This window comes from Conger conger, chromosome 14 (assembly GCF_963514075.1).
Source record: "Conger conger chromosome 14, fConCon1.1, whole genome shotgun sequence".
Taxonomy (NCBI): domain Eukaryota; kingdom Metazoa; phylum Chordata; class Actinopteri; order Anguilliformes; family Congridae; genus Conger; species Conger conger.
The window spans coordinates 29509043-29581131 of NC_083773.1; positions in this window are offsets into that span (position 1 = coordinate 29509043).

Sequence of the window (72089 nt, forward strand, 5' to 3'; positions counted from 1 at the left end):
CTCAAACTACCAGCATACCATACTGTAGCAAGCATTCTCTGATGATGCTTCAAGTCCATTAATACTAACATGAGGGAAGATTACATCATAAATGCAGACAATGGTCTTCTCTAACCTTGCTTGGAGTCATGGAAACTAAGGAAGTCTATTTTTGTTTGTCACTGCCATGCATTGTGGTGCCTGTTCCCTGGAATGGGCTGCCCACTGCTATGCCTGCACTATTGTGTTGTAAAATGAGGAATAGGTAAACGGTTTCATATTACAGAGTGAGTTTTTGTTGGGGCATCTTTCTTTATAAGATTCTATGAAAACAAATATCCAAAATACGAAAGGTGTGTGGAGGTAGTGTATGATGAGAGCAATACTATCCCTCAAGGTCACATGGTTCAGCTGAATGATCTTAAAAGATCAGAGGCTTGAAAGCTTGCATTTAGAAAGACAATATGCCTATTGCCACAATATATCATTCCAATTGATGCATTGTTCAAGTCCCACTCTTTAAGCATCACATAAGGTCATCGGAGAAGCTGCTTCAGAATAATAATGTTCTCAGAAGTCCTTGCAGATCCCAGTGGAGCAGGGCCAAAGAAGCCAGCCACAGGAGAGAGGGAACTAACAAAAGCAGGAACCCATGGAAGAGGGCCATTAAGTGGAGATGAAAAGACTGACACATTAGAAGAGAAACATTGCCCTTTCGGTGTCGGTAAAGTTCGGCATGGAGCGGTGCTGGGACGCGCGATTGAATGAATTGATTATGAGGCGTTGCAAGCGTTATGCATTATTAATGAGAGACCAAGAGGCCAGGTTTAGAAGATTCACAGTTTCAGTGTGTGTCCATGCCCATCACGTGTGAATTAAGACCATGCATATGTGACTGGAGAAATGTGCCGCAGAACACCCAATGTATGGCTTAGCTCGCTGTGCCCAAGGGCAGTTTACATGCATTTGCTTTCATTCCAAATGAAAATGCAATTCCACTAGACTAATGACCACTTTTTTTTAGAGCTGTTCTCCATGCTCACTCTCTATCTTTAAAGACATCTCAGCATGTCCTAAGGATTTTTTTAATCACTGGAATAATTTCCCATATAGCTAGTGTGTAATCTAATGCCATGAGGAATTCTGGGATAATTTGGTACTTTCAAGGGCCAGCATATAAATGTGCAATATGTGGAAAATACAATTTAATACACAGAGACGATGCGGTTATGTATAAAAACAAGTTGGCCGCATAAGCCAAACAAGGACTAGACATCCAATTCCACTAGCAAGCAGCAGACAATGAACATGGTGACAAGGAGCGCAAGGAATGATCTTAAAGTCCTCAGTTAACGACCACACAAAGCTGGCAATAAAGCATTTCTTTTACAACAAACTCTGGTTGTGTTGCATTGTTTCTCATTTTTGAACAAAGAAAAGTTTCTCTAATTTTCTGTAACTTCAAAGTCCCCTTGATACAGCAAATTTATATACAGCAATTTTATATGAAGCACATTTAATGAACTGAAAAAAAGCTTAGGGTAGTTTATTACACAATGCAATAATTTACTTGCATGTTGCTTACTTTGTCTAAGCTATACCTAATAAGCAGTCTCAAATGACACACATATATTCACAGTGGTAATAAATATAACAAATAGAACAAAGTGTGGAAATATAAATTAGAGCTAATTTTCAATGCTATTTGACAAAGCAAGAAATATAACCCCGAAGTAATGTGCAAACTCATTACTGTGCCAGTGCCTAAGGACACTAGCTAAGAAGGTCCTTTAAGGTTAACTCCAAGTTAAAATGGGATGGTGCTGAAGCAACATTTACAATTATGGTTAGTCTTAATAGTACAACAGAGATATACCCATGTGGTGATCGCAAGGGATTATTATGCGCCAGCAAGACATTATATAAATATGGACCTTACATAGGCGTCAAATAAACAGAAGCAGTGGGAAATAGCCATTGTTTTGCGCACCTGACATTTAAGGAGAAATGATTTCCCGGATGAAGTCAGCATTCAATTTTCCTCCCAGAAGATGAAGTCTGCATCATTTTATTTTCCTAGAAAGACAAGAAAAACTGTCATAAGTGATTTTATTTATGGTTTCATATCATAAACACAAGGTTATGAACACTGTAAAGACAACTAGCAGTCTGTACTTCACAGTGTAACAAGTAAAATTGTTAGCCGAATCTCTCTACTTATAGATTTAAACTGTGAACAGAAGGGGCAACCTCATGAGGAATTCATTCTTTTACTTCGTACTTTCAATTATGACAGTTGAACTCTGCTCTTGTAGGCCAGGAGGCCCGCCTACTTTATGCATTTCTAACTTTGAAATGCACATCTTTCATTGTGAATGGTAATGAGCTCACTGGCACAAATTATGAATGTGAGCAGTGTTTCTAAGGATCAGCAATAGTTCTGCAGCCAACCCAATGCAGAAGAAACTTTTTAATTGTTCTGAATTAGCAATAAGCCAATCAGTGCTGCTAATTGTGGAAGCACGCAGAGCAGTATGCTCACACTTAGTAATGCAGTAATGGTGATTTCAGTGTGTGTGATCCAGTAAAGTGACTAATTAGCACAAAGGCTGAAATTCCTATTGTATCCAAGTGCTAGTACATACACTCTAATACACATTTAAAAGATACAATGGATTCCCGCTTAAGAAAACAGGATTTTCTTTGCAGTTTTCCTTGACTACAATTCAAATGTGGTGTGTAAATTTCTGCATTGAGCATTCACACACATTAAATGCTGTGCTGCTTCTTAACAGGTTTAAACAAGCATAATTCCACAGCAATATCTAATTAACAAATATCAAGCTAACAAACATTGTTCTTGAATTTGTCTTTTGCTGAGACCAAATTGTTAACTGTTAGAAGAAATGGACAATGTTTAGTGAAACACATGGTTGCTAGCACCACACAGAACAGCCACTGCAGTTACATATTTTAGAAGGCATGGAGTTACTTCTGAATAAAAAGTTCAGCCCTGGAATTATACTCACCTGACTCATTGAAGCCCTAATGAGTAAATCACCTGGGTCTGGGCCTTAGTAATCATCTTTTTAAAAACTAACAAAGAATAATCTAAAATGGTTCCCAAACTTTTGCACAAGGCCCTTTTCCTTTTAAACATTAAAAAAAAATGTATAAACAGTAAAAAATAAACATAAAAAGCAATCTTGTTTTAATTTGCAGAAAGGTCTCATGTATATCTATGTACCATTTATAGTTCAGGTTTGCTTTCGATCACATACAGATTAATTGTAGACATTTAAACTAGGGGTGCCCAAATGTTTGCACGCCACTGTACATAATGGTTTAGAGCATGTGTTCCTTCCATTTTGCATTTTAACTTTGGTGAGAAATTAAACAGTATTTGTAAAAAATCTCTGGGATTGTTACCTTATATTGGAATATATTTCCTCATGTTTGCTTTTGTGTGTCGACTTGAAACAACCCAATTACACCACAATAACCCTGACATGAATGAACTGAATACCAAATATAAATGTAGATGAAAAATGTAGCTGAGGAAAACTTCAGGACATTGAAACAACCCATTGACATGTCTGGATGGCTGACCTTGTTCCTCTTCTTTTGGAGCCTTGTCTCAGGACAAAAGAAGCACACAACCTTTAAATGACATAGGAGGCATGGAGAACCCTATGGCTCAAAGGCATGTGCACCGAAACTAACAATGGTTCAAGCCACTATCATGAAGTACTCAAAAAAATTGATGAGCAAATCATAACAGCTTAATCGCCATGGTGAGCCATTTGCATGTAATATCTTATGTATCTGGGAACTGTGGCAAACAGTGTAACATGCATGCATGCACATTTGATCCAGGTGGAAAATATGTTCATAGCCAGGGCAAAGTAAATGATAAATGAGTTTGCTGGATCAAAAATAATATTTCTATTCGTAGGGTCCTGTACTTGTTCCAACAATGTGGCCATGTGGAAGTCAAATCTTTTATAGTGATACTTTGTCCTCCTGGTGCATGGGCTTAAAACCAAATAATATACTGCACTCAGCATAAATTATTCCATTGCTTCTGATTGTTTGGATGGTATGTTGCTGTTGAATGGTGGTGTAGTTTCACCACTGGCTACCGGTGGGGAGCAGAGGGGATTGGCTAAGATGGCCTCCAGCCACAGCTGTAAGCTGTAAGCAATTTGATTATCAGTCTTTATCTGCTTCGCCTGCAGTGAGATTGGGACTTGAGTAATGAGATGTGCATGAGTAGTTGGTGGAGAGAGTTGGGTGGACTGAACCATTGTTTTTTGGGATTGTGCACTGTGTGCTACCAACCAGCCTTGTCGTAAATAAAGCTGTGTGTGAACATTCCCCAACCAGGGCAAGAATTAGCAACCCCACATCCGGCAAGCAACAGCAATGATGGTGAACAGCATGTAAGGAGGTGCAAACATACTCTGCAAAATGAGTGGTGCATAAGAAAGGTACTGGAAATGTAAAATATGCAGATTACATGCACAGTTTCTATAACTCTTGGAAAATAGTCTACACTCTTAGAAACTACCTGGAAGAACTACCTATAGGTACCTGGATAGCCATTCATGGAAGCCCTCAACCAAATACAAACCTTCTAATACCATTCAGATCCGTCAGATGTCAGATGTCCCCTGGCACAGAAAACATCACTGTAGAACTATCGACAGTTACTGTACTATAGTACAGTTGGTTGACCAGCAAGACCAGCTTGATGATCAGCTTGGCCATGCGGCTTCAGAAAAAAACAGAAGTACAGTTGGCATGATATTTACAGCATAGCAACTGCAGAAAAAATACTGTGAGCAACATCAGCATCAAATACATTCAATACTTCTACTACGAGTGAGCCTTCTCAAATTTTGTTGAGTGACCGCAGGTGGACAACAGTCAGTGGCCCTCCGATTACAAACCGGAGTGAGGTCAGGATGCATGCTGCTCTTTCAAATCTTCCTCCTGTGTGTCACCCATCCCCTCCATAAGGAGATTGAAAACAGCAGTTGTCTTCAGGCTGGATAGAAACCAATCAAAATCAGGAGGTAGAAAGCAACTTTCAAGGCTAATTTACCTGCAGGGTGCTTGAACTGCAGTCTGGTGATGACTGTGTTGATCAAACCCCAGAGGATCTCCAGTGCATCCTTGTTCCATCTTTTAGAGCATAAAGCAGGATAAGGCTCTCTGTGAAGTCCACCAAGAAGGAAATCATCTGCCAGTGGAGTTGCAACAGTCCCATCAAGTACTTTGGCAGTGTTCCCACTGAGGACTGCAGCATTGACCACAAAATAAATAACCAGACCAAGCAAGTGTCAGCATTTTTTGAAAAACCTAGGAGCCGGGTTTTTCAAAACAAGAATCTCCTCCACCTCCAACACTAATGTTGGCAATCTGTCTGTATCACCACACTTCTGTATTGCTGTGAAGCCTGGGTCACATCAAGCTCCTTGGAAGGACATCCTGGGAGTGCCAAAACCAACTTTAAGACCACAACTACTCAACCCCAACTGTGGCAGAGGTGTGTCATCAGGATGCCCCAGGAGTGATTGCCCCAAAATATCCTATGGCCAGCAACAATTCGGCCAACAGACGGCAGGTCAAATGAAGTGCGAAGGACTACCTGAAAGCATCTTTGAGAAAGTGTGTTTTGCATACAGTGAAGGCAGACACCATACATTGTGTCTCTCAATACTGAGTCTCTAAATATTATCCCAGGGAACATAAACTTCAAGTTATGAATGCATCAGTGTGTAAACGTTTTGGTATTGTACAGTTCGTGGATTTTACTTTTTTTATTTTTTATTTCTGTCGGCACTGAGATCAGATAATGGACTTGTCAACTTAGAATACTAATATAAAACATGGAAATTTTTGCATGAATTTAACTTGACTCCCTACTGTGATATATATTCTGCTTTGTTTTTGGCTTAAATATATTGGAGAGTATTGTAAATTATAAAACAAATGAGCACTAAATGACTTTTTAAACTTTCAGCATAACAAAGATTAAAAATCATTATTGTATATATTAATAAGATGCAACATATTTGAATGTGTATAACACATGCAGAAATGCATATTCAGTGAGAGTCAATACTGTATCACTTGTTTTACTGAATAATCTTTAATGCATCTGACAAATCTTAAAATCGATTTTTGACAATGAGTCTAAAATATTTTGTTGCATTTATTTTGTAGTTGACACTAATGAGCCATTCAATTAGCATTATAATCTTTCTTCTTCATTATAAACTTTTTCCAGAAAATTGTTTGAGTAAATAAATAAATAAATACATACATACATTCTTTAAAAAAATCATAATTATGAGTGGAGTTTTGTTGTCTTTGAAGGTTTTTTCAACCAAATTTTTGGTAAGCCTTATGTGATGAGTTGAGGAGCACACTGACATTTAAATAACATATAAATATGTATAAATATGCATGACCTTAAAATGCAGCATGAGAGAGGATTAATATATTGGCATTTGCAAAGGCAATAAAATTGATCCTTTCATAGGTTTTGAAAAGATCACTTTTACCCTTTAACTTATTCCAATATTGCTTTCAATATTTGAATAAGTTGCATGAGTTATTGAAGCTTTCTATTAGACCTGTGAGGATCAACTCAAAAGTGAAGAATTGTTTTCAAGATGAACATCTTTCCCCTGCAGTTTATGGTGTTCAGTAGGTGAGACATGACTCTGTGATTCCCCAGTGGTCACATGCTCCTGTCACAGTGGTTGAAAGTCCTGCCAGGAGGTAATTGGCTGTACCATCCACAGAGCTATATTCTTATTTCCTGTAGTTCTGTGGTATCACAGTGAGGGAGAGTTGTAGTCAGGGATTTCTTTCCCCCCATTGACTCTGCAGCTGTGTAGGATGTTATGTGGTATTCCAGAATTCCAAAGAAGGTAAAATAAGCAATATTAGGATAGTTCTATAGTGTAGCACCCATCAAGTTCCAGTAGAGAGGGATGTACTCACATAGTCCAGCCCAAAGCCTTTTGCCATTTTCAAAATGTCCCGCAAAGGCTCAATCTTGGTAGGAATGAGTTTTTACCTTCTCATGGAAACTAACCATAAAAAAATTTAATCCAACATTTACACTGCCACACTTTAAAGGCCAAAATGTCCTTTCATCCTTTCCTACTCATCACATCACTGTAAATCCTTTATTAGCCATTATGGCTGCCTGTCTGCACAAGACTTTCCTGTCTAGGTAATTTCATAGTTCCTGCAAGATGCAAGTCTACCTGGCTTTGAAAATTGTGGTTAATTAGCCAGCTGTGCTAGTTGTACAGTACTTCCAATGTATGAGGCGTCTCCTAACAGCAAATCATGGTCCAATTTAGATTTTTTTTCCAACATTCTCTATTTAATGTTCTTTTTCATTAGGTGTGAATAATTTCAAAGGAAAAAAAAAAGTAGCATTCTGCAAGTGATTAACGCCAACATCACTTTCATTTTCTTATTTTTTTACTTTTCTATTACCCTTTAGTCCTGGTACAAATTTTGAATTTGAATAGTACTGAAAGTTCTCATGATTGAACAATACACAAAATCTATTGATTTATGGGCACAACTTTACAGGAATGACTTTGTTTACTAACCTCATTCAGTCCAAAAAAAAATTCCCTTTTAGATGATGAACAGAACGCAATAGCCAGTATTACACATAATGACCAAAAACAAAGTATTCAGGAACAACTGGTAGAGCATTGATCTGCATCCATAATATCGTTATTGATCATATGTCAGTGCTACAATTAACAAAGTGCAAAGTCATTCAGAGGGAAATGACTTGCATAAAAGAGCACTTATGTTTGAGATGATTATACTCTACATCTGTCCAGGTTTAACATTCAGGCTTCTCAAGTCTAAACGAATAATGACCTCTAAAATACAAATTACTAATACATACTAATAACTAATTACTGATAATCTAAAACCCAAACCCAAAGTCATGATTCAGGTGTTTGCCACTGTCTCCCTAGGACAACCAGGAGTAGCCACATCCTTCTTTTCTGGGGTGTTCTGCAGCTGTGCCATGCATGAGCCATTAGGTCATCGAGTAACACGGCACGATTGCTCAGTGCTCTTAAAAGATACGTTTATGCAGAAGTCAACAGTTTAGAAGGGAATTTCTAAACTAATGATAACACGAACAGAAACTGAGGATAGAATATAAGGACCCTTCCAGAAACAAAATTAGAAAAAAATAAGAAACCTTCACCTTTGACTGTCACTGTTTAAAGTGTCGCATGGCCCCAAAAGGTTACTCTTCCTCAGGATCTGCTTTAGCGGATCCACCCCCTCACCCCGCACAATGTAAGTGTGGGAAATGATTTCAATTTAATTCCACCGCTTTCTTTTGTAAGGGAATAATATACATTTGCACAAGCCCTTTGAGTCGATTAAAAGAAAGCACAAAGGCTTGCGATTAGATCAAACCCGGAGCTGTTCCACTGTGTGCTGGATCAGCTTCCCGCCCCTCGCAGACACTCTGTTATTTAACACAAGAGGACGGGACTACAGCCGCAGGAGAATTACAGCCTTCCATATAATTACACGTCCTGTATCATGTTACAGCTAGCAGGCAGCTGAAGTTCTAATCTTAAGACACTTCAGCGACAGTTAAACTACAGCGTGGAACACATTACAGCCTTCTCACATAAAGGTTGGCATGAAGGTGACTGCTAAAATCTGCCTTGTTATGGAGGTTGAGTTATTGTCCGGGCAGTGGTGTTCACATGTTTTGCTGGATAGCAGGATGACCACCCTGTGGCTGAGTAAATCATACTACACATGTACTCAGTGAGCACTTTATTAGGTAGGCCTGTACACCAGCTTGTTAATGCAAATATTTAATCAGCCAATCAAGTGGCAGCAACTAAATGCATAAAAGTGAGCAGACATGGTTAAGAGGTTCAGCTGTTTTTCAAACCAAATGTCAGAAAGTGGCAGAAAAGGACTTTGAATGAGGAACGATTGTAGGTTCCAGGCAGGTTTGAATATGTCAGAAACTGCTGATCTCCTGGGATTTTCACACAGAACAGTCTCAAGAGTTTGCAGATAATGGTGCGAAAAAACAAAAAAATATCCAGTGAGCAGCAGTTCTGCAGGCAGAAACACATTGTTAATGAGAATGGAGAAGGGCCATTGCTGACAGGAAGGTGACAGTAACGCAAATAACCACGCATTACAACAGTGGTATGCAGAAGAGCATCTCTGAACACACATCAAACCTCTAAGTGGATAGGCTACAGCAGCAGAAGACTTTAAAAAAAAAAACAAGCCTAATCAATACATAATAAAGTGCTCACTGAGTGTACGTAAATATAATTTGTTACCTTATAACAGTCAGACAATGGATATTTTGTGTATTTTGTGTATTTTGTGTTCCCCTCCAAGACCATTTCATGTATCATCATGCAACTTGCACAAGGTTGTTTACAGGTTTAATGTGCTCTTTTTCAAGTTTTGAACAGAAAATATTGGCATAATCCGAATACTGCATATGGTAGTGGTATAGTCGCATATTTTAAAAAAAAGTATTAAAAAATGCACTATTAAATTTAAAAAACACGCAGTGATTTACATTGTGCTGCAGTGGCCAATCTCCTCATTAGGAACCTGCATGCCCAAAGGATCACTCCCGACTTGAATCAATCGGCACTTCGGAATACCATTACCCGTTTTCCTCTCGATTTCGCAAACTGACCTTGACACAAAGTTGCGTGTGTGAGGCAGGCAGGGGCTGAGCACTGACAGAGCCTCCCGAATCTCCCCTAAAATAAGAAAGAACAATTGACGTGCGTGCACCCCGACGCTTTAAGGCAATGTGCTCCTAATAGCTTTTCTCCCTCCGATGCATCATCATTACTCAGGAGGCGACCCAGAGCAGGTCTCTAACTGCAGGGTGTCTGTGTTTAACAAAATGGAGAAACACACTGGAGCATGGGGGGTGGTGTAGGGGGGGGGGGGGGACGGAGGCGAGGGGAAGGAATGCTAATGAATCTGATCTCCCACATGTGTGCGGCCTCTGTAATGCGCCACCGCAGCCTGGGCTGGGCTGATGGGGGAACAGCAGGTGCTTTCGCTCGCGCCCTTTCAGGGTCAGTCCATTAGCGGACGGATAATGGCGCCGAGCCAATGAGTCAGAACATCGCCAAGGCGTCCAGCTGCCACCGCACCGCCCCTTAAGCACACAGCCACTTTGCATGTACGGAAAAAAACCACCTCCGCACCTTTCCCGTATTATCATTTCAGCCATTTCCATCAGCTCACCTTTGTAAATGTTATTGAATGATGTAAAAAACTTGTCTTGGGTCTAATGGAAAATAATTCAAAAGGCCAAGTACGCTTAGCGCCTCTTGTGCTGAATCGCCTGGTGACTTAACATGTAACTGTAAATGAAAAGCTGCTATTAACAGCATAAGGTCTTAAAGGGAATAGCTTGACTTCTTGTGCTTGAACATCGTCTTGAAAATCGTCTTGAAAATATTGATGGTGTTACCATGCAATATCCCAGCCCAAATCACAAGGTCACTCAATCAAGGCGGGGCGCTAGGCGCGGGATGCCAATGGCATGTGTCAGCAAACGAGACACACCCACGCCAACACCCTGCCCCTGCTGAAAAAAAAAAAAGGATTTCATCTGCCAGGCTCCTGCAGAGCTCCACTTCAATCAGTGAATGAATACGGGCAAATGAGATGTGATAAAACTCATACATTTTAACAAGGTTCTCCCGATCTCCCCCTCCTACCTCAACCCGCAGCGTCTGAGGAGCCCTCCCCTGTCCGGCCCTGTGGAATGACAGGCGGACAGACACATCCGGGTTAATCAGCTCGGTAATAGAGGGTACGGGCCTGAGAGAGAAGTTGATTACGGCAGCAGAGGAGGATCACGGAGCATGGAATGGTGCAGTCAAAAATAATTTAAATCAGTGGCCCCCGGGGGTGGAGTGGAGGGGGGGGGGGGGGGGGGGTGTCTTACGTCCCCCACAGAAATGCATTACACCCTGTAAACCTCAAGAGATAACTGATTATATATTGCACTCCGTGACAATTCCGTTAAGAATAGCTTCAATTAAATAATTAACTTAATAATATTGTTCATAATTTAGACTTGTTTACTTACTGTATGCCATGTGTCTGTCTCTACAGGTTATAATGTCATATGTTTATGTATGGCTCTTTGAGACCTGCATGCAGTAATTGCAATTTAAATTTACAAAATGTATCCTTTGTTCCCTTCCTTACACTTGCACACCTACATTTTTATTACTTCTTCACAAAGCATATTGGGGCTTAAGGTCACACACAGCCCAAATCACTCCCACGAAGGAGAGTGAGTGAACAATGGTGCATAATGTTTCATTCCATTGTTTGAGAGCATCTGTCCAGGGATTATCTCCTGGGTATCAAGGATAAAGAATGATTGAAGGAATGGAAGAAGGATGAATAAATGATGGAAGGGCAATGCCAATTTGCTTTGAGTTTATGTTTGAGTTTCCCAATAGGGCGTGCCATTTTGTTTTTGTTCACCTGTTGTTTCCAGAATTTCTCTCTCTCTCTCTCTCTCTCTCTCTCTCTCTCTCTCTCTCTCTCTCTCTCTCTCTCCCTCTCTCTCTCTCTCTCTCTCTCTCTCTCTCTCTCTCTCTCTCTCCCTCATCACCACACGGCATGTCACATACCCATATGTGTAGCAGCACATCTGTACTAATGGGGCTCCAGTGTACTTAATCATTCACAGATATTCATCTCAGCCCTCCTAATGGCAGCTGTTTGATTCTTCTTACGTTATTTTTTTAGCTTTCGATATCTGTGTTTCCTCTCTGCTGTGAGACTGAGGACAGATGTTTAGGAAAGCGCCATGGCTCATGGTTGTCAGAACCCAGGCCTGGAGAACCAGGGCATCAGCTGGTTTTCAGCACGTTTCAGTTGCAGTAATTCATTTCTTGCTCGGCTAAAGAATCCACAGAGCTTGTTCTCAAGGCCTTACTTGACTGCTAATTGAAAGAAAACAGGAGAAATATGCAGACACTGCAACCCTGACCTAGCAACAGCCACGTTTGTGAGGCTGGGGGGAGGGGGGGGGGGGTGGTGGGTCATTATTTTCCTCAGTAATTAAAGCTGTTGATTGGATAGTCAACTCTCCTCACCAGGTCCAAATAAGTTAAAAAAAGGGGAAGAAAATTCAAAAGAAAAACATTTGTTAAAAAATAAATAACAATGGCTCGTTAGAACCAAGCCAAAGTTCAACTTATACTTATTTTTTAAAGTAAGAAAGCAATGAATTTACACTTGCAGCTTCTTTGTCCGACCCGGTTTGATGTGCCGGCGTCCGCTCTTGTATGAACGAGCAGACGGCGCGTTTTGGCGGCTCCTCTGCGGTGAAAGCAATCTCGGAGAGCGGGAGGGCTCATCAGGATGCAGGGGAGCAGAATAGACCCATTGATACAGCGGTTGGCTGTGGCTGGTGTTCGCAAAGCACAGCATTAATCTAAATCAGCCGGCATCTAATTACCTTTCCACAGTCAGGCAAGCATAATGAGCTACGGCAGGTGTAGCGTGTGTATCTCACAGGGAGGCTAACGCCGCCACGGTGCGTCGATCCGCCGCCCTCCTGACAGACAGGCTTTGAAGGCTTGAAGACCCACCTCTTTAGATTACACTGCAGCTCCCCTGACCACCTTTAGCTATCCTTTAAGAAAACCGTTAGATATAGCCGTGCGAAGACAGGTTCTGTCGAGCGGTATAGACTGCTGCTGGAATACGAATTGCCGGTTTGTTGGGTTAACATTACGCTTCTCGATTTAAAAAACGGGCCTTCTGTTTCTCGCCGCATTTGTATTCCTGAGACTAACGCTGATGTTCTCCACGTCTGTAAGGCACTCAGGATAAGAGTGTCTGCTAAGTAATTGCAATGTAATGTCTTAAAACACAAAGAAAATCTTTTTCAAGGTAAGTCTAAATCAAATTTATTTCACGTTCACACTTGTAATTGAGTTTAGACTTTAGATCCCTGCGACTCGGAGGAAATCTCGCCCAGAAAGGTTTTATTATGATTTTTTTATAATGCGTAATATGGAGAGAGCGTTCATCTGCATTAACACATTAATCATCGCTCTCCTCTTTACGGTCTCACTTGGCATATATCCCATATCACATCAGCATCGGTAACAGGTGGTCAAAAGCATGAAGACCGTGTTATCGAACTCCCATATTTCCCCTGTCAGATCTATTGACTGTGCCTGTGCACCTCTACCCTTCAGAGTGTCCCTTCAAACTCCCTAGCTTTTATTTTGCAGCGCACGGCTCCCCTGAAACATCCATCCATCTTATGGACTTGAAAGTGGCGCTGAAAGCCCGGGAAGGTTAATGAGATTTTTATAAAGTGTCAGTCGCGCAGTTTAAACAGAGATGAAATTAAGATGCATGATAATTAAAATGAATTGACCTGTGAAATGAACGTGTCCCTCCCCAGTCTGGGATTGATACGCACCGCGATGAAAGAAGGGGGCGAGAGAGATCAAAAGGACCAGGAGGTTTTCAGTGGCTACGTGGGCACACATTTCCAGGTGTCTTTCTGAGGAAAGGTGTAACCTTAGGAATGTCATCCACACTTCTCTGCCCATTACACCTTTACATTTACCTTTAAATAGTACGTCTTTAAAGCATAACACCTTTATACTTTTATTAAACATATTATTTAAATGCTAGGGCTGGTATGTCATTACTGTTTTATAAATTATATGCATCCATCAATTTATCCATCTACAAAATGAACTAATTGCCTGATTAATGATAAACAAAAGGTGAGAATCATTAGATAATATGACCATAATATGGCTACATTTTATCTGATTAATTTCACTCAGAAAAATGTGTTTACATGCACTTCAGAGATTACTAAATTGAACGTGATTACAGACTGACTATTCCAATCGAAAGTCAAACATTCTGGAAGCGGACAATTACTGTTCTGCTGAAAAAGGGACAAGGGAGAAAGTAACATTTAAAAAAAAATGGATGCTGGGTACATGTGGCAGTCATACAGCCTTACTGCGGGGAGGGAGAACCTACAGCATGAAGGGCTGTACATATCAGACAGTGGCCTGCTGTCAAGAGAACCCAGACCAGGACGTAAGGTCAATATCCAGGGACTGGAGCAGTTCATCCATTTTCACCACCATAAAATAATAAAGAATAATATCCCACAGCCTCGGTCTGACCACACTCCATACCAGTTATTACCTGGAACCCCCCAACCACCACCCTTTTGACAAATTCACCATCCTATATCCCATGTTCTCATCCCCCTTCAACGAAAGAAACCAGTATAGTGTTTCTCTGAATACCAATGTGGAATAACCAGTACCTGGCTAGTTTGCCAACAGCATGTAAACTGTTACCCCCCACCCCTCCCTCCAGCCATTGCTGTGCACCCCAAGGAAGGATGAAACCAGAGGCTGAAAGTGAAATAAACAAATCCAACAGGCACTGAATGAGCTGTCAGCCTCCATTCCTCTGATCTGCCTGTGTCCTCTTTATCCATTACACACGAAATGGGCAGAAAAGCCAAACTCCTCCAAGGGGAGGAGGAGGAGGAGGAGGAGGAGGAGAGGCAGCGACGCTCCTCTGGGCTGTGCCGACAAGATGGCTCTTTTGCGTTCCAGCGCCTGCGATTCCTTTCATCAAAAACAATTTCACCCTTGATTCACTTAGCATGTGCACTGATGATGCATATGAGAAGGGGGGAAATGAAGGGAATATTTTGTTCCCCCTCAACGCACCAATACACCCACACACATAGAGTATATATATATATATATATATATGGGAATGCACACATGCACGCGCAAGCAGAAACATGGAGATATGAGTAAAATCCTGCTTGTTTTAATTCGGTAGCCATCAATAAGCAGGATACAGTAGATCACCACTCAACACATACAGTACATATACTGTAATCAAACAGGTTTTTAGCATGGTGAATTTATACAAATTTATATAATATCTAAACTAGTGAATGTAATTCTCAGTGAGTAACACTTCCCTTACAGATATGCTGTACATAGCAGTTTGCTGAAATTAAAGCAGGATTGTCATGGCAAACTGTAAATGAATGTGGTGTGTGTAATTTCGAATGCAAAAGCTGTGGCTATAATTAACGCTAGCACTAAACTGTGTGCATTTATAAGAACAAGTGCAGCTATATCACTCAGTTGCTGATTACCTAGTGCCGGTTTTGTTTAACCATTTCGGCAAATTTATTTCCACTGTGAGTTTTTTTCCCACATGCAGTGCCTGTTCTCAAATTCTACTGATACATCACACGAGCCTTTGCCAGGTAGAAGTTGCAATTGATATCAGCGCTGACATTTATTGTAAATATAATAATAATAACAATAATAATAATAATAATAATACTATACTGTAGTCCTACTAATGTTATAATAAGAATAATAACAGTTGTAACCTACTTACCCATTAGTGGGGAAAATGCCAATCTGCCCCCACATCAGCGGATTCCCAGCCATCTTCATTCCTGACCATTTAACCTCAGTAGCTGCACTAGAAGCTGCGGTTTATATATATTTTTTAAAGCCTAGCTGTACCTTCAATTGAATATCTGACTTTTATTCAGTTCTATATAGCTAAATATACGAGAACACTAATAGCTAAGCTGTGTGTGGCAGGCACCAGGGGATCAACTGCATGATAACTAGCTTTGTGTGATGAAAACATCTGTATTTGTGATATTATTCCCATGTTTTCAAATACATGTTACAAATTACGTATTCTCATTCTAGCAGACATTGTAACAGACACTAAAAATGTTTGTAAAGTACTTTTTTTAAGGCTGTAAGATTTATGATCACAATGTGCTAAAACCACATCGCTAAAACGCGGACACAACCACGTCATTTGGTAAAAACAAAGATAATAACATGATTAACGTGCTTCTTTTGGCCAATCTTCCTGGAAGACTTGATGGGGAAATTAGTTAGGTTGTGTTGGGAGCAAATTAAGCATCTAGATGGCAACAAGCAACAAGATGGCAGTGCCCATTGAACTGTAAAGCATCGCAAAATCAGTAGCTACCGTCGGTATATTTTCAACATTTGTAGTGAATTATTTTGATCACTGGTGTGCGGTGGACTTCAGATGACATCTCAGTGAAAATCATTCAACATCTGTCAGTGGTCACTTGTCAGGGGAAGCCAATGTGATTTACATGCAGAAACCAACATGAGCTTCCTTGATTAAGTCAAGGAAAATACATCTGCATCTCATTATGATTGAAAGTCTGAAAGTCATAACTGCAAAATCATGTGTGTGGTTTCTCTATAGGCTATCTGTCTGTGTGTGGTGTTTCAATCTAACACCCTGCAAGATTTAAGGTTAACATCCCCTTGCAAGTTTGTGGAAATGTACACTCAGTGAACACTTTATTAGGTATTTATTAGATTTACTAATTTGTATTTATTAAACTTTATTTGTATTTATGGTCTTCTGCTGCAGTAGCCCAGTAGAGATTTGATTCATTGTGTGTTTAGAGAATTACGGTTGTAATGTGTGGTTATTTATGTTACTGTCATCTTCCTGTCAGCTTTGACCAGTCTGGCCATTCTTCTTGGACCTCTCTCATTAACAAAGTGTTTTTGCCTGCAGAACTGCTGCTCACTGGATGTTTTTTGTTTTTCACACCACTCTAGAGACTGTTGTGCATAAAAATCCCAGGAGATCAGCAGTTTCTGAGATAATCAAACAGTTATTCCACATTCAAAGTCACTTAAATCACATTCCTTCCCCATTCTGACATTTCCTATGAAAAACAGCTGAACCTCTTGACCATGTCTGCATGCTTTTGTGCATTTAGTTGCTTCCGCATGATTGGCTGATTTCATATTTGCATTAACAAGCTGGTGTACAGGTCTATCGACTAAAGTGCTCAGTCAGTCCTTGTTCCAATCCACAAAGAGCCCACGTTCCATTAAAGAAACTGCCTTTGATCCAAATATAGCTTCAAGGACACAAAGGCACATACAGGACAATGCACACTCGCTTGCTCGCACGCACGCATGCACAACTTCAAACAGTTGAATATACCCCAGATTGTAACATCGCAAGTGTTTCTCATTCATTTCCATTTCACCTACTAGCAATTTCAAAGCTGCTCTTTGATCAGCCTGACATACAGGAGAGAGGCGAGGGGTGGGAAAAAAACAACTTGCCAGTCCCTTGTGTGTTTCAAATGCTCTGGCACCCTCAACAATCTCCATTAGGTTTCATTTAGAGGGCTCATTTAAAGAGCTTGAAGCTCTATCGCCAGCTTCCTAACACAATTTCTGTGAAAGACAGCAGCTACAGACCTTACCTGATGGGAGCAGGGGAATGGAGGTGGGGGTGGGGGGGGCGGATTCAGGGAGAGAGGGCAATTATTTGTGCTCCACTATGGAGACGGAGCTGGGTGATGAATCAGGCCTGGCTCGCTCTCCTAGCGGAGAACCAGTGACTAATGTACCACAGCAGTGGGTGGGGAGGAGAAAGAGAACGAGGGGGGAAAAAGCAATGAATGTGCCAGACTTTTGGCCTCTAAGGATTGTCCGTCAGTCAGACACAGGGAAGGAGGGGGTTGCCATTTTCACATAATACTTTTCTTTGTAATGGTGGCTCCACAAAGGGAACCGGGGACAAATGCCTTTCCTTTTTTTTAAAAGGAAGAGGTGAATTTACAGTCCTTACTTGTCCTTACAGTAGTCTACAGCAGTGGTGGGCAATTGCAGTTCTGGTGGGCCGGTGTGTATGCAGGTTTTTGTTTCCATTTACCCAGGCTAAATTAGTTAATTGTCTGCATATACTAATACCGCCTTCAATTGTAGATGAGACCGCAGTAGAAATTCATATAGGGACGCAAGCTGGCTGCTTTTCTTGAACTTGACCAAGAAATGTGATGTCAGATGGCATACATGTTAGGGCTAATTAAATAAGTTGGCATGAAATTCAGAACAGATATGACCCTCCATGCCCACGTCTGGTCTACAATAATTATCAGTCCTTGTAAGGCATTCCAACAAGACAAAGACCGATTGACATCAGACTTCATTTCCGGCTGGATATCGCTCACATAACCCGTTCTGGCCTTATCTGTCACAGGATTTAATTACAGGATTTCTAATGTGACAAAGCATGCACTGCTAGCCTAAAGAGGTTCCCATCCAAAGCAGAGAAACTTTGTTCAGTGGCCTGAAGAGACCATGCTGTCAAACTGTCGTAAGTGCTTACTTTCTTTGTCCGACTGACAGGAAGGTGTCGCAACAAGCTTTATCAATAATAACCTCAACAATTGTCATATACATTTTCCTTCTCTAGGCTCCTGCTTGCATTATTATAAAGCAGTTAATATGCAAATAATCATATGAGTTACTGACAATGCTAATGAGGAATGCATAAAATGTGTTATTTATATGTACCAGATAAATGTAATTAGCCTTTTGTGCTTCAAGTTGTGCATATTTGACTGCTCTGAGAATATTACTCAAATGGTATTTGTTTTCCATACCTTTGGAGAGTGATTGAGCTTTCCCTTCATATACTGTTGATGCATTGGGAATACATAACAGCAAAACTCCATACACTCATTCCTGGCACCGATTGACTCTGAAGCGCTGGAATATGAATCGAAAAACTTAGCATTTTGCTTGCAATCAATCACAATTTGTTGTGAGAATCTGTTTCTCGGGTTCAAATGCAATGCATTAGCCGTTGGAAAGCCAAGCTTTTTCTTGGATGCATCTCTCGTCAAGTCAAGTTTTGTAGAGTCCAAGACCATTACAGTGAACGACTCAGCTGTCTGTCAGGTGTAGAATTAGAAGCCTTGCTTTGAACAGAGGAAAAAAAACCTAATCTTGCAGAAGAATTACTTACTCGTTATTTAAGCTTGTATACATTTCTCAGATTGCTTCAGTCAGTTCAGGGATTTTGGTGCAGTTTTTGCACTTTAAATTACTTCAATAGAAAATACCATTGCTAATATTCCAACTGTTCACTCTTTCTGACACATTAACAATGTGAATCCTCTGTGACCTCAAACCCAGGTGCTAGGTTAGGAAACAAAAACTTTTGCGCAAGTGTAACAACTTGAAAATCATAGTCATCCAGATAGGAATTGTCATTCCGCATTTTGTCAAAAAGCAGTAAAAGACTTGATGGATTATTTCAACATTGTGAGAATATGCAGGTGTATGCAAGTAAGCAGAGAATGCCACTCCAATGTATAGTCATGTTACAGGGTTTTACTGGGAGTATGCAAGCGTTTTGAAGAGACTCCGATATGAAAGTTAAGTAGGAACATATTTCCCACATTGTAATGTACAAAAAATCCCAGATTATGTCGGCATTTTTCCAGGGTTTTGTTGAGCGGGAGTACAGCTTTCAGGAAGTAAACCATGATTTTTTGGAGGTCCCAAAGGAAGAGCCATCATTGGGTCCAGTCACAGTCGATTACAAGGGCAGACATCTTACAACACTTTTCCCACTTCCGTGGGAAAATAGTATGGAGCATATGCCAGATAGACTGCAAAATTTTCAAAACATTTTGAGGAGACTGTAGTTTTGGGCATGCCAACAATCAGCAAAACCATAGAAATATGTATATCATCCAGGGATTTTAAGTGAACTACCATTTAGAAAAAAATCCTAATTAAAATCATTCTCATCCTGTGTATTGAACTTACATATGCAACAGGATGCAAGCAAGCAGTTTCGGACACGACCAAGGTCCGATGCCCCAACTGCCATTTTGTAATCCAACCAATGTCTGCAAAACTGAGGTCAGTCTGCAATATGGAAGCACGGAGCTACCAATCCCAATTCTATGACAATAGCTGAACATGGCTGCTTTAACCTACACAAATGCTACCTAGGGAGATCAGCACTGTAAACAAGATGCCATTTGAGTACGTTTTGATTTCAGTGCCAAATTTGATTGTGCAAAACATTTTAAATCAGGATCTGAACGCAAAATAAAATTCATGAAACAAGGCATATGCATCTCACCATAACCCATCTTTTATTAATCATATTGAAAGTCAGGTGCCAAATCTAATAGATGCATCATTTCAGTGACTCCCAATGACAGGGAGACAAAAACCTTTCCAGAAATAAATATTCACTTTGTGTTGACAATCAGACCGTGATATTAAAAGTGTTTGAGCGTTTCAAACCGATACATTTTTTGGAGAAAATTGCAGACCTGGACATGCTGAAAGTGTGATACATTGGCAGCTCTTTTTTACATGTTGCCCACATACAGGTTTCAGTCCCTCATGTTTATGGGGTCACAACGGAAATACCTCAAAGCCCCAAGATTCATGCTTACTGCACATTCCCAATAAACAACAAAAAAGTTCCCAAATTAACCCAAAGACTTCCCGCTTGCCTCAGGCAATGAGAAACACGAAGTTCAAAAGTTACATTATATTAATGCCATTTGGCAGACGGTCTCATCTAGAGTGACGTACAGTTGTTCCTCCCCTGGAGCAATGCAGGGTTAAGGGCCCAATGGCTCTGCAGATCTGATTGTGGCTACACTGGGGATAGAGCCACCGTCCCAGTCATGTACCTTAACCGCTACGCTACAGGCCGCCCTTTTGCTTCTTAGAAGTTAATGTAAGAAACAAAAGAAAAAAACTCAGGTGAAAACCACTCAAACAGAAATTAGTGGGTGGTCAAAAAACACAAAACCAAAAATAGTGAGCCCACAATCGCAGAACACAACCACAGCAGAACGATAAAGACACTGGAAGCCAAGGGAGTCTTAATTAGAACAGATGGAGACCTTTCCCAATTAGCACAGGTGTGGATGGTTTCTCATCAGCAGAGGAGACACCTACACACTCATATTAACACCTCAGGGGAGGGTACAAAAAATAGCAAACTGTCACATCCTAATTAAACAACTCTAAAAATTGATCTTAATATCACAGATCTGTTCCCGTCTGCAAGCAGACTTGGAAGAGAACCTGTTACTTTTGAGTAAGAACTACTCCTCTTGAGATGTGTGCCCTAATACAGAGGTGAGAAAGGACGGCCATATTTGTTTTTGGATTTCACACCAACTTCTGGTCTTAATTATTTGATTAGCCTTAATATTTACACCATTTGACAATTTAGCTGCATTTCTTGATAAGTGCATGCATGACAGCTGAAGACTGTTTGTGTGTCCCTATATTAAACATTTTAGTGTGGTCTAATCTAGAAGTGAACAAGGGCCACGTTCAGCCCCGACAAAATTTATATAGTTTTAATTTAAACACAAATGGTGGTGCATCGAACATCCTGTTGCAAACCGTGGGTGGACTGACTGTTCTCTGGCCTTTAAAGCATTGGCCTATGTAGCCTTGCTACACCCCCGACACAGCCACCAAACAGGAGCAAACATAACTTAAAACCTCTTGTAAAACGTTGCACGCTGTTGGGAAGAAAACATGTTTCAACACAGAAACCATAGCAAAACATTCCAATTGAACTTGCCCTACTGTTGGTATCTACAGCCAATTAGCTCATTTAGCCAGGGTAATTTGTGGAAACAAAACCCTCCAGGAGTGGAATTGCCCACTACTGCCTGACATCTACACCGGGAAATGTATGTTGTATAATACAGCAAAGGCAGTTCCCTTTTAAGTTTTTTTTTCCATCAAGACAAAAGCCAAGTAGAACATGGTGAATTTCAACTCAACTCTCTACTGCAGATTTAATGAGGCAAATTAAGCAATCTTATCTATTATATCAAGAATAAACAAGCATGCTGTTAAAAACCATGCACTGCTAATTTTACAGCAAAGTGGTGATTAAATTAAACTTCAAGATGTTTAATCTGCATGTAAATACCACTCGTCTCTGGATTCATTTGTATACCACACAGTAAAACATGTACTGTATCAGTACCAGGTCAATAACTTGGACAAGAGCTTAATAAGTCTTAGACCTTTGCTTTCTGTTATTAATGAGCATTCTGCTTTACGATAGTAAACTGTTGCTTAGGAATTCATGGAGATTTAGGAGTTTAATTTTGAGTTGAATTACCCAGTGTTTGTAATATATCCACACATCGATATTGCACTCAATCATCTTCCCCATTGTTTGTTAGAAAATAAAATAATACAAAAACTGATTTAAAAATAATAACCATTGTTTCAGCCTAGACCCGTTTATCAGACAAAATGATCTGATTTATCAGATTTTATTTATATGAGAAATTATAATGTAGTCTGCATTGATATTCAATAAGAATCTGGCTGTACTTCAGACCAGAGGATACCACCCTGTGCACAACATGCGCATAATCTATTTTACACAGGCACTTGTAATTTATCGAAGCAATTACACTATTAATTATCATGCAATTCTTTACAAACTATTTATTGAGTTTGGCAGTCTCCAAAACAAGTACACATTTTTCTGTACGTTATGTGTAAAATTGAATGACAAATCGTTTATTGGATTCCTGGACTAAATTATTGTACACATTTGATGCAATAGGTTAAAATTAGCTGACCAGATATTCTCTTTTTTCCCAACATTTCATCTTTTGGGAACCAAAAATATCCTCCATGCAGGATATTTAAATTCATAATAAAAGTCTGATTAGGTTTTGCTCATTCTGTCGACCTTACATAAACAACCAAATCCTCCGGTATTAGTTCATAATGCCTGACCACCCAGTCCTCTTCATTGAAATCCAATATATGCTCAGTGAAATTAAACACACTGAATGATCTTACAGTACGGCCACCCGCCAAAGAGACTCTCTTCCGTGCCCCGTGTCCTCTGCCCACAACGTCCTTTTGAAATCCAGGCGACCCATTCACGTGCATCTCTTTCTCCCCATATTTAACGAGTGCAGGAGTTGATTGGGGATCTGGGGGTGGGAGCATTCTGCTTGTGTGTATAACAAACGGCTGTAGGGGGAGGGGTCACCTCACCGAGCCCTCTTTCATCTCAGTGTTCCAGTTTAATAGAGGTAATCATTTATCCCTGATGGATTCTGACACACTATCACACCGCAGCCTTCGGAGAATGATTCTGCCGCCGACACTTTTGTAGATGGAGCAGTGAAATTATTTTCTACTTCAGCAGTTTTCAATTTAGATTAAGAAAAATTTGTGTTCTTTTAGGGCCCTGAAAATAAATCTCTCTCTGTAGCCACAAAGTTCCCCCGGACACCCCCACCCCCCCCTGCCCCCCTTATCAGCCAGCCCCCGCTGGCACCACCCACCCACCTTCCTTTAATCTGAGCAATGTCAGACGCTTGTGTGACCAGGCGCTTGCTTATCAGAGGAGACTCCATCTTGTGTTTTTTCCTTTTATTGCTTCATTTGTGTGTTTTTTCTCTCCACTGTGATGCAAACTGTAATTAATATATGACTGCAAACCAACTGGCAGCTTGTGAACTATAACTTAGGGAGGCATCAGTTTCAGAGTAGCTCATCATGATAATCATCCTGAACAAGCTTTTAGATGTTTTGGTATCAGATACATGACAGTTGAAATAAGGATCGGCTGTTAACACTGATTTCTTATTCCTCTTGTGTATTAAGGAAACGGGAAAGTGTGATTAGAGAGAGTTTCAAATGTCATTTTGCATACTGTGCAGGTGTGTGTGCGTGTACTGTGCATGTGTGTGTATGTGTATGTTGTGTGGTGTGTGCGCTGGGGAATGGGGGGGGGGGGCATCTCTGGCATCAAGGGATATACAGGTAGATGGAAGAATCACTATCATGATCAACAGTGGGACTACTGAAACTGGACAGCATTGCTTCATATTGTACCACATATTGAAATCACAGACAGTTTTATTCTCCCTGGACTGACAGTTTGGAATTGTGTGCAATACCTCATTTTCATTTTGAGTCATTTCCTTGCCGGTAAATAATGCTATTAAATCAGTTTGTACTGGCTGACAATACATCTTGGCTCCATAAACAAGGTACAGAATGACACTTGAAAAAAATAAATTTGAATCTTATAGTGTTTGGAAAAACAATTATCTTCATAATTTCATCACGCCTCCTCTGAATCTCAACATGAATCATAACAAGTATCTAGAATAATCCTTGAGACACGACATATCTGATACGAAAACAGAGCTAAGGCAAAGTGTGTCCATTCAAAATATTAATTTAAGCTTATTACTTAAATTAGCAATACAAACAGGTATTCAACTGGATAACATTTCATTATTTGTTCATTAAGGCATAGACCAATTATTTCAACAAATGTTGCTTACTTGAGGCATCTGTTAACAGGATAGATGTAAACAAACAAAACAAAAAAAACATTTGCTGTCATTTAATGTGTTATTGCTGAATAAATGTGGAGATAAAGGACCAGAATTCATTACCAGTTAAGTAAACTCCTAACTGAGCTCCACTCAGCTTGAACACAAATCATTTCCTGTACCCTTAGAACAAGGGTTAGGAAACATTATATTCATGGTATTCATTCATTGTATATGCAAACCCAACACAGACAATTGACTCGATTCAATTGTTGACATAAATAAATGCAAGATTATAGTGTGACTTAATTCTGATCATCATAGCTAAGCTTTCCAAACTGCAATAGCAAGAAAAACTTGCATTTGTCAAAATTGTGATTAAATCCAGGCTAATTTCTGTAATTCTAGAGATTTTTTTACATAAATTATGTAATGATGCAGTCCTCAGCTTTACATTTTGGCCTGCTGACTGACCAGGCACCCAGTAGGGTAGGTGGCAGCTAGATTACTGGCCATAGCTTTGGTTAGTTAGCGAATGTTTCAGCCAGCATGGCTGGTTTGTTCTAGTGCATCGGTGGGTCCCACAGTCTGGTTTTAAGTGTGGACTATGCCAGTGCTGACAGTGGGCAGTGGGGCACAGTGGGACTGGAAGGTTTCAGCTGGTCACAACTATGTTATTGCATCACTCATTTGCGACTCCTGCTGGTGAAACAGGTGCCCGTTCAAGTTCAAGTGTTGAGCTACACACATAGTGTAGGGCCAGAATTACTAAGGAAGTCATAAACATTTGCTGTATTGCGACTCTGTTCTGGTTGGAGACACTGTATCAACACCTCAACATCTCATTTCCACCCCCTTGCTGTTTTTCAGAAGGAGACACCCATAAACAATATGTGATGCTTACATTACAAGGCATTAATGAATGCATCAAAAAGATGATATGGTTATGCTGTATACAAAAAAGAAAAACTATGAGACTAAAAGTCTGTTGTCCGAATAAGGAAAGAATATTAACACCGATAGAACTGCAGGTGGAAAATCCCTGTAAAATGAACAAGTTGTGTGGGTGGAATGAATATACGGATGGCCTTGTGTTGGGAAAAGGCCACAGAGTGCCTGAAGGTAAAACAGTAAGCTATTCACAATTCATTAATGGGGCAGCCTGTAGCATAGTCGCTAAGGTACATGACAAGCCCTGGTGTAGCCACCATGAGATATTGGGCAGCTATTGGGCCCTTGAGCAAGGCCCTTAACACTGCATTGCTCCAGGGGGGATTGTCCCCTGCTTAGTCTAATCAACTGTAAGTTGCTTTTGATAAAAGCGTCAGATACATAAAATAATACTATTATTATATGTCCTACTATATGCAGAACAATAAAATTGTTCATATTCAGAGCTGTTCATATTCAGAACTACTGTAACTGATTGAAGTTGACTTCAATAGATGTCTTGCATCCTTTCAATAAAACAAGCTTAGAATCAGGACTATAAAGCCTAGAATCAACTATAACCTGAAAGCTTATACCTGAACACACCTGACAAATCACAAACACATATGGATCCATTTGTCCGAAATGTTATGGCACACTAAAATGGGGGGTAAAAGTGCATAAAAGTGCTGTAATTTCTACATGGGCAACCAAAACATGTAGAAATGTAATGTAACACTATGAAATAAAAGCTGAAAATTGTATTCATTGTAACCATTGTATGATTAGTACAGAGGCATTTCAATATATCGTTTTCCCAAGACTTATAATGCTCAGTGTATATATGTTTAAAATAAATCAGTCTCACATGATCATCATATTTTGGGGGGAAAATATGATGGTTATTCCCCCGACTCTTAAACAGGTAGAGCCATTAAAAAACTAATATGAACAATCTGCAAAGGCCGGCTCTCAACCTCTCATTATCCTAACCCACTTATCCTGAACAGGGTCGCAGGGGGGCTGGTGCCTATCCCAGCATACATTGGGTAAAGGCAGGAATGCAGCCTATCCTGCATGTCTCTGGACTGTGGGAGGAAACCAGAGTACCCAGAGGAAACCCACGCAGACACGGGGAGAACATGCAAACTCCACACAGAGAGGTCCCGGCCGACAGGGATTCGAACCCAGGACTTCCTTGCTGTGAGGTGACAGTGCTACCCACTGCACCATCCTTGCCGCCGTGGAAGGGATATCAGCTCTTCAAAATGATTTTAAATCACTCCAAAAGCAAGAAAAATTGGCAAATATCCTATTAATTAATATTCTTAAATATGCCCGCTGAGTATAGTGTTGCCTTCTCCCCATAGAATCATTAACATAATGAATGGTAAATTGTAACCCGGCTATATTTGCAAGTTCTATTATACTAACAAATGACCTCAGCTATAGTAAATGCTTATTAAAAGTATATGTATTTTTTGGTTGTGATATATTCATGGTTGTAATGAAAGCACCACCAGGATAATGGGATTGTGGTATTATACTGAGTTCAGTAAGTGAGGGAGTACTGCTCCATTTATTTCCCCCTGTGCGAAAGCTTGTGTGGGATTTCCGTTTAATAGCGTGCGGACATCTTTGTGTGAAACCTCTCCCAGATGCAGGCGGAGTGAACCAGGGGAGGGAACCGTGCACAATGGATCAGGAAGCTCGTGTGCGGAGTGAGGACCGGCCTGCCAGAGTGAAGTGGGTACAGAGCATCGTTGCCACATGGATGGTCTTGTGTGCACAACAACAGAGTTAGCGTGACGTTTAGAGGGACCAGGATGGGGACGCAGGGACAGTAGCATGCAGAGGACTGGCATTGGGTTGTAGTTGGGTCACCCGAAGGAGGCCAAAACTGAGAGGAAATGGTCAATTCCATCAGCTGTTAACACACGCCGAAACAACAGTTATTTGGATTGGTTTTCACAGCGACACCGGCTGAGTGTTCTTTCCAAAAACTGGTAATGGTTCCAAAAACTGTTACAGTCCATTACCCACAGCAAATACACTATTTAAATGTAGCCTGACGTACACTCAGTGAACGCTTTATTGTTTTTTAGACTTTAGGTCTTCTGCTGCTGTAGCCTAACCCTAGAGTGTGTTCAAAATCCCAGGAGATTCTGAGATACTCAAACCACCCTGTCTGGCACCAACAAACATTCCAAGGTCAAAGTTACTGTCCCCATCCTGACATTTGGTATGAACAACAACTGGACCTCTTGACCATGTTTGCTGAATGCTTTTATGCATTTAGGTGCTGCCACATGATTGGCTGATGATTAAATATTTGCATGAACAAGCTGGTGTATACCTAATAAAGTGCTCACTGAGTGTATTTAAAAAAACATTACAATGAATGTTTTTTTACTTATAAATAAATGTTAAAACATGTTATACATTTTCTATATGTAACTCCCTGCCCCCCAGAATCCTCATTGGTCTTCTCCAACCCACAATTTTGGATGCAGTAGATTAGCATTCTGTTCTCTATAGCACGTTGAGTAAAACTTAATAAAAAGCAAACAAAAACTATTTTGTTTGTTTAATACTTGGCAGATTCATCCCTCATGTGATAATATAAGTAAACTGGGATTGTATCAGACAAAGTAGGAGCTGTTATGGTGGGTGATATGGTCTGAGATTAATGAGTACTGTAAACTACAATGATTACAGTGTAATCATTTGTTGAGTGGCAAATTGGCCAGAGATTATGCAAGAATGAAAAAGAACAAAACTAATTCCGGCTGATCAATGGTTGTTGTACATGCTATCGGATATCAGAGTTACATAGCCTCCCCTCCTACACAGGTAGTGCTTGGTCTGTTTACATCACCGTTACATAATGAAAGCCTTTACGTGAACAGGACAGACCCATGCCAATATGAAAAATATGAAAAAACAGAAATTTATGTTTTTTTTCTTGCACACAAGTGCACGCAATTCAAGGTATAAAACAACAGGTAATGTATTGTATTTGGACACAATTACCTCCAATATTCAAACTGGGATTTTCACCAGTTATTCATAAAAATCCCTGAGTATATTTTAAGACTAGCAAAACAAAATTACAAAATATATCTTATGACATCCTTCAAGAGAAATTATCTATTGTATCTAATTCATATATTGAACATTAAATACAATATTAATCAACTGACATAGACAAATCATTGAATAATTTAAAAGCAATCATAACATTAAATTTTTTTATCCAAAAATAGTTTCACCTTATCACATCTTAAGCATACAGCCAAACACATTATTCCTTTTATACCTATTACATTTCTTCAGCAAAAGTTGTCTTGCAACACAATGAAATCCATAATCCATTTTGCAGTAACTCATGATAACTGATTGTTGCCACTTAAGTCCTAGACCGGGTTTGGAAGATAAATGTAATTATAATTAGTGCTATTATTATTACAGTAAATGAATGTTTTGATTGGCTAAACCAGCTCATCTGTCAGTCAATTCTCTTTTTCATGTACTCTTGATGAAGAGGAGAAGTTTGGAAGCGAATAAAGAGGACTTACTCCTGCATCTGTTACCTAGATTGCTAGATAGCTCGTCGGCACAACAGGTTTTACAGTAGGGTACTATCCAGCTAGCCACATAACGTGAGTTAATGTAAAACCTTGAAAACATTGCCCATGTGATTCTTGTATTATTGCATTATGTCTTATGTGATCCAGAATGCTGCAGCCCGCCTGATGATCACCAGTCAGCCCAGGTCGGCTCACGTCACTCCGCTTCTCATTGGCCTCCACTGGCTTCCTATTGCCGCACGCATCCGTTTCAAGGCCCTAGTGTTGGCATTTCAGGCTGCTAAGAGGACTGCCCCAACTTACATACAATCCCTGATCACTCCCTACTCCCCAGCTAGACCAATCCGGTCTGCCAGCTCTGGTCGCCTTACGGTTCCCTCTCTACGTGCACCTGGCGGTCGAGCTGCACGTTCACGCCTGTTTTCCGTTCTGGTTCCTCAGTGGTGGAATTACTTGCCTACCACTGTCAGAACAGCAGAATCCCTTCCCCTATTTCGACGCAGACTCAAAACCCACCTTTTCAAACTCTACCTTAGTCCTCCCTCCTGATTTCCCCTGCCCCTCCTTTCTGATATCCCTATCCTTGTCTAACCCCCCCCAAAAAAAAAAAAAAAAATGCACTTCTGACGACAACTATGTTTAGAACAGCATTTCATGTGTATTTTGCTAGTTTCTGGATGTGATGCTTTGACTTATGGTAGAACCTATGCACTTGTAAGTCGCTTTGGATTAAAAGCGTCTGCCAAATGACAAAAATGTAAATGTAAATGTGATAGTAACAGGAATTGCATGTAAAATGGATAATCAGGAGGGAAGTTTCATGATAGCTGCAACATAATAAAACATAAGGGTAATCTGTTTGGTATGGATGTGATCCGGTAAAATCAAGGAATCGGACGAGATACATTTCATACCAAATGGAGTTTAATAAACTGAGTAACTGAAGGGAAAACCTGCATGTCCTCTCTTGGTAATCATCTCATTTTCCCTACTTAACAACCCCCAAGGATGGGGGTCTAAATTCCAGATTTGACCACCCCTCCAGGTTGATTTATGGCACTGCGGCCTGGTTTCAAACGTATGATTTGGCATAAAAGCGAGAGAGACAGACCAATCTGGGAAGATCACATTCGACTTCCCACACAGCACATTCTACAGTGGGAGCAATAATTATTTGATCCCTTGCTGATTTTGTAGGTTTGCCCACTTACAAAGAATGGAACTATGTAGAATTTTAATCATAGGTACATTTTAACATTGAGAGACAGAATATCACAAAATAATCCACAATAACAACATCATATTAATTTTATAAATTTAATATCATATTTTCACATGAAATAAGTATTTGATCCATTGAACAATAGGACTTAATACTTGGTGGAGAAACCTTTGTTGGCAAGCACAGAGGTCAGATGTTTGTTGCAGTTTTTCACCAGGTTTGCACAGATCTTGGGAGGGATTTTGGTCCACTCCTCTTTGCAGATCCTCTCCAAATCCTTAAGGTTCCGAGGCTGTCGCTTGGCAACTCGAAGCTTCAGCTCCCTCCACAGATTTTTGATGGGATTTAGGTCTGGAGACTGGCTAGCCCACTCCAGGACCTTAATATGCTTCTTTTTGAGTCACTCCTTTGTTGCCTTGGCCATATGTTTTGGGTCATTGTCATGTTGGAAGACACATCCACAACCCATTTTCAGTGCTCTCACTGAGGGAAGGAGGAATTTCCTGGTACATGGCCCCATTCACCCTCCCCTCGATACAGTGAAGTCGTCCTGTCCCCTTAGCTGAGAAACACCCCCAAAGCATAAGGTTTCCACCTCCATGCTTCACAGTGGGGATGGTGTTCTTGGGGTTGTACTTAGCATTTCTCTTCCTCCAAACACAGCGAGTCGAGTTAATGCCAAATAACTCTATTTCGGTCTCATCTGACCACATCACCTTCTCCCAAGCCTCCTCTGGATCATCCAGGTGTTCTTTGGCAAACTTCAGACGGGCCTGTACATGTGCCTTCTTCAGCAGAGGAACCTTGCGCGCGCAGTGGGATTTGAATCCTTCACGGTGTAGTGTGTTACTGATGGTTCTCTTTGTGACTGTGGTCCCAACTGCCTTCAAGTCATTAACAAGCTCCTCTTGTGTAGTACTGGGCTGATCCCTGACCTTTCTCATGATCATTGATATCCCACGAGGCGAGATCTTGCGTGGAGCCCCAGACCGAGGGAGATTGGCGGTGACTTTGTGTTTCTTCCATTTTCTAATAATTGCTCCAACAGTTGTTAACTTCTCACCAAGCTGCTTGCTTATTTTCTTGTAGCCCATCCCAGCCTTGTGCAGGTCTACAATTTTGTCCCTGATGTCCTTAGACAGCTCCTTTGTCTTGCCCATGGTGGAAACGTTGGAATCTGTTTGATTGTGTGGACAGGTGTCTTTTATACAGCTACATAACGATGTAAGGAGTTGACACAGGTGTTTTGGGTAATGAGTTGAGATTAGGAGTGCTTCTTAATGGAAAACTAACTGGTCTGTGTGAGCCAGAATTATTGCTGATTGGTAGGGGATCAAATACTTATTTCATGCAAAAATACGATAATAAATGTATAAAATGTATATGATGTTGTTATTGTGGATTATTTTGTGATATTCTGTCTCTCAATGTTAAAAATGTACCTATGATTAAAATTCTACACAGTTCCATTCTTTGTAAGTGGGCAAACCCACAAAATCAGCAAGGGATCAAATAAGAATTGCTCCCATTGTATGTATGTGTAGCAACGGAAGATTGCATTCGACTTCCCACACGACATGTCTTGTGTATGTATGTATGTATGTGTAGCAGCGGAAGATCGCATTCGACTTCCCACACGGCATATTCTATACTCTGTGTTTGTGTGTAGCCAAAGCAGGCTAGGTATGATTATTTACTCTATCTCTATTCTCAATTTGTGTATTTTGTAATTGATTGTGATATTCTAAAGCAAATAACCTACCTGTCTGCGAAAAACTATTTTGTTTGTAACTTGCGTGATCTCCATGACTCTAATTAATCTCGTACCTTTTCAGCCTAAATTACAACTGAATACTCAGGGGGAAATGGTGACTAAAGACCGACTGATCAGCGGCTTGGTACATTTGTGGTGTTTCCAAGCTGGGAAAGGCAGTCAAGTTCGGCCCGTAAAAGGATTGGTGGTGTATGGCTCTTGTAATTTGACGCGAAGGGAACCCATGGGCGTTTATACGCCGGTTCCTGTCAAGTTAACTCGACGGAGCCCTCTAAATACACACCAACCTGGGCTCGCAACTATCATGGCAGTGTTTTGCATGTATTGTGTTGGCTAGACCCTCAGCCTCTGAGTTCTCCGCTGAACTGAGATTCCAGCAATAATGCTAATCCCGGGAGCATATATTGAGTAATGGTAGCGCAGGTACGAGTCGAGTGTAATCACTCCCGAGGTTCGCGTATGTTTCAAACCCAAATTTCTAAATTATATCTTAAATGGAGTCAGATAACGAAGGTAGATGTATTGACCCTACTGTGGAGATTCTTGGTCAGCCCAGACCAGTAAAGAACGGAAGGCAGAGTGGTACTACTGTCTTTGTAATGTGGTTTATTCATTAGCTGATCTAGACTCTCCGCATAGCGGTCATTACTATTTAACCCTACTAATATTCTTCCAGCAACACCAGAAGGACAAGCATGCAAACCCCTTCGGCCCTTGCTAAATTCCGTCATTGGGTTAGCGTGCGGTTTTACACTAGAAACATATTGAATGCTTATTTTTCATGGAAGTTAATCCAGCGATAGCATATTTGGGAGCAAGAAGACTGCCTAGAGACAACCAACAACATACTGTAATCTGACACAGTAATATTGACAATATATCAAACCTAATTTAACATTTTTTGGATTTTTGATGCTTGGTTTTTCCTTCATTTTTTAAATTTGTTTGGAAGGTTCCTGTATATGCATCATCACATTTGAATAGATGGCAGGAATGTCAAGGAACACTATGAATGGAAAACAGCATATAAAGGAGCAAATTAAGAACAGAAGAAAAAATGATGGACTGTCTGCTTGTTGTCATGTTTTATTGACACAGCAATCATTACAGCTTTAGTTCCAAGTATGATAGTTGGCAGTTATTTATTTATCTGTTATTTTTGTTTATTAAAGTGTGTTTTCTGAATGTTCTTTTTCCTAAGCCCTAGTATTATGACAAAAATGTTTCTTTGTTATTTATCATATCTTACCCAGGGTTTTGTGCATATAGGGCAGAGCATCTTCATTTCTCAAAGTGCCTGGCTCATTAGAAATCACTCACTTTGAAATTCCTCTTGTTTCTGCAATAATGCATCATTGACCAAATGGGGAAGGAGATCAATCAAAATGTGCATTCTCATGGAAAGTTCATTTGTCGTACTGATGTGTCTTCTTCAAATATTGATTTAATGAATGAATCAATCTTTAGAATAATTGTGTTTTTAATTGATAAAAAAGAAAGGAGTAGATCTCTCGGATAAAAATCGCTCTCAGATTCCAAGAGCACAGCTGGCTTGCAGGCTGCAGACTTGGCTCTGACCTTGGTGCATAGTTTATAGACGGGAAATGTCAATGAATCAAAAGAGAATTGGTTACAGATCAGTGCTTTGACATGAGCTAGCATTTCATTTTGGCTTTTACTATCATTATCCAAACCATCCAGCTTCAAATATATTATCTCCTATAACATTTTATTGGGGAACATAAAGTATTCTGCTCCAGTTCGGTGTCTCTGCTCAGTCACCGTACGGTCAGAATGTGCACTATAATCCCCTAATAAGTAATTCAAAAGAGTCTGAATTTAGGAGAGAGATTTCTCTGCTACCTGGCCTTCAAGCTACTTCCCACCGCAGACAGTAGGATAAGCCCAGAGTCTATGAGCCAAATTGGCTGACCTCTGTAAGTCACACAGGCTGCATGACAAGGATTTATTTTGTTTTCATTGATATTGAGTCACACTGATCGAGCGCTCTCAACAGCAGAAATATATACCCACATAATGTAAATATAGTACAATAGTGTGTGTGTGAGTGTGCATGCGCATCATGCGTGCATGTGTGTGTGCTAAAATATTCAAACTTTTCTTGTGTGCCCTTGTCAGTGAAATGGTGTTGTATGTTGATGGTGGTCTTACTGGATAGAACTGTTTCATTGTTGAAAGCAGTACACCAAAACACAAAAAATGGGATGTTTTAACCTTATTTAGAATGTATATTTTTAGTCATTAAATGAAATGACCTCTTTCCTGCACATAGTTACTGCATCCTCTATTTTATAACAACGAGCTCATAAGGAGCACAGTCCATTTCTATTTAAAATGTACTTTACATCTCTCTCTTTTCTCTCCCTTCTGCCGTAAGTACTCATTAATGGCTTACGTGAAACAGTGGTTCTGATTGGTTGTTCCTCTGTCATGACTGTATACCTGTGATTACACTGTAGAGCTAAGCTTACAAAACCCCTATCAGCATACAACACCATTTCACTAATGAAGGCAATATTCAGAATCGTTTGGCCTCTTTTTAAGTAAAAACACTGAGTAAAGATCTTTTGTGCATACATTTACATAAGACAACAAATAAATCACATGTATTTATTAGTATGGCAATGAAAAATCAGCCACTAGAACAAGAATCTCCATTCAACCTAAAAAAGAGAGTTGCTTCTTTTTTTGTCAATGAGAAAGAACTGAAAATAAAATGAAGCATTGTATCCATTATTAGTCTTTTTAACAAGCGAAATTGATTTGATCATAAGAATATGGCCCATTAGACAGTGTGGATTAGCTTAGTGACACTTAGTGAAATGATCCTTGACAGAGAGCTATTGTTGAAAGGCAATGTGGTAATCAAAGTAAAAAGCCTATTATTGCCTGATGGATAAAAAGGGGTCCTTATTGATGGATACTCACAATAGTACACAGATGCTTTTCTGTCACATACTTTCTTTGTAACCTGCTCGGGAAAGATCATTTGCTAAATTAATCACACAAATGTAATAATGTATGTCAGTCTGTAGACTCTGGAGAACAATGGGAGAGCTTAACCTGAAATTAATGTGCAATGTTTTTTTGTACGAATACAAGAAACAGACAATGAACCAAAGCGAGCAGATTTACTGGTTTAATTCCAATGGGTAATGGTTCGACTGAAGAAAAAAGGTGAACAAAAGAGGCTTAGTCTTTTAGAGAATGAGAATGCCTTCGCTCAGAAAGTTTCTTTCCAGTCTTCTGCAGGTGCGTTATCTTGGCATACAGCTGAGTTAGCCGTTAGCTGCGTGTAATTGACTTTAGCTGGAACTTGGAGGCCGGTGGACAGGACTATCCTCTGGGCCCCTGCTGGTCTTTTAGATGCAGAGCGAGTACTCCGCCATGTTAACAGAAGCGGACATCTTGGCTGCAGCTCAATTTCCAAACCAAGAATTCACTTTCCATTCTCAATCATTGGCATGGGAGCTAGGCATGACTCAAATCTGGACACAAGTTACTTTTTGTCTGTGCCTACAAACCTGCAGCCTGTCACAGTTTAATGTACGCCTTTCGGATCACTGCTGGGCAGTGTGTGTGTATATTAGAAGTACATTTATGGTTATGCTTGTGGGTTGTTGCTAGGGATTAGCGTGATTAGCGAGTTATGAATGACATATTAGTGGACTCCCTTGAATAGAATGCATCGACATGTGCAACACCTTACAGGGATCAAAACACACCTAGAAATAAATAAATAAATGCATACCCATTCCTTATTTCTGGAAACTTTCAGAAACATTCAAAAGATATCTGTACAGAAATCTGAACTTTAACCTAAAAATGTATACGAAGGGTGATCCATCAGATATTTTAATACTTAATTATCACTGAATATTATCACTTTATCGGGACCTTGATTCCACCAGCTCACTGATCATGAGTCCATTTGCATGTATGAGTATGTGCACTGATAGCCCTCACCGTCATTTTTACAGGTAATCATGTGTATGCGTCTGAACATGTGTGTCTGAACTGAGTATACTGGGTAGGTGTGTGTGTGCGTGTGTGTGTGCGTGTGATGCACACATGCTCCTGCTGTGTCTGACTAGCAGCATATATAGAATGGTGCTGTGATAAATTATAGAATACCAGGAATGCAATAATAATAAGCAAAATAATGAGCGTTCATTTTTTCCCCTAAGGTTTTAGGTTGAAATGAATAAATATTTAGCACTATCTGTTCTATGCTGTTCCGCCAGCTGAGCTAGTTGTTCTGCTGTTTGTACCCAAACACGGGCAGAAGACAGAATTTAAAAGCAGGGAACAAATATTGTGTAAGTGAGTCTGAAATGGGAATGAAAACTGCTGTGGCAAGGTCTAGACTTTAATATAGTAGATTGACAGGGCAATATCCAAGCTTCACTAACAAATATCCCAAAGCTGTTTCAATATCTTTCTCTGTACACAAGGGAGAAAAGATGTGGCTGGGTATTTTTGAATATTAATTTTAAACTGCATTCCAGAATGTATTTGCCTTCACTAATTTGGCTGGCTTGAAGGCCACAATTTCCTAACTGATTCAATTCAAATGATCATTTCTAATGCAATGTGCCTTGACATGATAATCTGACTTAGAGATTTGGAGAGAGTATACTACAGTTAGAATATAAGTACTATATAGAGGTAGACATGTATGCCATTACAAACGGTTCGGTCGCTTCATTCAGTCAATGAAACAGCTTCTTGTGCAGTTTAATAGTCCATATGTTTTTGTGATCAATTTTTATAGCATTTTCCAACATGAATTTTCCAAAGAACATAGTAAATATTTCAGTCATGATTGCACAGAACAACAATAAAAAGAATACATTGACAGCTAAGAAATGGCAGAATGAAAAAGATTTAATAAGAAAGAAAATATGCAGCTTTAGTACACAGAAGTAAATGATTCTTAAGTATAAGACAATGGCAAAATTTTGGGGGCTAAACTAAATGGTCCACTGAATTCCACCCGTGAAATGCAGTAAAAGTGTATGTGTGTGTGTGTGTGTGTGTGTGTGTGTTGGGGGGTGTTCTCTATGTCCTCTTCTCACACTGACCATCACACATAGCTTCATGTGGGATATACCAACATCCCTAAAGGTTAATTAGATCCTGTTACTTCATTGACTTGTGTGAGAGGCAGTGGGGCCCTGGTGTGTAGTGTGCCAGAGCGCTCGTTAGAGGAGAGATGGCGATCGGGTCTTATCAGAGAAAGGTCAGCCACGCATGGCAGGGGAAGGAGAAGAGGGCGAGACAGAGTCAAACCTCCCTCTGATCTGGCTCCGCCGAGCACCTACGCTGTGCTCTGAATTTCAAATTAGCATCCTCACAAAATGGCCGCCTCAAAAAACGTTAGGGGAGGAGATCTGTGATTTACTTCCAGCCACCTTGACACTCGGCATCTGGTCGTAGCATTTACTTAGCAACGCCCGGGTCAAACATTCATTCAGGTCGTTGCCCTGCTCTTAAGCATTGCATTGCAACCGGAACAGTTCATCATACAAATGGTTTCTGAATTTCTTTTGTTTCGCATTTCTTTAAGGACATGTCAGAGGTTGGAAGTCATCAGGACAACAGCGATGTAGACAGTTGTTTGTGAGGTGTCAGAAAATGGTGCTGCGCTTGCTAAGTGAAAACATGAATGCATCATGAGGTGCCAGAGAAGAGGATCCTGATTGGCCAGTCACACCTCCAATGGACATTTAAGTCATTATAGTTACAGGTGTGCCATTACCTCTGAATCAGTCAACAATGTCCCTGATAGCGCGTCGTATGTATACATGCTCCACTGCACCTAAATAAGGCTGGCATAACAGAAGGAAAAGGAATTCTGATTTTGTATTCATTTGCCATAAAGCTGTGCATTACGATTAGAACTAACCTTCAAATCATGACAGACGATGCTTCATTTTAAAGCATGAAATATTACGAAACAGACTATAATATGTATTATAAACTATAGTATGAACATACATATGTATATTTTTTTAAAAACCGTCTCTGTAGCTTAAACAGATACTCCATAATCCAAGACAATGGAAGCGTACATCTGAGTGATGACAGTGTGTTTTGGTGTAATGATGGTGTCACTCACTCTCCCGGTCTCCGTCTCTGTGCTCCTGGCAGTATAACCGCGTAATGGCTATGTCCTCACCCCCTGTGGCGTGTTGGCAGTTGTGTTGCGTGGCAGGCAGATGGCTCCTGCGCTCTCCGTGTCACTTCTCTGCACGCGGGACGCAGACACAGCTGCGCCGGTGGCATCAGACAGCTGTGTACATAAGAGAGACAGGTGCTCCTCTCTTTCTTCTCTCTCGCTCTTTCTCTTTCCCTTCATTGTAAATAATAGTATTGATCAATAAGACAAGAGCGTTTTATGTTGTTTTTGGGAGAAGTGGGGTTTTCCAGCAAGTGTCCTTCAGGCTATGACAAGCTGCACATAATGGCAGCCAGTGGTGCTGTCCCACCTCCAGTAAACATTAAAACTAATCTTTCTCTGTCCCTCTCTCTCTCTCTCTCTCTCTCTCACTCTCTGTCTCTCTCTCTGTTTCTCTGTCTCTCCCTCTCTCCCTTTCTCTCTATCTCATACATGCGCACACACACACACACACACACACACACACACATACATACACACACTTTCTTCCTCCAAGCATGGTCCTGGGAACATTTCAGAGATGAGATACATCTACCCACTGAACAGGGCTTGCGCATTGTCAGTGAACAGTATGTACACCCTCTATCACACAGACAGATGCCACAGGGCTTGTCTGTTCTGTCAGCCTCCTCTGTCAGTCGACAGCTGACCTGTGGTGAGTGCAATGGCCACTTCCATTAGTGACTCAAGTTGATAAACCAGGAACCTACAACCACATGAAATGAAAAAGTGCTATCAATAGAGATTACATGCAACCACTCTTTCCCAGGTGAATTAATACAAACATTATACTGCATACTCTCTACCATTAAATATCAACACAAGTAATGTCAGTCCTTTATTTACCATTAGATCCATTCACCTACCTCCCACCCCACCCAAAATGAGAAAAAGAACATAATTTAGCTGTACTCTTCTCCATTGTGGGAAGGACTGCAGACTACAGTACATATTGTTCCACCCAGTCCTGCAATAGTTTGGACCTAAATTTGAAAGTCACTGAAACAGGCATTACTCTGATGGCCATGTTATAAATGCATCAATTTGACAGGATCTGAGCCATCTGGAATATGAGAAATTCTGCCGGCTGAAAACTTAATATGTATTCTAATACTACGGCTCACAAAACAGGGAGCATGAACAGCTGTTTATGATAAGTCTGATTATGCATTGTTTAGACACAGCCAAAAAAAAAATGCCATCATTTTTTCCTCAAAGAACTGAAGTTGACAGCTTTCACAAATCTATTTTCTTCTAAACTGGATAGCATCATGCCGGAACATTACTGGATCATTAGATTTTTCCAAAAAATTGATGATGTAGATAGAATCAGAATTGTCCATTCTCTCTATGTAATAAATTGATATGGGTAAAATAGAATGGATAAAACATGAATGCATTGAAAATGATAGAACAGAGACGTCTGCTCCATTTTATCACAGTGATGTACTGATCACCTTGCCCACATCCTTAAGCTTGTCTGCAGGATCTACCGTGCCTGTCAGAAAGTCACAGCAGGGCAGCCAGCCTTACACAACCATTATAGACATTGCTGACCTGTTGTGGCTGTTGATGGGCAAAGCCAACATTTATCGACTTCTCTTTCCCTCTTTCCGCTGAAGCTTGTGTGGAGAGTGCAGCTTAACGCAGAGGGGGGAAAAGTCTCCTTCCACACTGGTCTTCCGGAAACGCTGGTCTGGCAGGCAAGCTGACAATCAAACACCTCAGCTCTGGGTGTAAGGGTTGAGAAGTACTGCACTGACATGCCCGTGCACGTGTTTATCAGCAATAAATACAGCCATTGTTCTAGTCATTCGTTTCATTTTTAAAGCTGAGGGTTTTTTATTTAAAAGCAATTAATAGCGTAGATCATATTTCATGTCAGCTTCTGTCATCAGAATCAGTGGGGAAATCTGTTAAAGGAGGATATAGGGAATTATGGGTTGGTAGTGCAGGGAATATTTTGCCAGGTTATGTGGCAGAAACAGACCTCAGTGTCAAGAACATGTTTGACACAGTATGACACTCTAGATGGTAAACAAAATGACAAGCTTAGATTTATTTTCCCCACATCAACATTGTTAATGTATTTATTCAACAAAAGGAACCACCTGAGAGATGTTTACCAAAGAGTGAATCTCCCGGCTAGTCAGTGGTGACAGGCCAGGCAGGCTGTGCCAATATCTCTGGCCTTTGCAAAAGATGAAGACCCATGTCATCTCTCCTGAAGTGTGTGTCTGTCTTTGTGTTGGTGGGGGAGAGACTGAGACTGAGTGATGAGATTTAAAATCACTTGGGGCTGAACAAACTCATTATGATTTTAGAAGAATAGCTATTTCAATTAAACATAAATTATATTATGCAGACCTAAGCCTACCCAAGTTGTAATTATTTGGAGACCCAAAAAATGTAAGGCATTCAAGAATAGATGGCCTGTTTTCTGGGAGCAAAATAAAGAATGTAAGGGTCATAAGTAGAAAACATATATTTTACCTATTCTGACCGCATGCTGACTATGCTGACAATGCAATGATACTACGGCTATTAAAAGGTTGTGCTTCGGGTATATAAAACAATGCTACCAGTTGATAAGCTAAATAAGATTTCTTAAAGCCTCAAGGGTTACAATACCTATAATGTCTGAAGAAAGGTTGTGTATGTTATTCACTCAGTGTAGAACAGACTCTGGTCTATTTTAAATTACACTTGAATTGCTATACTTAGGACATCAGCACTTTTGAGAACATATAACGTTCTAAAATAATGCTTGCAAAGTCTTCATAAAATCTGAGTGGAATGTGGTTTTAATATCAGATAATCACAGTATGCAATCCCAGGGTGCAATGATCTGATCTAATGTAAATCATTCATGGTCACCCTTTCAAGAATAGCCCAAAAGGACTCCATCTTGGATTCTTCTAGAAATAGACTTGCACAAAATAACTTTTTTTGTGTTAAAAAAAACAACACATGAGTAGAGCAGCATTATCAGAACACGGCCTGGGTGGTCACTAAGGAATTGGCCTGGGTGAATAATTTATCATGAAACAGCATGAATTAGAAATATTAGCAAGGCTTGAAAGCAATCAGAGGGGTTCCTTTGACAGCAAAGCACCTTTCTGAAAAGCACACCGAATGGATTCCTCTGTTCATTTTTGAAGACATGTTTTGTTGTTGGAAGCTCTTGGGGGCAAACAGAAATTGTTTTTTATATAAAGGCCCTAGCATGCTGTGTCTCAATTCTTTCCCTTACTCTTTCCCAGGAAGAAAGGAACCCACAGAGAACTGGCTCATCACTGATACCTTGGATGACTTAGAGAAATTGAGACCAGCATGAGATGAGATGGATAAAAGCCACAAATATCTCAAATTTGTAATAGAATATGGCATAATACTTAGATTCTAACACTAACACCATAAGCGGGGCATGGGGGGATTTATCATTAAAATGGAAAAGAAAGTTTACAATCCTAGGAAAAAAACACTGTAGTTATGAAATATTTATATCAGCTGGAATAGTAACATGGCTTACAGCAGGTTCATGTTATAATGGCATCAAGATTTGAAGATGTAAAATGGTAAACATTGTAGTCAGCAGGTGGCCATTTTAAGGGAACTTGGAATTACATGTGTCATAATGTGTCTCTCTTTTTAAGCTAATGAGACTTTTGCAACTGGTTGTTTCACTATGTGTAGTCATTTGACTAACTCTACCTTCTCTCAACAGAATGTCCTATTTTGAAGGCACCCCAGCATTCACCATGGTTAGTTTAAAGATTATGTATGCAGTGCACCAGTGCACCAGATTTCCCCAAAGGGGACCTGCTCATGTCATTCATTTAATCAGGGGCACTGAAAGAAACTGTGCTGGTGGCCATACAAATCACAGCACCGGGCAGATTGCTCCTTGATGTGCAGGAAAATGCTCAGTGTGAAATGAACTCTAACGGTGAAAATGCAATGCCTATATACATTCTGTTAGAGTTGAATTAACGCTGGACATTTTACTGTGCGGCGGCACGGATGGTGCAGTGGGTAGCACTGCCACCACACAGTAAGGAGGTCCTGGGTTCGAATCCCCGTCGGCCGGGGCCTCTCTGTGCGGAGTTTGCATGTTCTCCCCGTGTCTGCGTGGGTTTTCTCCGGGTACTCCGGTTTCCTCCCACAGTCCAAAGACATGCAGGTTAGGCTGATTGGAGAGTCTAAATTGCCTGTAGGTATGAGTGTGTGAGTGAATGGTGTGTGTGCCCTGCAATGGACTGGTGACCTGTCCAGGGTGTATTCCTGCCTTTCTCTCAATGTATGCTGGGATAGGCTCCAGCCCCCCTGCAACCCTATTCAGGATATGCGGGTTTGGATAATGAATGAATGAATGTATTTTACTGCCCGTAATCCAAACAAAACAAGGAGACAACAACTGCTCAGCGCAGTCATTAAACAGTGTAACCAGTTGGAAAGCAAGCAGTTAATGTGTTTTCAAGCCCATTTTCTGTCAGTTCTTTTTTAAAGATGCTTTTTGGTACATAATATTCTGGAAACAACAGCCATGATGGCAGGGCCAGACTCAATGCCAGGGGAAGCAGGTGGTGGCCTTGTTGGCAGAATGTTTGGATGACAAAATGGGCTGCATCATTTCCATGTCAGTGCATTGCTGGTAGGTTTTCAGGAGGAAATGTCTCAGTGCATCAAGGCTGAGAACTAGAGTGGTGAGGTGGGCTAAACTAGAAGAAGACCGCTATGCCCTTCTGTATAGGACCAAAATTGCAATGGTGTCAAAAGAAGCACAAACGCTTGTAGATTTTGTTTGTAGGCTGGTAGTTTGCTTGTATGAACAGGTTGTATGTCTGTTATGGCACAAAATGTATTGTACTTTTCGTCTTTCTGCACTGAAATCGACATCCTGTGTGTTGCGAATGAGAAGGTTCTATGTGCGTTCTGAGTAGTTTTTAGACACTGAACTTCAAAGATTCCAAAGTGAATGGGTTCCAAGCAGATTAGCCCTTTTAAATGTGCCTTTTTTTTAAACAGTATGTTTGTATAAGAATGTAATAAACAACATATTTATCACACTAACTCATTTTTGTCAAAAATATCAGTTAGAACCTAATTACCAGCTCACGATTCCTAAAAAACTGAGTAGCCTACTCTATGCTTTTGTATTGCACTTACTACTCTTTTGCTGTAATGTTACAAACAAACAACTTTTTAGTTTTTTTCACTGATATGTAACATAAGGTAATGGCCATTCAGCCCAGCAATGCTCGCCTTTTCCGATGCCTAAGTGTGCCTACTGCCTAGTTTGCCTAAAAGCTAAATAGTATCTAACAGCATATCAAGCCTGGTCTTGAAAACCCCCAGTGATTCTGCCTCCACTAAATGTACTGGCAAGCTTTTCCACACATTGACGTTGGCTCAGGAGGTAAGAGTAGTCGTCTGGCAGTCAGAAGGTTGCTGGTTTGACACTGGTATGTCAAAGTGTCCCTAAGCACGACACCAACCCCAAATGCTCCAGACAAGCTGGTTGGTGCCTTGCATGGCAGCCAATCGCCATAGGCGTGTATGGGTGAATAAGAAACATCAATTGTATGGCGCTTTGGATGAAGGCGCTATATGAACGCCAACCATCTTTCCCCTCACTTCTATGAATATCCCTCTTGTAAGAAAAACATCCAGGGTAGAATCAGGTAGCACTGCATAATGTTTAACATTTACCTTCAGTACAAAATGTCTGTTGCCCCGATGCACACAGAAAGTGTTCAGAGAATACATCCTCTCCACTGCACGTCGTAATGACTCCTCCAAGTCAAAATGAATGACAAAATTCTAAAAGACTGACTCGTAGACTCCATATTTCAGAAAACCCCCAGTCTTATCTGAAATGACTTAAAATGAGATAAGACTTAACATAAATTGGTATTAAAGAAGCATGTGCCCTTTCTGAAGCTACTGTCCTTATCTTTCCCATTCTCTTATGATGCCCTACTTAAATGGAGAATGCCAATCTACCATTGTTCTGCCCCTTATCGGGACGAGACAGCCTAAATGAGCCGGGGCATACGCCCAGACATATGCCCTACCCCAAAAAGCACCCAGATCTTTGTTTAAAAAAATAAAACTATCAATATGTTTTAAATATATCTCAAGTCAAGTACACTAATATAATTAAACACTTGGTTCATAAAAAGTCTTCAATCACCAGTCTCTTTGTTGGTATTTGTATACAGCACTGTCACATAGCAATGAAAGGGATGGCTAAAGTATGGTTCATATAATGGTTTTGTGTAGGGGATAACAGTGCACAGCCTAACACTTTTCAGGCATGGGGTATGTTTCAACAATGTTACAACGTGCCCCGTGCTTTGCAGACCAGGATTGAACTTACGTATATTTGGAGTTTGTGGCATTCACAATTACAAAACAAAAACATAACTTGCATTGCTAAAACATTTTCAAATCATCCTGTCACTCACACATGAGAAGCACATTGCTATAAAACATGCAAACACATCATTCTTCCTCAAATGCAACTACACAAAATTCCCATGTTTTAATATGCCCCATGTTAGTTTGTGCCCCAATTTCCCCTACTTCAAAGTATACAAGAATTGTGGTTGTGTTCAGTAGCATGTGCATTGCGTTGCAGACTTGAATTGTTGGCCACAAAATAATCACGCCAAAATGAACACATTTGCTGCAGAATCATCACCGATCAATCTGCATGCCTCCAGAAGGCTCATTCCAGGGTTTAATTTGAAGTATTAAACACAAATCATGGGTTTTCCTGTTAAAATCATAATTTTCATGAAACCCTGCCATTGTGATATAAAGACTGATATAAGAACTCACTCAGCAAAGGGTTAATTCCTGGCATTAATCAATCATTTTGGATTTATATATTCATGAAAATATTCAAGAAACAAACAAACAAACAAACAGAAGTCTCTTTAATAATAGCAACTGAATTAATAACACAACAGCAAAATCACATTTATTTCTGCTGAAGATCGCTGCATAATTAATCATCTTCTGCCGCGTGTCAGTTTGGTCAATTCTGTAAATGTCAGCACATAAAATAAACAAAAGGAAACCTGTCAGCGTTGCTACAGAGTGAGAATGAGATTTTGTCTATGTAAATGACAGAATCTTTTACAAGGGAGAAAGCGTGTGAAAGTGTGCACAGACAGATTAATGAGTTACATCAGCCATACTTATATAAAACACATATTAAAGGCAACATAATAGAATGTCTTCCCTGATGTCTGGTCAGAAAAGGCCAGGTTTGGAATAGAATTCTGCTGTGTCTGTAAATGGCATCAAAGCATCTAATTTCAAACTATTCTGACATGTGAGATGGGCTTGTGATCATCTTATTATTATCTGCAGCATTAAAGGAAAGTGAGATCTTGCTATTTGTAAATCACTCACTGCAACAATTTGATTCAGTGCTTGGAAGAAATTGTTCAGATCTTTTGATCTGTTCGACCTTTCTTTTATGCAAATCAGCAGAAAAAAAAAAACATTCCCTGTGTATTTGATTAGGTGTTTGACTCCATTTATAATATTCTTCATAAAAACTACCCATATATTACAGAAATGTTGGCCAATCCACCTTTTCAATGAAGAATATTTGCACCGGCCAATGCCGTATTCATGTAAACCATGCATCTGCCCCTTGCTCTTTCTCTATTAAAGCAGCATACCAGTACAATATTGCTCTGATCCATTACTGGTCTTAATAGTGTTTATATCCATGCTACACTTTCTCCACTTAACTGTAACAGCATCGTATTTTCTTGCACTGGTGAACAGCTCTTAATTAGTCCCTAACTGTATAATTAGTTGTGTGCCTGTACTGATTGCCAAATGATTGTTGAACTCGGCAGTGCCTACAGGGACGCACGGAGGACTGCTGAAATGTAGCGCCATGCGCAGGTGTGCATGTGTGTGTAATCCCCTTCCTCCTCCCCACGCCTCCTGAATGCAGATCCACAACATCATTTGTGCACATCCACTATTGTAAAGGTCTTTGGCACTCTAGATTTCTGTTATATAAATTTGGTTTTCTACATTAGTGTGTCAGTAGAAAGGATCCATTCCCAAATATTCGTTTTCCAAAAAAAAGAAATGTCACGGTGTGTTTTTGTATAAAGTAATAGATAAAAATTTGATTAAGGCTGTCTGAGATTACCTGGAGAGGCAGCCAAAGCCTGCAGAAGAACTGTGGCTCTCCAATATGCTTGGAACAACCAAACGGCAGACTTTCTTATAAGACTGCAGGGAAGAGAACTGGTGCAGTTTTAAAGGGGAAGGCTGTATATTTCACAAAAATATAGATTTTATTTAGTTTTTAACTGTTCACTGCTTTTCATAGAAAATGTATATATATTTACAAACTCTTTATTTCATTACTTTTGAAAGCATCTTTTTTTTTTTTACAGAACATGTTTTTTCACGGATGGTGCAGTGGGTAGCACTGCCGCCTCACAGCAAGGAGGTCCTGGGTTCGAATCCCCGTCGGCCAGGGCCTCTCTGTGCGGAGTTTGCATGTATTCCTGCCTTTCGCCCAATGTATGCTGGGATAGGCTCCAGCCCCCCTGCGACCCTGATCAGGATAAGTGGGTTCAGATAATGGATGGATGGATGGATGTTTTTTCTGCCTAAATGGTAAATGGCTGACATTCATATAGCACCTTTATCCATCGCACTGTACAATTGATGCTTCTCATTCACCCGTTCACACACACACTCACACACCAACGGCGATTGGCTGCCATGCAAGGCACCGACCTACTATTTTCTATGTCACCTAATTCATGAATGATGATTATGGAACAGGGCTTGTAACTCAAAGGTTGTGGATTCAACTTACTTGGAGCCTCACAATTGTGCCCATGAGCATAGTACTTAACCTGCTTTACTTCAGTAAACATCCAGCTTTACAATGGACTGTATGTAAGGATGTAATCTGTGCAGGTCGCTCTGGATAAAAAGCTCTGCTCAATGCCGAAATACAGTGTAATACAGTATTAAGCCTGATTAAATGTGATTGGTACTCGGGGACGCTGCAACACTTGCGAGACTTCCTGTTTGAAATGTAACAACTCATTACTTTTTCCAACACTCGTTAATTGATACTGCCATGCTAGGGGAAATAAATGAAAGGAAAACTCTGGACCTGAGGGACGAGAGTTTTAATCCTGAGTTGGACTTGGAGCCAGGTGCTTTGCCTCAATTGCTCTTGTAAAATGGCTGCTGTAAATGTGAGTCCCTGAACATATTTTCTATTTTTTGTAGGGGGGGGGGTGCCGAAAATTACACCCCCCCTCCTCCCCCGCCCAACTGCATTTTCTAGCTGACCGTGATCTGCTTGTGAAGCAGCCACAGGGAGATATTTCACAGAGGAAAATATTGGCTGAAGTGGCAGAACAGATAACACGCAAGGTTGTTTAATATCACAAAAAAATATTTTTAATTACATTAGAGAGTGTAGAATAACAGCGGAGTACACATTTCATGTTCTGATCAGGGGTAGTGACTTGCCAAGAGAGGGGGTGCTACCACACCCCTGGCACCCCCACTTCTGCTGCCCCTGTCACCCATGCCCCCCAACCCAGTCCGCGACCTCAACCCCCCTCCCCCCAATCCCCCACAATCACCTGCACAGTGTTCTCTTTCATTATCTCACCATTGTGCCAGCTGGGGTATATGCTACGGCAGTGACATTGTTACATTGCATGGGTTTCTATATTTCCATCTTCATTTTTATGAAGTTTGTAAATGCTACGCTTTAAATCGCTGAAATTGTAATGCATTTTTCTTATTTTGATAGTCAGCAGCCATTGTGACAGTTTCCGTTTTCATGTTTAAACATTTGTGTTCCTGGTTTCTTCAATCTCTCCTTTGTTCTTTGCTGCATTTCATGAATGGGCAATATGAACTGTGCTGTGAAAATTTCACAAGCATTGCACTTAGATATACTTAAGCAAGGCTCGTCAGATTGATTGTCCTAATTGCACTTGGCGATGTTTAAGGTGTAAAGATGATTCTATTAGACAAACTTTTAAACAACAAACTGAAGCCAGATGATTTATTTTTGCTCATGCAGATTTTCTTAACTTTCTTCATGAATGCTTGCAGTTAACCCTAGGGTCTCCCAAATTTTAAAACCCCTGGTGAACACGCTCATTAAAAATAAAATACATACACATATTAAATTGGATGACATCAAATAGGAGTGGCATTACACAAATAAATAGAAATTTCCTCACTTCTATGGCCAGCTTGTGGGTCTCAGAATTTCCTTCCATCTGAAGCCTCATAATTGTATTACTTGTAAATTGTTCCCCACTGAAAACCAGTACATTTCAGCATAGCTCAAAACACACACACAAACACACACACAGACACACACACATACCCACACACACAGAAAAAGACCTTGTGGTGCTGACAGATATCAGATCCCTTGCGGTGCTTAGATAAAGTTATCGTATGGCTTTGGTGTAATGTTGTGTTGTAACGTTGTTTGGAGAGGGGGTTAAGGGACATTTTACTCTCAAGTGTCCGTATGTTGTCTCAACACTTGATAAAATTATGGCCAGGCTGTTCTTTGAGTAAAGTTGTGAAATGCACATCATGCCATAATTTATTCATACATATTCTTTGTACAATTAGTATTTAGTACAATTTGTGCATTTGGGACAGTGTGTTAAGTCTTCTATGAAATTATTAAAATATGAAATACATACATACACATCAAGCTTTGCTTTGTTTGTTAAATAGAAGCTGTGTTCCATGTCTTGTCAGTAACTTTAAGCAATTAATTTTAACCAATGTTGAAGCATTGGAGACAGGGAACAGATATAAAAACTAGAAATAAACCTAACTGAGCTAGGAGCAGAGCCAAAATAAAGAAAATGAATATCCAACATCCAGAAACTGGTTAATATGTTCTTTTTTTTCCAGGAACCTATGAAACATAATTGTTAATGAGGTGAAACATTTCAATCTCTGAGGCCTACTATAGTATCAGAATGTTCACCTTGACAAATCAGAACATGGCTGTGAAATTGTAAAAGAAGCACAAAGGAGGTAAAACTGACAAAAAGCAATGGATTGGGGTAGACCACACTAACAGGCACAAAAATTAGAATTTACCACGGCAATGTCCATCATGTGGCATCCCAAAGGCCAGGAAACTGTAGCAGAAGTAAGACAAAAGGAGACTGCAGCACACCCATGAAAGATGTGGGTATGAGCAGATACACATCGGCATTTTTCAAGGCAAAGGTTCCAGAAAAAGGGTGCCCCCTCCCTCCTCCACTGACATCACCAACCTCTTAACAGAATGGCGGCACCAAGTTGTCTACGTGCAGTTATTCACACATATTATGTTATTGCTAACCTATTTCAAATTAATTTAACAGTGGCTCATATTGATCTATTCTTGCTCTGTAGATTATATCACCTTCACTATGACATTAATTACATACAGTAGATGAGCCATAGTCATATCTAATTTACCTTTACACAGGGAATGGAACAACAAAGAATATTAATGATAATTACCTGGATTCATTAAATATTCATAGATAATAAAACATAAAGCTTAATACAGTACATGCATTTATCATACAATAAATATTTTCTTTGCCTTTTTGGGTCTGCTATGGATTAGCCTACTGGCTGGGGGTTTGTCAGAGAAAAAATTGGCTGAAGTGGCAGAACAGATAACACGCAAGGTTGTTTAATATCACAAAAAAATATTTTAAATTACATTAGAGAGTGTAGAATAACAGCGGAGTACACATTTCATGTTCTGATCAGGGGTAGTGACTTGCCAAGAGAGGGGGTGCTACCACACCCCTGGCACCCCCACTTCTGCTGCCCCTGTCATCCATGCCCCCCAACCCAGTCCGCGACCTCAACCCCCCTCCCCCCAATCCCCCACAATCACCTGCACAGTGTTCTTTTTTGCTTCTCGCTGCCTGTCCTAAAAGGTTATCAACTATAGAATTATAGCTAGCAGAGGGTAAAGAAAACTAAAACTCCCACAGATTTTCCAGAGAGGCTGTGAAGTTTTTGCCTTATACTGATACTTTCTCATACAATACGTTACAAACCCAGGCCAGCAATTGGAAAGCTGGACAGTTTTCCATAAAGGGTTTTAACGCACAATGTGGGTTTTAACACACTCCTATCAATTTGAAGTGGAGTGTGGTAAAATCCTTTAAGCATGTTGCTATGGTTACATATGTTGGTTAAGTTCTGCTCAAAATAGAGAAGCTAGGCAGATGGCCAAGTCCGGTTTTGATTATTTTTTATCTTGTTTCAAAACGAGGCTTACATTGGTTTCTTATTTTCTACATGGTGTTGTGTAAACGTTTTTAAATGCCGAAATCATCTTGGGCCACATTACACAACTAGCTATATCACACAATTTAGCCAACATAGCCTGCTTCTGTGTTTTGTGCTGACAATAGCTAGCCACTAGAGGAAAAGATTATAGCTAATTGAGATTTCTCCATTTACAAACAACATGCAAATAACATAGAGAGTTTACGGCTATTAATATCTTGATATAACACTACGGCGCTTCACAAAACCATTCACAGTTATGTTAGATGTCATTTCACAATTTTTAAATGCAAATAGATGGCAGGACGAAGTCCTCGTCAATATACTGGGTCTTTCGGCTATCCTTGCAGCGAAACGCAGCAAGCATATGAATTTAGAACGGTGATTAGGCTTGACCTGGACTACCTGCCAGACGTTGAATGATTATACGAATTTAATCACCACCTACAATAGCATCCAATCAGAATTGAGTATTCACCAAGACCATGTTATAACATGCAATGTCTATTAAATATGAAGGAGAAGAGACAATTTGTCTCGCTCGATTAACAATTTAGTATCAATTCACTCAGCAGAATGTCATTCGTTTTTGGCCACTTTTACCCTCTGCCTGCATGAGCAGTTTCTGGCTTGTTGTGGCGGACGCTAGAGAACGTTCTGGGTCAAGTACCTGGATGTCAGTCCTCCTCCATTGCTCCTGTTTACAACAAACATAAACTGACATCTGTCTGTTGGCCTCTTCTACCGAGCTCGCACAAACACTCAGTCAGGGAAGGGTACAACAGACACGCAGGACAGCTGAACTCAGCGCCGAGAACAGCGTGTTCCCACTGCCGCACCTGGCTGTACTCCACTGGTGGTGGGTGGGGGTGCCCTATTTCAGTGCTCTATTTTAATAATGGTGATGTTGATGATGGGAAAAAAAGAAGGGAAAAACATCATCCAAGTGATTTTGCTAGTGACAGGTCAAAATGGCAGGGCAGTGGCAGAAACTTGTATCTCTAACTTTATGCTCAGCTATTTATTTGTTTCCACTCACTTGTTTGACACCCTAGTGCTCAATCCGAGTTTCGATTTGACAGGAAATTTTGGATACCGCAAAATGTGCTTCACACGTAACGTTTCCTTCAGTGGAAAGAAAATGATCTTCTACTTCCTTCTAGCAATTATAAACCTTACAAAAATGTTTCATTTGGATAGGGTATGTTATTCATATGAAGGACGAGGGCTAAATCTGCAAATGTGAGCATTGCTGTAATGGACAACTTATCTTGCTGCTTCCCGATTGCCAATGAGGGACTGCAGGTAAATGGTAGCTCGTAATGGCGTCTTTTGTGCTAAAACAAAGGGGTGGCGGCCGGGCCGAGTTTTATTGTGTTTATCTAGAAGAAATATGTCTCTCGGTAATGAGCCCATCAGATATTTGCTAACGAACTGAGCTGTTCGCAGAAACGGCTTACTCACCTGACAAAGCCAGACCCAGCCTGGGGGACGCCATTATTCACACAGTCCAACCAGGACCACGGGCTCCCGTTTAATTAGCTCCGCGAAAACACAACGGTCACCAGTCACCGGAGGATGTGAGTTATTAGAGCCGGTGCCAGCCATTTGTCATGTTCGCACACCGCGCTGGCAGCTTTGTCCGCAGGGCAGGGGGCCAGACCTTTACCGGGAAAACCGCAGCGAGAAAAACAACAGCCGCCGCTGTAGGACGCGCATCGTTACGACCCAGTCTACCGCAAGACGCGTGAAGATGCAACGGAGGGAGAGAGTCTAGCAGTCACACTGCGAACTCTGGAAAGTTCTTCCCTGCTCGGAAGTGTCAGATACATTTTTCTCACTATCTGAAAAGCCTAGACGATTTTTTATACGTGATTGAATGAGGACCGGCTAGTTTACCCTATTAGCTTTCATTTCATCAAGGGAGTTGCACCTTTGGGCATTTCCCTCCCATATCGTTCAGTCTGAAGTGTTAACAGATGTTGTCTGAGCCAGGTTGTCTTTTAATGAAGATGGTTTGGTCAGGATCCATTGATGGTGTGTTAGTTCATCCCACTCTTGTTTCAAGAGCAATGTTCATTTCCAAATTAGACTACTGCGTCATTAATGGATTGTCCTCATGTTTTTGATGATTTGTCTAACAATTTGAAGATTCAAATTCCCATAAAAATTACAAAGTTAATTGGAGAGCCATCTGTTCTTTGAGTTGTATTGTTTTATTATTGTGCATGGTTTAATGGAGCCTTGTGGATGCATTTTAATAGTAGGTTTATGGTCCTTTTTTGTTCTCTTTTTTGAAGCATACAGGATAATTTTCCCTCCAAGGACTACTTTGCTTATCTTCCAGAGAAGGGCTAGAGATAATTTGCCATTGAATTCTATATAGCATGCCTGTTCTTCAGTCTGGTGTATGTGGATGTATCATTTTTGATTTAAAGAGACACTGAAGTAACATCAAAAGTGTATTTGATGTTAGTGTTCACTTGGCAGACTGAGGCACACTAGAGAGTGTAGGATTGGGAGTACACTGCGTGGGGATTTCAAATACCAGGGTTTAGTGAGTCCTTCTCAAGTGGGTCTACACATGAGTGGGAGTCCTGGGGGTCAAAAGTAGCTACAAGTGGAGCGTATTATTTAATGGCACCATGCTAACAGCATCAATACCCGCCTGGAGTTCATTCACATGTGTCCTTAAGTATTAATACAATAAGTTTGACAGACAATTTTGAGTTTGACAAACATTTTACGAAAGACGTAATTAATTTGCAGTCACCTACAGTATGGGAAAAAACACATCTGTGGGCCAAGTGTTATTTGCTTATATTAAAGTGTAATCATTTATTAAGTCATATGATAACTTTGTGAAAATACCGCATGTCTACAGTACATGCTGATGGAGTGTCAATACGCTGTCCATTCCTGTATAATAATTTCATAGGCGTATTATGAAATAGGCTCCCGCTTGTCACATTGAGCTCAGCCATCAAACTTAAGCATTTGCATAGCACGTATTATCAAATGGTTCAAGCGCGGTGATATGATTGCCTTGATGTTTTCAAAATAGCCTCGATGGGAGAGCGACTGTGGATCTGTGGGGAGGCACTCGTGCCGCATTTTGAAATGGGTTTCTTCTCCTTTTTTCCCTTTAACCGCTCGGCTTCTGACACGCAGTCTGAATCGTATTTGGCAGCAGAGAGAGGGAGAAAAAAGCGAGCTGCACATCACGGTTTATTCTCGCACAGGGTGCCGGGCCAGCTCATTCACATGCACGGCCTTACCTTTGTTGAAACAGCTGCCCACAAGGACCCTCGCAAAATCAATTATGAAGTCAGTGCACAAACCCAGATGAACAATTTATAACACATTGATTTTTTTCCCCCTCTTTCTTCACTGGGGAGTGCAGCGGTGTGAGAGTGGGGTAGCTCATAGTAAGCAGCCGGGCATGAAGATGTTTAAATTCACCAAATATGCGGAAAACGAACCGTGGTGCAACGAAAATAGAACAAGAAAATGTTCGGGAATTTCATTTCTTGAGGGGAATGTTTTGTAAAAATGAATTAAGATCTAAATTATTATATTATTGTGCTAATTCTACATTCTGTTCTACTACAATAAGAATATAGTTATTATGATGATTGTTATTATTGCAGATTACATTACAAAGACTGTGGATACATTTCATACAAATTTAGTGAAGTTCTCCTTTTAAGGCTTAGCCTTGTTACGAGCAGGTTCTCATCTGCCCTCTTCCTGCTTAATTCCTTCTCCCTCCGGGGGTTGCTATGCAACAGTCTTACCACAGGTGTAGCTAACTATACAGTGGCAGGCCTGGTGCAGTTGCTTGGCCACAATCACATTTTAAAACACAGACATAACTTGCAGATGTTGCAGATGCAAGTGGAACATTCTCCAGAATATATTGATATGTATTTGATGATCCAAGATTACAAGGATAGCAAAAAAGAATGTTTTTAAAAAAAGTCTATACTTGAAGGTTCTGGTGTTGCCTTCAACAAGCTGAGAGACAGCATTACACATGAATATGTACGTTTTAAGCTTAACATTCTTGATTATTTTTGGTGTTAAAGCACAGAGAGAAACAATGTTTGGTATCAGCAGTTTAGCATTGTCATGGTATATTATTTTGACTTTATCTTGTGTTTTTATATACAAGGAAATGAGGGAAGTTATTAGCTTGTATAAAAACCTGTTGTTTTTTATTTTCTTAGCTGACCTGTGAACTTGGTGTGGACTTACAGTGGAAAATGTATTCAGAACAGATACCACCCAGTATTCACTGTATCTACATTATACAGACACATGGGAATTTCAGATAAAAATTTGAAGGCAGGGGCTCATTTTTCAATATGACCTGCATAGAGAGTTTTTCTATGTGCTTGTGCTTATTTATAAAGAAAGGCTAAAAAAAATGCATATCTTTTTTTTTTTTTTTTTTTCACAAATCAAGCCCTTTTCTTTCAGTGAATGCTATTATTTTGCAGCAAGGACTATTCTATTTTTGCCTGACATTCTTTCAGAGGTGGAGTATAAGCCAAGCGCAAAAACCTCAATACACGGAAAAAGCAACACGTCTGTCACCCTTTGTGTTCAGCATGCTGATGTAGGCAGGCTTGAGAAAGTAAACACCCTTAACTACATAGCACATCTTCACCTCGCATGCAGAGATGAAGTCATTACCACAGTTTTCTGTACAATGGCATCATCTCTGAGGGTAGGTAATGCAGTTTAAATTATCTTTGTGCTTAAATGGAATCGACCACAAAGATCTTTATCACAAGAAATTGTCATGACTTAAGGGATCGAGCAATCATCGCGGTTGGTTCTTGCGCCTTGTACAACATTGTGCTTCTCTGTACTGGAGTCGTTTGCCAGCAGCCATTGAACTGAGAGACCCTTTGGTCTCACTGCAGCTGAAAAGTCATGGAGCAGGTCAGGGCTGTGCAGACACCGAAAGTGAGGAGCTGAAAGTGAGAAAAGGGCACACCAACCTAGACAAACTAGCCCAGTACAACCCAGTTATTATACAGAATACTATGTATTTTACCAAACTAAATGAATCCAAATAATTACAGAAATGTTAAGAATAATACAAATACTGAGAAAAGGGCACCCAACCTACAAGAACTGTTTTATGACACCCAGTTATTATGCAGACAAAAGGATTATACTGTACAAAGGCAAACCCTAACATCATTTTCTTTGACTTTGTTGTCTATAATATAAGGTTTGATTTCTAGCCATTCTTATATTATTTCCCTTCCAAATGCCAGATTCTCTGGTTATTATTATACTTATGCATGGCAAAATTGTAGTGCCGATTAATGATCATAATAATAAGTCCGTTGGTCGCCCAATAAAATGCGGATCCATTACTCCTGTTCAGGGGACACTGAAGTGAAATGGCTGCTCAGAGCGGCTTGATTGTGCTGCTGGCACAGGCCGAACGCGACAGGCCCTGGGTTAGTAATGAACAACGGGCAGGCTAGACCGCGGCTGTCTGCGGGTTCACTATAACCTCACCATCTGCTCTCTGATCTTTCATGTCTTCTAATTGATTGTCAGGTCACACAAGCCCAAGTGAAATTGTTTTGTATTCTGGCCATTCGATCTGACAGGACAGTTTGCCGCTGACACAGCAAAGACTGCCGAAGAAAAGTAAAGCTGGTTGCTTCACTTCATGGCAGAGAAAGAAATCTGCTCTGTATTGATTTTCCTTCACACCTCATTCAGGTCTGCTCTTCAAACTACACCGCTCACCGTTTATTAATATTTTATTTCTTTCTTTCACCGCTGTTAGTGCAGTACATATTCAGCTTTTGACAGCATATTGGAAGAACACCCCCTTAGATATCTACAATAAACAATAAACAAAGTGAAATCCAAATACATGCCTAAATAATTAATTTTGGAAAGGTTCAGGTCAATCAAGTTTATAAAGATTTGCTTCAAACTTTCCAGGTGGAACTTATCTTGACAAGTTCGTCTTTTTATTTAACTTGCAATTAAAAGTTCCTCAAACTTAAAATGGACATTTAAAATAAAACAACAACATGGTCCCCCATAAAGATTGGCCATATTGCACAGGAAAATCAGCCACCCTCCAATTCCCTGTTCTTTGTGCCACACAGTAAGGTGTTCAATGGTACTGTAAACCAATTGACACGAGCCATTTTACTAGTGTGCATCACCTTCTTTGTGGAAGAACAGAACACTAAAGGCTACAACCTCTAATCTTCAGCTTAGAACACACCATATTATCTAATATACCAGTGTACACTCCAGGTAATGTAACAATCACAGAACAACCTTTTGCCTGTAATTCCTTAAACAGTAAGCAAGTGTTGCAGGAGCAGGAGAAGAAAAAAACACAAATCATATCTTGGTTTCTTAGCTACTTTTCAGACTTCTTCCCCATCAGACTTAGTATTGTAGTTGCCATGGCAATGAAAGGCTATGTTAATCAAGAAACAGATTAGTAGATGACCTAATCATGTATTTCCAGGAAAATATCTGGGAAATTATTGATTAAGAACAAACCTCAGGCAGTGTTTCCTCGTTAGCACATCAAGCATACACTAGGATGATGACCCTGCATTCAAACAGCCTCCTATAGCTTAACAAATAAATGCAAGCACAAGCTTTTCCTTCACAAAGTTGAACCAGTCAATTTTAGGAATCGCTGAACTCATCAAACTGTGCTTGTGAACAAAAAAGCAAATGTTTGCATTTATCTTGTCAAAGTCAACTATAAGGGTAAATGGAATCCAAGCCTAAAGGCACTTACAGTACTTATTATTGGAATGTGCAAAAAAAATTTTTTCCCTGTGTTTTGTTTGCCTTAAAATATCATTCAAAGTATGTTTTTATCAGAGATTTAAAAACCCCCAATAAAAAACAGGTGGTTGCCCACCTGTATTCAGGTGGACAAGCACAGAAAATTTCTCCCATGATGACCAAGCACCAGCTGTGCTTCTTGTCTTCTCTCTTGTTCCGTCAGCCTCAGCGGCGTTTGCCACGGTCCCTCCTGTTCCAGTCAGCCCAGCTAAAACATCCAGAGAGACGCAACATGACAAACAACATCCCCAACAACACCAACAGCTCAGCGGGGGCCGAATCCCCTACATCCTGAATGATAAACCCGACATCTGAAGTTTCCGTCTCCTTCCTCCGCGCCTCAGCGTCGTTAATCATTAATCTTCTGACGTTTTTAAGTAATGTTTTAGGAGGCACAGGTGACTGTACACCTTATCTGAACCTAACAGCTGTGTCCTAGATACTGAATGGAGCATCTGACTGTAGGAATTTAGTTCACGGTGTTTAAAATTAGATTTAACATCTATCATTTCCTGGGGCCGAATGGTTTTGTGTCAAAACTTGGCAGCAGTAATCCGTCACCAAGCGCCCGTCCATCCCATCTCGCTACCCCATCAGTCAATCGTGTGGTGCTGTCATGGTGACAAAGAGAGCCCGCGGGGAGAAATATCACCAGAAGACGACCACAAAAAGTCTGGGAAATAAAACCTTTTAAGATGTTGAGGGGGGACGAGAAAAGAAGAAAAAAAAACAGTAGAAAAAACCTCAGCATGTGTCAGCTTTTGAAATCATTCTTTGATATCTCAAAAGGAGAAAGGGGAAGGGGGTAGGGGGGTTGATGAAGGGAGGACAAGGGGAATTGAGGGATGGGAGGAGAAAAGGTGTGCGGGGCAGTTTCCTGTTCATTATTCCTGAGCGTGTGCAGAGTAGCGGTGGAAAGTAGGAACATTCAATGACAAACAACTCTTGACATTAAAAGTAAATATGACCATAGCCTGGTAACCATGAAAAGAGGCACCTATGCTATGGTCTTGCCTGCAAACCTTGGGCTGAAGTTGAAATACAAACATAGATAAGTTGTGTGAGTGTGTGTGAATGATGTATTAATGTTCAAAGATATACGCTCTTTGAAATAAAAGTTACTCAAACCATACTCCACTATAGTATAGTACATCAAGGAAATGTTTGGACATTTTCATAGTTGATTGCAGCAAGGCTATATTTTGCCTCAAGTCTCAACAAGAACAGGTCAACAACATTGCTCAGCTGTATACAACATCATAAATATGTAGTACACAGTCTCAGATTTAAAGCTTCCAATAATAACTCATGCTAGTTCATTATGAGGATGGGGATTTATTACCGGTAGAGAGTTTTGAGAAATGGAGACTGACACCTACATTTTTATTAGGTCCGACCAGTATTTACACCCACAGGAAATACAAAAACAGATTAATTAAGCTGGTTAATTTAATGTATGATTTCCAGGTTTCAAGACTGTACACAGTTCAAGCAAGTTATTATATGAGCATAATATACATTTTGATGAGACATACACTTAGGTCAAAATGACACAAAAAATATGAATTTGTTTATAAGAAATTAAAATCATGCAGGACTGGTTAAAGTCATAAATATACAAATGTAAAGACACAGAAAGGCATCTGCTTATATTTAAGTATGGACATGAAACCTGTAATATTTCATTTTTGGATTGCTGAATTATGCCAATTCCTTGAATATGGCACGGGACAGTGGAATTAAATATTAAATATAGTTATGAATTATGATATAGCAAGCAAGTTATAAGCCATGAATTCAGACTGTTGCACCTCAACACAGTCCTAATAAAAAACACAAAATACTGCTTCTTGTTTATTACAACAGATTTATTTTGCATTTTAAAATTTGCATATCTCTGACAAGATTAATTCAGTCTCTCGATACTATTTGTTTTTTACATCTTGTATATTATATTTCCTTTTAATTAACTGGCTTGCCTAATGCCATAATGAACTGTAAATATGCCCATCTATCATTTTAGTTATAGTGCAGTGTGTTTAGGTCACTTTGAGGTGTTTCATTATATAGTTTGACTGTATAAATAGAATGTACAATGTGTGTGTGTGTGTGTGCGTGCATGCATACAGTACATAAGTATGGGTGTGTATACATATTTTTGTTTGTATGTATCTATTTATGTATATGTCTGGAAGGGTTACCTTCATTTCAGTTTTGGATGACACATACAGGAACATTCTCACTGAATCAAGTTTTTTCATAATCATAGCTTCAGTGAAATATGTCAGATAAGGGTATTCAGAAATTTATCGCAAAACTGCATCAGTACCTTCTCTTACACACCTCATGTGGATGTTAAAAAAACTGTCCTAAACATCAACACATTATTCCACATGCTAACCCTTTCCACTGGACCATAAACATTCTACATAAACCTGCCAAGTGCTGATTTGTAAAATATTTCCATGCACTATGTAACCAATCAATCTTGCGCTTACAAAGATTTACAGAAGGTAGATTTATGGATAAGCAACGACCTTCAGAGCTAAAGGGCAATTTATGTTTAACATAAGGGTCTTGGCAGTTAAGCTTCTGTTTCTCCAAATTAATGATGGAGAGTCGAGCCGGGAGGTTTTTATGGTTGTGGTTGACTCCAAACACACTCTGAGACCATCTCGTGCCGCAGGGCCAGTCTACGGACGAATGCGTCGGACATCAGTATAAATCACTCTGTTTTTACAGTCAAGATGGCCGCCCCACGGACACTGCTAGTGCTGGAGGAAAGACACACAGCAGCAGAACTATCAGCCTGACAGAGAAGGCCATTTGTTTCCAATGAGCTGTTTGGATAGCTTGCGATAGGCAGCGCTGTACGAAGTTCTTTGAATATCACCTTTTTTAGTAGAACAGGACCGACACAAATGTAGTGCAAATGCAAAGTCGGAAAATGTTTTATATTATGAGTCCTATAAGCTCTTTTCCCCTTATGTTTGAATAATTCATTTTAAGCAAGTGTTACATTTATTTAATTTTTGTATCCCTGTGTGTCTTTGAGATAAAAATTCTTAGAGGTTCTTTCAGGTGCAAAATTCTAATCCAGGAAGTTAAAACATGAAAGGGACTATGTAGTGGCAGGAATTAAAATGAAGAAATTTCCTCTATGTGTTTGATAAATCATCATATAGTTTGATCAAGTTGTGATAAGAGTGGCATATTTCAGTCCTGTGGGTCATCTGGTTCGATGAAGGATTAATTCAAATCAAACTGAGCCTGGTCTTCTTCTCAGGACCCCTTGTGCTTGGCTGTAAGCAGGGTTTTTTTTCCCATAAACCCTGGACATTAGGTGATGCTGCCTTTCTGCACACGTATACGTCTCTCACCTTGCAGCATATGACTGGACTCCCAAGCAGTGAAATGACATCTGAGATTAGTTCTCTCAGGATTTCCTCCTGACACGCACATCTCAACCCCACCAGACACAAAATGGATTGCTGCAGTTCAAGTTCTGACCATTAGAGTCAAAACTATATTGATAGTGTGCAGTTCCCCATGCCATAAAGGTACCTCTGTGAGCTGTGGCAGAAAGTGGAGGATTCAAACATCTGTATCTTGGCCAGGAAGAAATATGACAGCCAAATATTCCTGTAAAACATAAAACATTTTTAACCCTTACGCACCCCTCATGAATGACCAACTGTGGTTAGATATGACCCCAATTGCGAACTAATGAACAAGAAGCCCCAATCAATTTTAAAAGTTTTTTTTATATATGTGATAAAACCTGTTAAGGACATTTGTGTAAATGCACTCAGAGAGCACTTTATTAGGTATTAATTAGACTTCTTTTTTAGTGTTGTGTGTTCAGAGATGCTCTTCTGCATACCATTGTTATAATGTGTGGTTATTTGCATTACTGTCAACTTTTCACCAGTCTGGCCCTTCTTCTCTGACCTCTCTCATTAACAACGCATTTCTGCCCACAGAACCACTGCTCACTGGATGTTTTGGCTTTTTCACACCATTCTCTGCAAACTCTAGCGACTGTTGTATGTGAAAATTCCAGGAGATCATCAGTTTCTGACATACTCACCATCCTGACTGGCACCAACAATCATTCCACGGTCAAAGTCACTTAGATCACATTTCTTCTCCATTCTGACATTTGGTCTGAAAAAAGAAAAAGCTGAAGCTCTTGACCACATCTGCATGCTTTTATGCATTTAGTTGCTGAATTCATTGCCTATATATATAAAACTATAATTTTACCCTGAATTTGGCATTAAGACATAAAGATGATTGAAGCCAAGATATTGTTTTACAAAATTAAAATGAAAGCCAAAAACAGCCAAAAACATTTTTACATAAACATCAATTTTTGTGAAACTGGCCATTGCAACTTCTGCCTGATTATGATAGAACAGGTCACATACTGTATATCACCATTAAGATATTAGGATATTCATGTCTGGGGACAGATATGACCCCATTTGGTCGCTTGAGGGTTAAGCAACCTTGGTATTTTCACTGTTGTGATATCACAATTTCCTAAATACTTGCAGGCCAGAGATAACAAACATTTCTGCCACCTTATTTCATTAAAAAAAGGACAAAAAACATACAAATGAACACATAATTTATGTGATGTATGTAAATGTATAAATAAAATGTAGGCTACATGGCTAATTTCTGAGTTGTGCTGATCTGCCGATGCTGTAAAGGACCTTGACAAACAAGGGTAACCAAACGTCGTCAGTGTCACAGTTCAGTCAGCCGGGACCTTTAGCGTGTTTTAGCATATCGATCATTCAGGTTAAGGATTCCCATGCGAACCTGGCTTAATGAACTGCAAAGAATACATTATGGCAATTGATCAAGCTTGACACCAACAGTCAAGGTCACGGCAGGGCAGGGAAAGTAAGAAAGTCTTTGCCACTTCTCCTCTGTACTTTAGCAGCTTTTCCTGTAATATTATGTGGCAGTATACTTTTAATTAATTAATTTATTATTTATTATTTATTTTGGGGGGAGGGGGGTAATTGGTTGCTTATTGACCCTTTAACCCAGACAGTACCATCACTGTGCTACAACAGAATACTGGCCAGTAAAAAAGTTCATTTTATATTATTATATCACCATCATGCGTTTTGGCTGTGTTCCAAAACATCTGAATAGGAGTTTGTAAGATTGACATATCAAGTACTGTTCCAAAGCTCCACTGGGTGCTCACAGGCACTCCCCCGATGCATTCTCACATATTGGAGAGGATAGCAGAAAAAACACAGCATGTGTTGAAAGCATTCAAGCACACTTTATCCGCACTTGTCGTTCCCATAAGTCCTTGCAGTAATGGTACTTCAACAGAATCAACCGTAGGAAGAAGTCACTGAGGAATGTCAACAAGTTTGGTCTTCTAAATATACTGCATTTGAGGAGAATCATCAGTAGCGATTTTGTTTCAAAACACATTAAGGAGTTTACTGGGTGCACTCAATATTCAGTTCATGTAAAGTTCAGGGCAAACTTCAGTTGTTAAAGTTTGCTCCTAATCTAAATTCATCTTGATGAATATGTTATTCATATTGTGTACTACATGCATAACAATGCATTCCATAATACCAAGTAGCTACACAAGTGTCTCAACTTAAATATAATTGACATGCATTCATTGATATATAGGGACTACCTGAGATGTTGCCCCCTAGCTGTGACGTGAGATTTGCTGAACAAGGAGAACGTTCTAGAGTGCAGTCCTGTGGCGGTCACTAAAACACTCCGCCATGCTGAGAAGACAGGCCTTCCTGGCTCAGCCAAGTAATTCCGTCACAAGCTGTCACGTTTCTGTCAGCTGAACGAGTTGTGTACACGCCTGCCAAGGTTGACTACATTCAGCACGCTCAACTCAATTTCAAATTCTGTCGCTGCGCATAGTCGCTCGGATGCTGCATAACACGCTTCACACGCTTCACACGTTCACACGTTCAAAAAACAAAAAAGCTGTATTGCGACTGTGTTCCCAAATCATGCACTTGGGCACTGCCAAACATGTTGCTTTATTAGGAGATCAGTAATTTCTGAGATACTCAAACCACCCTATCAACAATAATTCAAAGTCACTTAGATCACATTTCTTCCTAATTCTGACATTTGGTCTGAACAACAGCTAAACCTCTTGACGACGTCTGCATGCTTTTATGCATTTAGTTACTGTCACATGATTGGCTGATTAAATATTCGCATTAGCAAACTGGTGTACAGGTCTACCTAAATTGCTCAGCGAGTGTAGAACAATGGTTGTAATGAAAACCAGTGTGACAAAAAAAAAAAAAAAAGTGTGACACGAAAGTGAGGCCAAGCTGAAATTGGTGACGATGAAAAGACCTGAAGCATGATGATAGATGTCTGCTGTGCTCCAGTAGCACTAGACAAACCATATGACTGAGGGCTGGCTGATTCTGTAACAGGTAAAACGTTGGATGCAGAACATATAGAATCAAATACATGTTCCAGTAGATACTGTGTCCCACTTGTATAAGAATAAGATATGAAATGAGTACAGGCAAGCTGACTCATGTACACTTCATATGTTGTAATCCATTCTTACCTGTATGTGTGTGTTTCTGATCATTTTTTGTGAAATGCATTGTGGTTAATAATTTATTTTATCCCTGCTTTGCATCAATACGACAATTTCACATTAATAAAAAAGTCAGAATCTGAACTGATGAGGGACGACTGTTTTGTGCTGCCAGTCTGTCATTTTTCAGCCAGATTGGTTGAACAGTCGCTGATGAAGCTGATGAAGACGTACCTGGTCCCAAACACCTTTGCGGCGCAGCTAATAAATCCCCCTCGGGAGCGTTAAACTGTGCGGAGGTTATTCCCCCCCCCCCCCATGTTATCTGGCTAGCTGTTCTCTCTTTACCGCATTAAATCCAAACGGCACCTTCCTCCCGCGCATTCCGAGATGCATCCGGGGTGTCCTCTTCGCGGTCGTTTATTATCCGAGCCGTTACCTGCAGTTCCTTGTACTCGGCGTGCTCGCCCGTTGTCCGACGCTGCTTTTCCTGGGCCGAGGGTAACCGCACGGAGAAGGGTGGGGGAGGCGGGGGGGGGGGGGGGGGGGGGGGGGACGGCAGCTGCGAGGCAGGAGGAGGCATTGTTTTCATTTCCCGGGGTTTGGGCGCTAGAGTAAGGGAAAGCCAAGTAATGAGATATTGATCTGGGTCCTCGCAGGGGCTACAGGAAATCCTTGGGAGTGATTGAAAAGGCTGACCCTGCCCTTAACCTCCAGCCACTCCTTCGATCAATAGACATTACACCTTCCACAAACCCTGACATCCAAATCGATGCCCATGAAAACTGTGAGCTCTTCGCTCGATCTTGGGAGCGAAGAGCGCACGGGGAAGGGAAGGGGTACAATAGCCACGGCTGGTAATTATTCCAGGTTTGCGCAGAGAAGCTAACAACTGCGTTAGCTCATTGGGAAGACTAATTGCTGTGGACTTTGGCTGTCTGGGGCCACGCTAACCATATTATCATCTGTGTGAACTGAGGCAGTGAGACAATGGGAGCATGTGTCACCACACTCGGATATACACCGGACATGAAATTAAAAGCCGGTCGTGACGATTAACGTTGTCACGCCCGTTTTCTTTAGCACTGCTACATAAAGGTACTGGTACAAAAAAAGAACTCATGCCATATGCTATGCTCCGACCTCCAAAATGTGTCTTAAAGGAATTTGTCTTGCCAGTCATGTTAGATTAAACAGGTCTGTGGGCTTCTGCTGGTTATCTTTCTAATTGGCTTCTAATAGGGCCTTGATCTAATCAAACTCCTGCTAATTCCCTGGGTTAAAAAGCTTAATTTAGTGCAGCCGTGGCTCAACATAACACTTTTTTGCTGCAGAACTGCGTATAGGTAGAACAGTTCATTTTTGGTCGGTGTTAGGGTTTTTAAAAATTGATGCTGTTGAAGCGCATTAAGAAACTTTGCTTTCAGACAGTATAACGCTATCTGACACATGAATGTATAAAACCTATTTTCATTTATAACAGTCTGTAAATGAAACATCTTTGTAAGTTCTGAATATACTATTCTGCTGAAAGGATATAGGCCAGTATTCAATCTATATTTGTCCTTCATTTCAACTTGCAAGTAAAAGCAAGGGTTATACTTTTTCTTCACAAATTCGGTTCGGTGAGTTCATATTTGCGATTGCCGGACTCATTAAACTGTGTATGCAAAGATAAAATAATTCTTGCCTTTAATTGTTCTTCAAAGTTAGGGATGTTGATAGAATCCTGAGTTTTAATAGAGTATGCATTTATTTTATTTTCTCACCCTTCATTAAACCCATTCCAGCAGACAAAAAAATTAAAATTCCTGAGCATACATTGATGACTATCCACCGTTTCATTAGCTGTGCCATATTAAACTAGTGATCCTTGCATATTTGTATGGAGTACACATTCAAGGACTCAAGACTTCACTTTGAAATGAAGAAAATGCATGAATAGGTCATACGAAGAGATTTGACCATAAATTGTGCCTATACTGAAATCCACCACAACATTGAAATCTATAAACTTGAAATTATTGATGGCTTGATCTAAAAATCAAGGTGGGTTTAGTCTCGTAGCAAACAAACACCATGTTATTTAGCCTAAAGTTAACTTCCATACTGTTGTTGCTTTGTTTATTTGGAAACCCAACAAAATCAAAGGTGTATCGGATGGAGAAACGTGATGGCACTAGCAACAAGAAGAAAAAATATGCAACTTATTTTACAGTTGTGAAATATGAACTCGTTATACAGTGCATCCAGAAAGTATTCATAGCGCTTCACTTTTTCCACATTTTGTTATGTTACAGCCTTATTCCCAAATTGATTAAATTCATTTTTTTCCTCCAAATTCTACACACAATACCCCATAATGACAACGTGAAAAAATATTTTTTTGAGATTTTTGCAAATTTATTAAAAATAAAAAATGAAGAAATCATAATGTACATAAGTATTCACAGCCTTTCCCATGAAGCTCAAAATTGAGCTCAGGTGCATCCTGTTTCCACTGATCAACCTTGAGATGTTTCTACAGCTTAATGTGGTACCTTTAAGCTGTGGTAAATTCAGTTGATTGGACATGATTTGGAAAGGCACACACCTGTCTCTATAAGGTCCCACAGTCAGATCACAAACCAAGCATGAAGTCAAAGGAATTGTCTGTAGACCTCCGAGACAGGATTGTCTCGAGGCACAAATCTGGGGAAGGGTACAGTAAAATTTCTGCTGCTTTGAAGGTCCCAATGAGCACAGTGGCCTCCATCATCCGGAAATGGAAGAAGTTCGGAACCACCAGGACTCTTCCTAGAGCTGGCCACCCTTCTAAACTGAGCAATCGGGGGAGAAGGGCCTTAGTCAGGGAGGTGACCAAGAACCCGATGGTCACTCTGTCAGAGCTCCAGCATTCCTCTGTGGAGAGAGGAGAACCTTCCAGAAGGATAACCATCTCTGCAGCAATCCACAAATCAGGCCTGTATGGTAAAGTGGCCAGACGGAAGCCACTCCTTAGTAAAAGGCACATGGCACATGGCATCTCTGGTCTAATGAGACAAAGATTAAACTCTTTGGCGTGAATGCCAGGCGTCATGTTTGGAGGAAACCAGGCACCGCTCATCACCTGGCCAATACCATCCTTATAGTGAAGCATGGTGATGGCAGCATCATGCTACGGGGATGTTTTTCAGCGGCAGGAACTGGGAAACTAGTCAGGATTGAGGGAAAGATGAATGCAGCAATGTACAGAGACATCCTGGATGAAAACCTGCTCCAGAGCGCTCTTGACCTCAGACTGGGGCGACGGTTCATCTTTCAGCAGGACAACGACCCTAAGCACACAGCCAAAATATCAAAGGAGTGGCTTCAGGACAACTCTGTGAATGTCCTTGAGTGGCCCAGCCAGAGCCCAGACTTGAATCCGATTGAACATCTCTGGAGAGATTTGAAAATGGCTGTGCACAGACGCTCCCCATCCAACCTGATGGAGCTTGAGAGGTGCTGCAAAGAGGAATGGGCGAAACTGGCCAAAGATAGGTGTGCCAAGCTTGTGGCATCATATTCAAAAAGACTTGCTGCCAAAGGTGCATCAACAAAGTATTGAGCAAAGGCTGTGAATACTTATGTACATGTGATTTCTTGGTTTTTTATTTTTAATAAATTTGCAAAAGTTTAAAAAAAACTTATTTCATGTTGTCATTATGGGGTGTTGTGTGTAGAATTTTGAGGAAAAAAATGAATTTATTCCATTTTGGAATAAGGCTGTAACATAACAAAATGTGGGAAAAGTGAAGCGCTGGGAATACTTTCCGGATGCACTGTAGACATAACTATAAAAACCTACTTGTGAGCGATTCACATTCAAAGCTGCGCTAACACACTTGGAAGACTTAGGAAAGGAGTGATCCACCCTTTTTAGGGACCAGACCGATTTCCTTGCACATGAGGATGAGTCCATGCCACTACCCAGAGCCAACATGTCACAGCCTGCCAAGCGAGATATTTCAATTTGCTGGATACAGCAGACACTAAAGATGGGACCACAATACTCCGTTAACAGCACTTCAATGTTGCATTCAGATAAAAAATAATTACTTGCTGCCATTCTTTAAAATACTGACATTTTGTTCCCTTATGTTTTATTATAATTACAATGGCGTTAGTCGGCATAATTTGACCTTTCACGAATAAAAGGTGTGTATGTGATTTCCGATTTTTTCCATTTTATGAATCATGCAGGTTTTAGCAACTGTTCATACGATAAAATGCAGGATGAAATCCACACCAATTTCCCCACCTCTGGTCTTTAATGGTTGTGCGATATTAGCATGACCCATGCAACATTGTGCTAATGTCGGACAGACCATAACTGCGTGACATTTCACTGGAGACTTCATCCTCAGAGATCATGGCAGTGCATCTGAAAAAGCGGATGTGTGCTGCAGATCATTTACTTATTTATGTTTTGTGGCTTGCCGGGGGCTTGGGAGTGATTGTGCGGCCCTGTGAAGATTAAAGCTTGTAGGTGGGCAGCCGGCTTCTAACCGAAAAATGATGAAAGAAAAAAGCAAAGAGAGGCTTTCGTTCTGCCAAGAATTGGATTCACAATTTGGTACAGAACAGCTCATCTTGGCTCTTTTATCACTGCAGTGGGATGCAGTGGGTCCCTGTCCAGTGTGGGGTAGTGGCTAGAGAGCAGGGCTCTAACATAATTGTGCGGTTCTAATGCTGTCTTAAACAAAACAAGCATGCCAGTGCCTTTGATAACAGAAGGACGACCTTGAGAGCTTTCGCATTAGAAATTGAAATGAAGGGATGCAACAAAAGGTCGCTGCTGCCAGCCACAAGAGATGCCGTTACCTGGGTCCCCAGCCAAAGAAGCTCATCACACTTTTATTGAAGCTAGTGAAGGGGGTGATGTCACTGTCTGCAGGATCTTCAACTGCTCACTGGTGTCTGAACACCAAAGGACTCTTAATCGCCCACCTAACAGAACAAAGATGGCATCTGGCCAGTCCAGCTATTCGTTTTTCTCTTTGGGAAAAGAGCTTTCATGAAGGCCGTGAGAAGTTCGGCTACAATAAGTTGTTACAATCAAAATTGGACTTCCAATCAAATAATTTAATCAAATAATAATCATTTTCCAATCAAACAACAATTGCTTGACATCAGCGAGTATCTGACAGCTCTTCACACTTTGGGTTTCATGAAACCACCACTGTTCTTAGAAAATGTGATGTAACCTTTCGGTGTTGTTTTTATAACTAAAATAAACCCCGCTCACGCTGTGCTTAGCATACAGCATGCAGTAATCCCCACAAGAACATTCATGGCACTTCACCACAGCAGTCTGCACGTCTCTCCCCTGGGTCGTTCAGCCCAATAGTCACGGCAAATAATGTAAATACACTGTCCAACCATTAACATGTTAAGAGCATTCGCTTTGCAAACTTTGATCTTTGACCATTACAGCTAGGCGGAGGTACATTTTAATGCACGAGTTTTCAGCATTTGTATAATTATTTATTATAAACAGATTATAAAGAGCTGTATTATGAGTTGCTGCCAGCCAAACCCTAAGGGTTCAAAATAATAAACAAGCAGCAAAGGCAAAAGGAATAATGTTTGCATTATTATCAAAAAGGAAAATTATATAACATATCTAGAACGTATGTTATGTGACACTAACTGAAGTTCACAATGTAAGTTCAGAAAAGAAGATTCAGTTACTGCAGACCAGTTTGTTTGTATTGCTTTCTTTGATCATTTTGGCACCAGACTTATTGTGATACATCCCCTGAACATGCTCTAGGCCTGCTATAATATAATAATTTTTTTGTGTTTTTTTTTGTTTATTTGTCATGGTTTTTTTCTCCTTCACTTCCTTTGTTTGGTCAGTTTGTCTTGCATCCTGCTTTTCTTATTTATCTTGCCTTGAATGCCAAATCCACAGGGGTCAGCATGACATCCCGAGGCTAAACACAAAACTTTCCGCCAAGGAATTCTCCGCAGCCTTGCTGGACGATAGGTTTACTTCTACCCAACCCCACATCCCCCCCACCCTCCCGCCCCAAACAGCCTTGCCCCAGATATTCAGCGTAGATGAGCTGCAGGAACAACATTTGCATTTACAGACAGACTCTCTAGTCCCGGGGCTTGCGCTTGGGATTTCATTCAGACCGAGGCATCAGCATTTTTCTCCTCGCATAGATTTGCTTGACGAAAGGCCTTGTGGTGCCCAGAGCTTGTTTGTAGCGACGCGGAGCGCGAATGTGCAAACTCGACATAAATACCCCGGGCAAGACTGTAACAGAGCGCCGTCTCTCTGCTCCTGCAGGCGCCGCCGAAGATGAAGACCTGAGACGTCAGAGTGCTGAAACTTTTATTTAAATTTGTTTATTTATTCTTCTCTGAAAAAGTGTTTGTTTTTTCCCAACAGACTTTCTTGACAGAACAGCCAAGGTACAATGAAGCATAATGCTCTTACTGTGCCTTACAGTATTCATACATTCGTGTTATAATGATGCAGTGCTTTCATTCATTCATTCATTATCCAAACTCGCTTATCCTGAACAGGGTCGCAGGGGGGCTGGAGCCTATCCCAGCATACATTGGGCGAAAGGTAGGAACACACCCTGGACAGGTCGCCAGTCCATCACAGGGCACACACACCATCCACTCACACACTCATACCCAGCCTAACCTGCATGTCTTTGGACTGTGGGAGGAAACCAGAGTACCTGGAGGAAACCCACGCAGACACGGGGAGAACATGCAAACTCCGCCCCGGCCGACAGGGATTCGAACCCAGGACCTCCTTGCTGTGAGGCGGCAGTGCTACCCACTGCACCATCCATGCCACCCTGCAGTGCTATTCTGCTATGAAACGGTATAATACAGGCTCCTCTAAAGCCTCTAAAGCCTGCCCTACATACAACTAAAAGAGGAAGAGATGGAATTTATTTGGTAACACTTTGCAATAAGGTTCCATGAACTGCATAATCTAATGTAGTTGTTAACTAACTACTGCTAAGAAGTTAATCTGTACAGTACAACTACATTCGTTATTGCCAATTCATATTGGAATGGAAAAGTCAGTTCATGTATTCGTTAATGATTAACTAATGGTAAACTAGTTCATCCTATGGTTTGCTAATGTATAAATATCATGTAACTAATGTGTTAGTTCATAGTAACCAATGAAAAGATAATTTCATCCTTAATTAATGTATTTGTCCATCAATAATGAATGTTAACAACTACATTCATTCATGAAATATAAAAATAAAAATATTGCAGTATTTGAAATGTGTCCATACATTGGGCAGTGTCACAATATCTTTTTAAATGTATTTTCAGTATACTGAACTGTCATACGATTTGTTCCCTGCTAAATCAGTAATGGATGCTAACATCTATTTAGCGGTCACACAAGCCTACCAGCTATGGATTGGCATGGTTAGACCCCCCTCATTATACTGAGAGCAATGACAATATCTTGGGTGTAGCCTTGCTGCTCTTGCTCCGCTCTCTTGGGGCTCTGGAAATAGCATCGGCTATGCTGGATGCCAGCCCTCTGGAAGCACCTGGATGCTGCGATCAGACCCCAGCGAGGGAATAATTCTCCCGGTGCCATTTCCCCTGTGATGTGGCATTTACAGCTCCCAGCATCGAAAGAAACAATGCTAATGGTGTGTCTCGACAGTGCCACTCCGTTCAGAGCACAGAATTGATTGTGTTGTGAGGAACCAGAGGGTTTGGTGTCAGTGGCAAGCCCAGGTGATCACAGCCTCAATTTCAATGTGATTCAAGAGACGATGGTGAGGGAACTGGTGAAGACCATGTGTCAATGCCAAGTGCTCTGCCAAGGCTAAATACCCTGCAGAGAAAACCAATACATTTCTATCCAGCTTACCCTCGTCACCTCATCTGCTTGTACATGGTGCACACGCGTGCGCACACACTAGCACACACACACACACGCACACACACTCACACTTTTCTTTTGGTTGTGGTTGGTGAACACTGTAAATCAAGGTAAGCCTTTCTGTCGGTGGTCTGAAATATGCAGATAATTATTCTCAAGCAAAACCAGGGAAAACAATGTCACTTGGTGAGGAATTCAAGGCTAAATGTTAACACTGGTAGGAAAGATACCAGATACAGGATACAGGGAAATGACACTGTCGAGTTTTGCATTTTTACTCCAGACAGTTTAGATAAAGCCAACAGTGTGAAGTCCCTGAGAAGACTTGTGACCCAGGCACGTCCAGGTTTCCAGAGCGACAGGATGACGGAT